The sequence below is a fragment of the Lethenteron reissneri genome, chromosome 69 (assembly GCF_015708825.2).
Source record: "Lethenteron reissneri isolate LAM-NWPU_2019-01 chromosome 69, ASM1570882v1, whole genome shotgun sequence".
NCBI classification, from domain to species: domain Eukaryota; kingdom Metazoa; phylum Chordata; class Hyperoartia; order Petromyzontiformes; family Petromyzontidae; genus Lethenteron; species Lethenteron reissneri.
In genome coordinates, this window is record NC_083847.1 from 5,784,658 (window position 1) to 5,856,746 (window position 72,089).

General features: G+C 45.6%; 2 protein-coding genes and 1 long non-coding RNA gene across 6 annotated transcripts in view; all 3 read left to right on the forward strand.

Annotated features, from left to right (window-relative positions):
• Positions 1-4,341: 4,341 nt before the first annotated feature.
• Positions 4,342-10,393, forward strand: LOC133360592 (uncharacterized). Its single transcript, XR_009757272.1, has 3 exons — positions 4,342-4,547; positions 6,473-6,649; positions 7,664-10,393. It is a non-coding gene; the product is annotated as an uncharacterized LOC133360592 (long non-coding RNA).
• A 4,279-nt stretch (positions 10,394-14,672) lies between these two features.
• Positions 14,673-37,516, forward strand: LOC133360486 (tripartite motif-containing protein 75-like). 2 transcript variants are annotated; one of them, XM_061579245.1, is made up of 7 exons: positions 14,673-14,801; positions 15,625-16,122; positions 17,829-17,924; positions 20,078-20,353; positions 21,181-21,227; positions 26,322-26,419; positions 27,873-37,516. In XM_061579245.1, the coding sequence occupies exons 2-7, from the start codon at positions 15,736-15,738 to the stop codon at positions 28,403-28,405; spliced, it is 1,437 nt and encodes a 478-aa protein (XP_061435229.1). In that variant the 5' UTR covers positions 14,673-14,801; positions 15,625-15,735; the 3' UTR covers positions 28,406-37,516. The 2 variants fall into 2 exon arrangements, with proteins under 2 accessions (XP_061435229.1, XP_061435230.1); XM_061579246.1 differs by having other exon boundaries at positions 14,800-14,920; positions 26,377-26,419; positions 27,873-28,062.
• Positions 37,517-66,575: 29,059 nt separating this feature from the next.
• The window catches only part of LOC133360519 (moesin/ezrin/radixin homolog 1-like), an 18,411-nt gene continuing 12,897 nt past the window's right edge, over positions 66,576-72,089 (forward strand). For all 3 annotated transcript variants that reach the window (XR_009757262.1, XR_009757261.1, XM_061579300.1), the window contains exons 1-3: positions 66,576-66,804; positions 70,654-70,690; positions 71,728-71,811. Coding sequence is in view for 1 of the 3 variants with exons in the window: in XM_061579300.1 (XP_061435284.1) it covers positions 70,679-70,690; positions 71,728-71,811 (96 nt within the window). In the remaining 2 variants the exon portion in view is untranslated. The remainder of the gene's footprint in view (positions 66,805-70,653; positions 70,691-71,727; positions 71,812-72,089) is intronic.

Sequence of the window (72,089 nt, forward strand, 5' to 3'; positions counted from 1 at the left end):
CCCATGACCTCCTGCTTACAGGCGAGGTAGTTAACATCTCCTAGCCCCCGTGATGATGATGATGATGAGATAGAGACGCAAACTCCAAATCTACAGCGGGAGGCATCGTCATGGTCGAGATCGAACCCACGACCTCCTGCACACCAGGCGAGGTCGTCAACATCTCCTAGCCACCGTGGCGCTTCACTTGCCCCAATGGTCTGTCGAGGCTATACGTGGGGGATCTTTTTTCTTTGGTGTTAAGCTGCCAGCGGGCGAGAGATTTGGCCAATTCTTGGTAACGGAGAGGAGGCGGGTTGGAGGGGATTCCCGTGGGGGTGGGACAGCGTGGGGACAGCGTGGGTGTGGAGAGCGCGTGGGTGTGGAGAGAGAGAGTCTTTAGATGTGATGGGGAAGTGACGGATTTAGAAACTGAATCTCTGCAAATAAATGATTAGCCAGTTGTGTGCGTGTCTGGGTGTGTGTATGTGTGACTATGTGTGTGTCTATGTGTGTGTGTAGTGGTTAGCGCGCTGCGCTACAGACCTGGCGACCCGGGTTCGATTCCCGCTCACGGCCAACACCAGTGACGATTATCTGAACAGGTCCTGGGCCTCCCCTAGGTCGACTCAGCCTGAAATGAGTACCTGGTGTAGCGGTGTGTAGTAAACATCGCCACTTGGGAGACAAAGGCGGCCGGGCGTGGTGCTGGCCACCCACCCCCTCGTGTGCCGTGCCGGCCTTCATAGGTGCTCGCTAACAGCACTTGCCCCTACAGTCTGTTAAGGCTATACGGGGATCTTTGTCTTTGTGTAGTGGTTAGCGCGCTGCGCTACGAACCTAGCGACCCGTGTTCGATTCCCGCTCACGGCCAACACCGGTGACGATTATCTGAACAGGTCCTGGGCCTCCCCTAGGTCTACTCAGTCTGAAATGAGTACCTGGTGCGGTGTGTAGTAAACATCGCCACTTGGGAGGCAAAAGCGTTCGGACGTGGTGCTGGCCACCCATCCCCTCGTGTGCCGTGCCGGCCTTCATAGGTGCTCGCTAACAGCACTTGCCCCAACGGTCTGTTAAGGCTATACGGGGGATCTTTGTTGTGTCTGTCTGTCTGTGTGTCTGTCTGTCTGTGTGTCTGTCTGTGTGTATGTATGTGTAAAGCACAGCGAGTTGGCACAGTAGGGGGGGGGCACAGGTGGTGGTGCATCGGCCACTCATCTCAGTGAGTCGACCCGTGGCACCTGCTGGGTCTGTTCCGTGACCAGCGAGCCTTCGACACTTCGCGTCACCTCAAGGTGCACCTAGCCTGGCACAAGCGCCGTGGTGACGTCACCGCCACTTAGTGGTGAATGGCGGTTGTTGTTGTGTGTTTGTCTGTGTGTGTGTCTGTGTTGTGGGGAGCGGTAGTGTAGCGGTTAGCGCTACGAACTTGGCGACCCGAGTGCGATTCCCGCTCACGGCCAACACCGCTTACGATTATCTGAACCGGTCCTGAGCCTCCCCTAGGTCAAATCAGCCTCAAATGAGTACCTGGTGTGATGTGTGTCTGTGTGTGTGTCTTCGTGTTTGTGCATCTTCCTGTTTACCCAGGGAAACCCATAGTGGCTCCGGCCTCTTATCCTGCCGATGTTGCTGCTGCTGCAGTTGAGTGATTCGCAGGGGGGTTTTTGATCAACAATGGGATGCTGTTTTTGGCCGACACCGGCTACACTGTGTGTTGGGTTTGTTTTAGCTGGGGGAGGACACCGGGGAACCCAGAGGAAACACCATGCAGAATAGGGGGAGATCATACAAACTCCACTCACTCTCACTCTGTAGAACAGAGGGAGATCATACAAACTCCACTCACTCTCACTCTGTAGAACAGAGGGAGATCATACAAACTCCACTCACTCTCACTCTGTAGGGCAGGAGGAGATCATACAAACTCCACTCACTCTCACTCTGTAGAACGGAGGGAGATCATACAAACTCCACTCACTCTCTCTGTAGAACAGGGGGCGATCATCCAAACTCCACTCACTCAGACAGTCTCATTGCAAATAAAGGGGGCATCCTGTACGACGATACACCGCACCAGGCACTCGCTCACACGCACACAGCGCGCGGACCGTCGCTATTCCCCGGCACGCGGTGTAAGCTGCTTGTACCGAGAAACACCAAAAATGTGGCAGACAAACAGACATCTGCGTGGCCGAGCGTGCCAAACGCCGGCGCTTCTGGCTACGCCCCGAGCGGGAAGCGAGCCGCGCTCACTCTGAAACCGCGTTCGTATCAACAAGTGAACCTTCAACGACGTTTAGCAGAAACGCTCGCGTTTCGCGGCACTTCCTCTGGCAACTCTCCCCCCCCAATCCATCATCACAAAGACAAAGCCCCCCCCCCTCCCCCCTGGGGGAAGCCTTCAATGGGGATGTTGGGGCAAGTGCCGGTAAGTGAGCCGGCGCTGTTGGGGAAAGTGCCGATAAGCGAGCCGGAGCTCATCATCATCATCGTGTGTAAATCTACAGCAGCAGGCATCGTCAGGGTCGGGATCGAACCCACGACCTCCTGTCGACCAGGCGAGGTAGTTAACATCTCCTAGCCACCGTGATGATGATGAGAGAGACGCAGACTCCAAATAAACAGCAGCAGCAGGCATCGTCAGGGTCGGGATCGAACCCATGACCTGCTGTAGACCAGGCGAGTTAGTCAACATCTCCTAGCCACCGTGATGACGATGATGAGAGAGAGACGCAAACTCCAAATCTACAGCAGCAGGCATCGTCAGGGTCGGGATCGAACCCACGACCTCCTGTCGATCAGGCGAGGTAGTTAACATCTCCTAGCCACTGTGATGATGATGATGAGAGAGACACGCAGACTCCAAATATACAGCAGCAGGCATCGTCAGGGTCGGGATCGAACCCACGACCTCCTGTAGACCAGTCGAGGTAGTTAACATCTCCTAGCCACCGTGGTGACGATGATGAGAGAGAGACGCAGACTCCAAATATACAGCAGCAGGCATCGTCAGGGTGGGGATCGAACCCACGACCTCCTGCACACCAGGCGAGGTAGTCAACATCTCCTAGCCACCGCGGCGCCCTTGAGCTACGCAGCCAAACAGAAGCTGGGCACGAGGGCTCTGTGACCTCGAGCAACGCAGCCTCCGCCGTCGTCTGCCTGAGGTGCTGCTGTTTTCCCCCAAAGACAAAGATCCCCTGTGTAGCCTGCGAGAGACTGTTGGGGCAAGTGCTGTTAGCGAGTAGCAGCGCCTGTGAACACACAAAGACAAAGATCCCCCGTGTAGCCTGTAACAGACTGTTGGGGCAAGTGCTGTTAGCGAGTAGCATCAGCAGCGCCTACTAACACACAAATACAAAGGTCCCCCGTGTAGCCTGTAACAGACTGTTGGGGCAAGTGCTGTTAGCGAGTAGCATCAGCAGCAACGCCTATGAACACACAAAGACAAAGATCCCCCGTGTAGCCTCTAGTAGACTGCAGGGGCAAGTGCTGTTAGCGAGTAGCAGCGCCTGTGAACACACAAAGACAAAGATCCCCCGTGTAGCCTGTAACAGACTGTTGGGGCAAGTGCTGTTAGCGAGTAGCACCACAGCAGCGCCTATGAACACACAAAGACAAAGGTCCCCCGTGTAGCCTCTAGTAGACTGCAGTGGCAAGTGCTGTTTGCGAGTAGCAGCAGTGCCTATGAACACACAAAGACAAAGATCCCCGATGTAGCCTCTAGTAGACTGTTGGGACAAGTGCTGTTAGCGAGTAGCAGCGCCTATGAAGGCTACCGGCGCTGTGGCACACGAGGGAGTGGGTGGCCAGCACCACGCCCCGTCCGCCTTTGTCTCCCCCAGTGGCGACGTTTACTACACACCGCACCAGGCACTTTTTTTTATCCAAGGCTGAGTCGACCTAGGGGAGAGGCCCAGGACCGGTTCCGATACAATCGTCATTCATTGGTGCCGGTGGCCGCGATCAGGAATCGAACTCGGGTCTCTGACGGGTTTGCGCAGCGCTGCGCTAACCGCTGCGCCACCACTCCCCCCCTCTTCTCCCCCTCCCCTCCCTCCTTGCCACCCCCACACCCAAAAGTCGCCGCTTTCACGAGAATTTCATTTTTCTTCCTTTTTCCTGGGAAGGAAGCCGCAGATACACACGGGAGGGGACTTTCTGTTGAGACCCCGGGTGTGCTGGGAAACCAAACGAGATGCCTCCTCCTCCCCCTCCTCCTCCTCCACCTCCTCTCGTGCCGCTGTTGAGACTCGACCGGGATGGGTGGAGGGGGAGGGGGGGCAGAGGATGTCACGGCGAGGGCTATAAAACGAGGGGAAATCTCCCACCAGAACCCCACTTGTAGCTCAAGTCACTCCCTCAAAAGTCTCTCTCGATCTCTGCACTCTCTCTCTCTCTCTCCATCTCTCTCGCTCCGTCTCTCTCGCTCCATCTCTCTCTAGCCCTGCGCTCTCTGCTCCTCTCTCTCCAGCCGAGACTTCTCCTTCCCAAGACGACGATGAACGTCAAGGCGACCCTCCTGCTCGCCGTGCTGTGCCTGGCTCTGTTCCACGAGACGTGTGGTAAGTGCACACACGGGGGGTGCTCCGTAAACTAAAACAAGACTATTATCTTTTTTAAAAATGTATTCATTGTTACCAGAGGAAGTTAACATATCCTAGCCACTGTGATGATGATGGCAGAGAGAGACAGGGACGCAAACTCCAAATCTACAGCAGCAAGCGCCAGGGTCGAGATCGAACCCACGACCCTCCTGTACACCAGGCGAGGTAGTCAACATCTCACAGCCACTGTGATGATGATGATGATAGAGAAAGAGAGACGCAAACTCCAAATCTACAGCAGCAGGCATCGTCAGTGTCGAGATCGAACCCACGACCTGCTGTACACCAGGCGAGGTAGTCAACATCTCCTAGCCACCGTGATGATGATGACAGAGAGAGAGACGCAAACTCCAAATCTACAGCAGCAGGCATCGTCAGTGTCGAGATCGAACCCACGACCTCCTGTACACCAGGCGAGGTAGTCAACATCTCCTAGCCACCGTGATGATGATGACAGAGAGAGAGAGACGCAAACTCCAAATCTACAGCAGCAGGCGTCAGGGTCGAGATCGAACCCACGACCTCCTGTACACCAGGCAAGGTAGTCAAAATCTCACAGCCACTGTGTCTGCACAATTGATAGCAGCTCAACGAAGAGACTCATTACCGTCGTAATCGTCATCACGTGAACATTGACAGCAGCGAAATAATCCTCGGAATCCCACATCAATCTAAATGCGCGTCTCTAAACGTGGAGGGGGGGGGGAAGGGAAACCGGACGAACCGCAGATGAGTGGGGAAGGGACAGTCCGAAGCAGCCTGGCGGAGCTGTGACGACGGGTCGGCGCTGCTCGCAGTTGCCCGAGATCTGCGGTCCTCCGCGTGTATAAATCCTCTGGAGCAGTGGTTCTTAGCCTTGACTGCAGTGTTCACGAAGCAATGCGAACAAACGCGTGGAGGGGGTTGATAAGACAACGGAGGGTTGTTAGCGACGTCGCCCCGTGCTTAATTTGTGCTGTCGACGATTTACAAAGCTGTCCGTGTCTCTCACCCCCAGGGCGTGCGTGATGCACCCCAGGTTTTGAAGAACCACTGTCTCTGTACATATATGAGGAAGCCACTTTTGAATCTAGATTGAAAACGCATTAATTTAGAGCTGCTTCTTGTTGTTGTTGTGTTTAGTTTTTTGCCCTTCACCTGCACCTCCGATTAGTGCGGTTGGTTACGTATGGGTCGAGAGAAGTTCAACATCCAGGCACATACTACACTACTATACACTACAATATACACTACACTACTATGTACTACAGTATACACTACACTATACACGACACTACTATACACTGCTATACACTACACCACTATACACGACACTGCTATACACTGCACTATACACTGCTATACACTACACCACTATACACTACACTACTATGCACTACACTATACACTACACTATACACGACACTACTATACACTACACAACTATGCACTACGCTATGCACTACACTATACACTACACTAGTATACACTACACTACTATACACTCCACTATACACGACACTACTATGCGCTACACTATACACTACACTACTATACACTATACCACGATGCTAAAGTCCAACATACACACGTGCCCCCATCCATCACATCACATAACAGGTGGCGGTGGGCACCGCGGATGAGTGTGGGAAGGGCCGGGCAGAGCCAGGCCAGGGCGAGGTAGCGAATATCTCCTGAACCACCGTTTCAGTTTCATTTCATGTATTAGCAGGTATAACCCTGTGAGCCATGCGGCTCTTGACTCGGGTGCAACCGCAACAAAACAAAAACATGAACAAGAATCATCTTAAAGTGACTACACGCAACAGAAAAAAATCATGTGGCGTCACCCCGCGAATATCTCTCCACCCCACCACCCCTCCCCCCCTCGTCCCTCTCCACAGCTGCCCCTAAGCCCAGGCCCATGCAAGGCCGCCTGGTCCGCCGGCCCCACGGACCCAGGCCAGACGGTGGCGACCCCCGAACAGGAGGCCTCATGCGGGGCCACTACCTCAGGAGGCGGCGCCCTGCAGTGGCGTACAAAGTCCCCATCGCTTGATGAGCCGTCAACCCCTCCACGGGTGAGCACGCGTGTCTGGTGTCTGTGCGGGAGCACTTGCCCCAACTTTCCGTCTGAGGCTATACGGGGCATCTTTGTTTTTGCACTTGCCCCAACTGCATGTTGCAGGCTATACGGGGCATCTTTGTCTTTGCACTTGCCCCAACTGCCTGTTGCTGGCTATACGGGGCATCTTTGTCTTTGCACTTGCCCCAATTGCCTGTTACAGGCTATACGGGGGATCTTTGTCTTTGCACTTGCCCCAACTGTCTGTTGCAGGCTATACGGGGCATCTTTGTCTTTGCACTTGCCCCAACTGCCTGTTGCAGGCTATACGGGGCATCTTTGTCTTTGCACTTGCCCCAACTCTCTGTTACAGGCTACACACAGAGACAACGATCCCCCGTATAGCCTGTAACAGACTGTCGGGGCAAGTGCTGTTAGCGAGCACCTATGAAGGCCGGCACGGCACACGAGGGGGTGGGTGGCCAGTACCACGCCCAGCCGCCTTTGCCTTCCTTGTGGCGATGAGTTTACACATCGCACCAGGTACTCATTTGAGGCTGAGTCGATCTAGGGGAGGCCCAGGACCGGTTCAGATAATCGTCACCGGTGTTGGCCGTGAGCGGGAATCGAACTTGGGTCGCCGGGTTTGTAGCGCTCAACGCTACACTACCGCTCCCGTACACACACGTACACACACACGTACACACACACACACGTACACACACACACGTATACACACAGTACACACACACACACGTACACACACAGTACACACACACACACGTACACACACACACGTACACACACACGTACACAGTACACACATACACACACACGTACACACACACGTACACACACACACACGTACACACACACACACGTACACACACACGTACACACACACACTTACACACACACACGTACACACACTTACACACACACACGTACACAAACACGTACACACACAGACGTACACACACACGTACACACACACGCGCGTTAGTAACGTGAACTCCCGTTCTCTTCGCAGCCTCTCCCTCTCTGTCTCTGGCCGTCTCATCGTCACCACGGCGAGGGCCGTGACCCACGTGACCCACGTGCGACACGAGACCCACGTGACCCACGTGCGATACGTGACCCACGTGCGACACGTGACCTGCCCACCAACTCAACTGCCCACCTGCCTACCTACCTACTCACCTGCCCACCTACCCGTCGTCGTCGTCATCACCTGACCGCGCATCAGTCGCGGTACCTACAGCCGTACCCCGCCTAGGTCGACTCAGCCTCAAATGAGTACCTGGTGGATTGGTGTGTAGTAAACAACGCCAGTGGGGAGACAAAAGGCAGCGGGGCGTGGTGCTGGTCACCCCCCCCCCCCTCGTATGCGCCTGCACAGTCACCCTAGCCTGATGATTGGTAAACTGCGCATTAACCTGGTCTTCTGCGTAAGAACATGGATTTCTGGTCACCTATCCTAGCCATTCACACGTTTGGCTGGTTCACTGATTACTGGATTATCTCGTTATGTGGTTACCTGGCTATTTTGTTGACCTGTTTACCCGGCTATCATATTAATTGGTCATCTTGTTACCTGGTTGTTTCGTTACACAGTTACCCAACTACCTTACTAACTAGTTACTCTGGTACGTAGCTATTGAGTTACCCGACTACTTGACTATCCAGTTACCTGTTGAACTCACTCCCTGACCATTCATCTATAAACTATTTTTTTTACCAGCTAAGGCCCCACTGAGCCGCTCTGTCGCTTCTGGCCATCACAAACGATAGCAGCTCAACTGAGTTGGCGGCTTATCATCATCATCACCATCACGTGGGAACTATAACAATAGATTCCATTGTTACTGGTGTGGCTGTAGCGGCCCCTAGTGGCTGCGGATGTCACTGCGAAACTCTTAACACCGCGTACGAGGTATGCATGAGACCGTTCGGACCCAGCGGGTTGAAGTCAACGTTGATCTTGATTTGAAGCTTTCGTGACTGCAGGAATCCATACTCTTTGGTTCTTTCGGTAAAGTCACGTAGTATATTTTATGTATAACTACGTGACTTTACCGAAAGAACCAAAGAGTATCAACGTTGATTTTTTATTCACACTCTCCGTGGCGGCCGTCTGGTACAAATCTCAGAATGTTGATTTTAAAATGCAGGAGTTAGGAGGAATCCGATGAGCTAGGAAGCTCTTGATTTGTCCACAGATGCCCCAGTATGGGGCACAGAGGCCATCGAGTTCCAAAAAACACAACAAACACAACACATGTGAGGGAGCACGCCGCGATAGGAGTGCAACATAGATAACACGGTAAGCGAGTCAGTAAATATCAATAACTCAATTATATATAAGTCCGATTTATCGAGATTGGGCAAGGCATAAAAAAACAACAACACAAATCTACCACACAAAGCGCCATCATCATCACATCGATACTCAAAACTAAAACCACACACAATTCTATAGTACAATGAGATAACATAATATTAATATATTACTTAATAATATATATATACACAACCTCTTAATCGCTGCGTATAAGAGAGGCGCATTGGCGACTCCTATCTATGAGTCTCTCGGCAGGGTTCGATTTTTCGCCCAGGCGGCTACCTAGCGGGCATTGTTACCACTTGTCGGCATTGATTGATGTGGCACGGCATCATCATCAACAATATCAACAACAATGCAATGCGGTGTGTGCAAGTCCTTCAAGGTCCCTCGGTTTGGTAGCTGTACGACTTTAACCGCTGACCAGCAGCAGCAGCAACAGCAGTAAACCCCACTGCCCTGAGATCAAGAAACAAAATCGAGATGGAGTGAACCGGAGGACTCGTCGTGACTATCGATGGTCGACTGACACTGCTAGTGAGACTAGGCCATAAAGATGTCTGCTGTCTCTGGTATAGGCCAATCGGTTTCAAGGACAATGCATCATACGATCAATGTGTTTTTTGTTTCCATTCTGACCACAAGTATTGTCGTTAATGCAGACACGATTCCTTGAGAAAGGTTTAAGTTTGGTGTTTTAACAACTCAACACAGCTGTTTTGTTGCCAGAACAAATGGGAAAACCTCTTCTCATTATCGGAGCATGTGTGTTTGCATGTTTTTCCCGCAAATGTGTGGTTATTGCAGACTTGATGATGCCTTGCAAAAGGCAGAATCTATTCGGTGTTTGAACATCTTAACACAACTCCTGTGTTATTATGGCCAGAAAGGTTAAATACAACCTTTTGTTATTTCTCCATCGTTGTCGACTCGTCATCACATCCGAAATGGGGGTATTACCTCCTGGACCAGACAAATGAAAAATAACACACTCAACATTCACAACAAACTAAAGCGTAAAACGAGTCTAACGGCGTACACGCGTATCAAATCTACACCCGTATCTCATAACAACAATATAAATTATAAATAATCAACTTTATTTTTGCATATACTCATGTTCGGATTACCCCCCCCACCCCCACCGTATATATGGAACTATTTTAATGGTCCTATCGATGGACTTGTGCCCCAGTCACGACCGAAGACAATGCATAATCAGGATACACACTGTGATATTATTTAACATTAATTTGCACTTTTCTCCTTTTGAAATGGTTTATATACTGTATACTCTTTGGTTCTTTCGGTAAAGTCACGGGGATATAAATAAAATAAATCATATGTATGTTACGTACACTTTCGTTACGCCATCGCTCACCGTGTGCTCTTTAACAGAAATAAAGACTTCGATTGGAAGTTGTGTCGTCGTTGTTTTTGCCGTTCAACGCAAATGAAGCATTCGATGCTGCACATGGAGTGCTGTGTCCCACGTGCACGCCCCTGTCCATCGCTGCTGTGTAGGATAAACCATCGTCTCGCTAACTCCGCTCATCATCCTCGCAGCAGCAGCCGCGGCTTTTGGTTCAACCACGCGCTTTCAGATGCTGTATACATTACACTATACACTACACTATACAATACACTACACTATACACTACACTATACACTACACTTTACACAATACAATGCACCACACTATACACTACACTGTACACTACTATACACTTCACGATACACTACTATACCCTACACTATACACCGCTTTACACCGCACTATACACTACACCGTACACTACACTGTACACTATACACTACACGATACACTACTATACCCTACATTATACACTGCTTTACACCGCACTATACACTACACGATACACTACTATACCCTACACTATACACCGCTTTACACCGCACTATACACTACACTTTTGGCTGGCCGTCGAACAAAGACGGTGGTCACTGCATCATCGTGCGGCGCTTTCAGATGCGCTTCTGCAGCCGTCTGGAACGCTCTTCCTTCCGATATTAGGAAGCCACTGGGAGCTACGATGCACTTTGAAATCATAATCTAGATTGACGAATCCGTTTCTTTAGAGCTGCTTGTTGTTGTGTTTAGTTTGAATCCTTTCCCGTACCTCCAAATAGCCCGTACAACGCGAAAGAAGTATAACGTACATTATGGGGAGCGGAAGCGCAGCGGTTAGAGCCGCGCTGCGCTACGAACCCTAAAGAGACCCGAGTTTGAATCCCGCTCACGGCCGCCACCACCACCACCACCACTCACAGCGATTATCTGAACCACTCCTGGGGCCCCTCTCCTAGGTTGACAACAGTTTAAAATAAATCCCTGTTGCGGTAACAAAAAAAACATCAGCACTGGGGAGACAAAGGCGGCCGGGCACGCTGTTGGCGACACCCCCCCCCCCCATAGGTGCAGTGCCGTAGCGGCCTTCGTAGGTGCTCATTTGAGACTCAGTCGACACGTGAAAGCTGCTGTTGGGTTAGATCAGACGTCGGCATCGTGCGGTTCCGGAGCCACATTCAGCGGCTTTTTGGCTGCCCCCTAGGGGCCCTTTGGCTGCCCACTTAGGGTTCTTTGTCTGCCCCCTTGCGGCTCTTTGGCCAGGTAGTTCAGAATCTTTATACAGGTTGGAACAACAGTTCCACACTGCCCACCAGGGATTATGTGTCTGTCGTGCATAGCCCCTCCCAAACATGCACGCTCCGAGATTGGTTGAAGTGCGTCACGTGACCGCGAGCTTTCTGTCGTGCGCGAATGCGCTGTCCAACCAAGTTCCTACCTGCCCACTCCGAAGGGACGTGTTTTTGACTGCAAGAATCCGATGAGATTTGAAGCAATTTTTCACAGATGCCCGGTATGGGCGGGTCGGCGAGTTACAACAGCAAAACACAAGGCATAAGAACAACATGAGTGCAAGAATAGAGGAAACGGTAAGCAAGTCACGAAAGAAAAAAAAACCCGTCGTCAATTGAACCTTATGGCGGGACCCCGGGGTCCCATAAGCCCCCGGCTCTCGCATAAACTGCGTTGCGACATAATTTTATGTTCGTTGAAGGCGAACAACACGGAAATCTATTCCTCTCGACGAGCTCTACACGATACGCTAATCAAAGATTTGTTTGTGACTACGGCAATTTTTTGCAACGACGGGTGCTTGGTGAAGAACGAGAGGATTGATTTCTGGTGGGTCGCGGCGTTCATGTGCGCTGTGGGATGGAGTCGCCAAAATTAATTAACTAATAACGATCTTCTTGGTTCTTTCGGTAAAGTCATGTAGAAGGGAAATAATACAAATAAAACATAATAAAATAATTCTCACGACGTTTCGGCCACAACGCAAGCAGCCGTCCTCAGGTGTTTTTCCGACAGACCTGTTCTTCACCTGAGGACGGCTGCTTGCGTTGTGGCCGAAACGTCGTGAGAATTATTTTATTATGTTTTATTTTTATTATTTGATTATTTCCCTTCTACGTGACTTTACTGAAAGAACCAAGAAGATGAATCCCTGCAATCACGAAAGCTTTAAATCGAAACTAATAACGATTTTAGACTTCCGTTTATTTGGAACCCCGGGGTCCCGCCATAAGGTTAAATTAATTAATGATTTAAGTCCGATTTTTCGAGCTTGGACAAAGCAGCAAAAACAAGATAACACCACCCAGTGGTCCCTCATTACAATGGCACATTAACATCGAACGGTTAACGCCGTGGCTGAAGGCGGACGTGAAATAAAGGCGGAGGCTTGGTAGTGGCCGTGTCTTTGCCCATCTACGGTACTATGACGTCACGGGGAGGGCGTGGTTGAAGCGTGATGGATCGCGAATTGCGATCCACAGGAACATCGATTCTAACCCAAATGATCGATTCCGCCTCGTCTCCTCGGGGCCGCCATCTTGGAAATGTCCGCTTTTATTTCAACTTAAAAACCGGCGGTTTATAGAGAAAAAGTAATGGCGTTTTAATGAGATGTTAATGTAAGTCTGTCCTAACACTAGACAATACTGCTATGTTCATTCGCTATGGCCTTTACTAAAGTGTTTTAAGATGTCCGATTTCATCATTGCCCGCGTGCAAGTATATTGTGATGTCCGCTTTTATTTCAACTTAAAACCCTTACTGATCTTGCGTAAAATTCCGCGGCCAAATCATTGAGCAGATTCACTAACATATAATCAATGGCAACTATATTCATTCGCGGATCGAGATGGGCACGTCACGTAATGTTTTCTAATGTTTTGAAGGAGAGAGAAACACGGGACACAGGAGCAGGTTTAAAACATCGTTATTGTATAATGCAGGTGTGCACACCTGAGCCGTGCATCAGCCAATGAGCCTTACGTTATTTTTCAAAGGTTATCAGATATTTGAGGGCAGTTATTTTTTGCTAATGATAGGTCAGGCTCCAGGTAGTGGTTAACTGGTTGCAGTCTTCCAAATGTCAGCAGGTGGAATTTAGAAATTTGATACCCGTGAATATTCATTTTAAAATTGCGTGATCATCTTTGATATTTTAGTTTTCAGGCAGAGAGAGTGTCAAAGGTTGTTACAAAGTCCTTCAGGCAGAGAGAGGAGGGACCTGGAGCTGAGTTTTCAGGTAGATTGATTCAACGTTTTTCTTCTTGGTTCTTTCGGTAAAGTCACGTCGAAGGGAAGTAATAAAATAATAAAAATTAAACATGATAAAATAATTCTCACGACGTTTCGGCCACAACGCAAGCAGCCGTCCTCAGGTGAAGACCAGGTCTGTCGGGGAGACAGCGTCTGAAACTGCTTGCGTTGTGGCCGAAACGTCGTGATAATTATTTTATTGTTTTATTTTTATTATTTTATTACTTCCCTTCTACGTGACTTTACCGAAAGAACCAAGAAGATTGATTCAAGTTTCCGTGTTACAGGCAGACACAGGAAGTGTATGAACAGGTTTCAGTGTTACAGGCAGACTGACGCAGGAAGTGTATGAACAGGTTTCAGTGTTACAGGCAGACTGACAAAGGGAGTGTATGAACAGGTTTCAGTGTTACAGGCAGACTGACGCAGAGAGTGTATGAACAGGTTTCAGTGTTACAGGCAGACTGACACAGGGAGTGTATGAACAGGTTTCAGTGTTACAGGCAGACACACAGGGAGTGTATGAACAGGTTTCAGGGTTACAGGCAGACTGGTGCAGGAAGTGTATGAACAGGTTTCAGTGTTACAGGCAGACACACAGGGAGTGTATGAACAGGTTTCAGTGTTACAGACAGACTCACGCAGGGAGTGTATGAACAGGTTTCAGTGTTACAGGCATACTTACACAGGAAGTGTATGAACAGGTTTCAGTGTTACAGGCAGACACACAGGGAGTGTATGAACAGGTTTCAGTGTTACAGGCAGACTCACGCAGGGAGTGTATGAACAGGTTTCAGTGTTACAAGCAGACTCACGCAGGGAGTGTATGAACAGGTTTCAGTGTTACAGGCAGACTGGTGCAGGGAGTGTATGAACAGGTTTCGGTGTTACAGGCAGACTGGTGCAGGAAGTGTATGAACAGGTTTCAGTGTTACAAGTACAGTGGTATTCAGGCCACTCCTGACCATCGCGGTGTCTGGGTGTGGTGGCCGTGCCCTGCAGGCTCCGCCGTGGGCTTTCAAGGAGGAAGAATTCGCCATTGGTGAACTTTACCAGTGCCACCACATTTCTGCAACCTGTGAGCCGTGGGCGTTTGACGTCTACGGTACCGCCGAGTACGGAGTCTGTCAAGCACTCGCCTTGCTGCGATTCGTGCATCAGAGCCTGGGATTCTGAGGCTGCAAGCTGCTCGTGAGTGTGGCGTAAAAGAAAAAATTCAAATGGACAAAAAAATATATCTTATAAAAAAGATACCGTATTTACTGTACCGTACTTACTGCTCCAATCTCGAAGATTCCGCATGGGGTGATGTACGTAGCGCTAGGCTCTTGTTTGGAAACCCCTTGCATTTCACCGGATCGCACTCGATATTTTCTTCTAGATTTGTAGTTTTCGTGACTGCAAGGATCCATACTCTTTGTTTTTTCGGTAAAGTCACGTAGGTAAAAGATAAATGAAATAACCAAAGAGTATCGATATTTCTGTTTTATGACTGCGGTCATTAGTAATGAAAAGTTCAGCATTTTCATTGTCTCAGTTGTATGTAGTGTATAGTGTACCCTACGTAATATTTGACACTGGTATAAAGCGTTGTTACTTTGTCGTGCACATGGTGCCGATCACCGTACTAGTTACAGCCTTTGGAGCGGATTCACTGGTTTTCGCCGGATTGGCCTGGGACCGCCGGATATTGTTGGAAGCTGGATAATCACGCACCGGGTGATCTTTTTACCTATAAAAGGCACTTTTTGTTTGTCTGTCTGTCAGTGTTTGTGGCCGAAACTTGCGAAGGATTTGGCTTACAAACCGTGGGGTTGACGTCTAAAATAACAGGCAACGTTTTGATCAGTCGCCCTTCAAAAAGTGGCAGGTAGATCTATCCACCTCTCCACCTACTGTGCCTACCTTGCAGTGCTTTTGGCAAACGGAGTGCTGAGTCTTTAACCAGACCGTGGGGAACAAGCAGTATTGTCCATACTCAACCAGTTTGAAATGTCGAATTTTTGCTTCGCAGCTGACGTGTCAAGGCGTGCACCTAACCACTGCATCTAAATTTAGATTTCCTAATTCCACGCATCTATTAAAAGAGCCCCACCGCAGTGGCGTCGTGCATTCGCCAGAGACCATGGCTTCGTCAAGACAAGAGGACGATTTCTCCTGCCCCATCTGTCTCCAACTGTTTGACATCCCCGTGAGTCTTGCCTGCGGCCACAACTTTTGTAAGATATGTGTGGAGAGAGCCTGGGATGTAGAGGCGGTGCACGTCCGCTTCACCTGCCCTCAGTGTCGCAGGCGCTACGCCCTGAAGCCAGAGCTCGGCAAGAACGTGTTCATAGCCGACTTGGTGGAGAAGTTTAAGGCCGCGCTGAGAAGCAAATGTAGAGATCACACGGAGCCCATGAGGTATTACTGCCAGACACACGCGTGTCTGGTCTGCCCGACCTGCATGCTGGTGGGAGGTCACAAAGGCTGCGATGCCATCACCGTGGAGGAGAAGCAAAACAAGGTGAAGGTGAGTGATCGTCATTGCACAATTCCATCAAATACATCGATACGTAATTAAAAATATTCATATTAATTATTTTAAAAAGTGTATATGTTGTTTGTCTCCTAACTGTGATTCTTAAATATGTCATTGTTAGAGTCAATGTTAGGTTAGTGACACTCAGTCTATGCTGCTGTGCAGTTTTATGGATGAAATGTGAGCTCAGTTTGCCCAATCCTATCTAGCTGTTTTAACAAACTAATTCAACTAACTCAACACATTCGTCAATAACGCTGCCCTAAAAGGACAAACATAAAATGCGTTTTGAGCAATGACCTTGCTTCATAGCAGAGAGATGCTTTCGTTATTTGTGCTTTTGTCAACACTGTTGGTTAGTCCTCACCTAACGCGTGATCACACTATAAGGCATTTTCGCTATAACCCGGTTCTTACATTTTGCAAACACTTTTTGCACAATGAGGAATTTTTACCTCGTTATAACGCGGAATGTCCGACTGAGCGGTACAGTGATACAGTATGCAGAATGATACATCAACGTGGCAGCGTACCCTCACTATGTGTGTGTGTACATTGTATCTCACCAAACTTTATCGTTATATTATTTATTGGGAAATTGTTTTCACTTCACGCATCTTTTGCTTAAAATTTCAGGAACGCATCTACCACATTAAACGAGGACTTGTTGTACTGTATCGGTATCAATCATTTCGAGAAGTTATTCCATTGAAATGTGAGTCTACATAGAGTATAGTAAATCAATACATCTGATCTAATTCATATTTATAAAGTGCCTTCACTCAAGCCACTTGACAGTTTACAAAACGGTGACAGAATATATCGTGCTAACGATCGCAATAAAGGCGCCTTCAGAGCACTCTACATGGAAATAAAATATATGTGAATGCTCAACACTTTGAATATGTAAAGTACAATATAAAAAAGCTATTTACCCGAGGCAATATTATCTACAGAGAATGAAAGCCTCTATCGTGGCCTGCTGACGCGAGTACTGCCGTACACCGCAGTTCCCCTTTTTCGCCAGCAGCCAGCGCTATGCCACTACATGTGTACTTACATCAGCCACAATCTGGCTCAAGCAGTGACGTCATAGCGGCCATGCTGTATGGAGGAACGTGTGGCCATTTTGTCTTTCGGACGATTGGTTAGAGTAAGTGCCGAATTAAGCTAGTGCGGGGCCTGTCGCATATGTTACAAGGGGGCCCTAAATAAAAAAACGTAGATATTAAAACACGAATTTTTTACTTGCATAGTAAAGTAATTGTATTTTTAAATTTGCTATACAGCCAGATAATACGACAAATCACTAACCTTAAACACCCAGTCTTTCATAAGTTGAAGGCAGTATAGGACTATAGTAAAAGAGCAAGTGCAGAATCACTCAAGCGGAATTGATCACTTGAAAGCATTTATCTTGGGGCCCTTGAAAGTGCGGGGCCCATAGTATATGCTACTTTTGCTACTAGGTTAATCCGGCACTGGTTAGAGTCATTATGTTATTCATTGATCCTTCACTCCAACATCCTTATCTCCGTTGATGTTGGATTTGTTTTCTATTATGACACTGGATCTCAGTACAATTACAGATTTCTAGACTTTCGACACATTTGTGAAGCAATTTCTCTGCTCATGTCCCAATAATTGATCTCATTACCTTGACATGTTCTATCTATTCTGCTGGCGTCTCACCAAAGGAGGCAATTGCAGGAGAGAATAGAAGAATGGAAAAGGAGAAGACTACGGAAGAAAAGTCTGTCACTTCTCTGAAGAATTCATTCAAATCTTTTCAGGTAGATGATAATTGTCTGTCTTCAGATGACTGCAGTCCCAATATACACGTACTGTATTTACAAACGACTTGCACCATTATTCTCGAATCGTAAACGTTGTAGTGGGTTTACTCTCCAAAACACAACTAGTTAGGGCTGAACTAGTGACGAATTAGCACGTTTTGTTTACGTGACAAACCCTTACTAATTGGCTGTGTCGAGTGGTCGCAGGTTTTAACGACATTTATATTTACGCGATATAACACAAAAACCTTTATTATGGACTTGCACCGATTTCCAGAAGCTGTCCTACCCCTTGGTGAATCTTGGTCTGTTCATACCAATTTTAACGTCTCTTTTATGACAAATGTATTCACCAATTATCGAAATAATAAGAGGTTCATCTTTAAAATTTGTCCGGTTGTATGTTGAACTTCTTTCACAGCGTATGTAGCCAACCATGCTAATCGGTTGGCTATGAATGCTGCACCAATTCAAACAAATGCGAGTCGTTTGAAATAAATACGCAGCGTATGTGAACATTGTAGAAATGTTAACATTTTACGTGATCATTTTACATCTGCCTTTGCGCTGCTTCGCCGACCAACAATCTACAATTACTCTGGGCACCGTAAGCACTGCTTTACAATCAAACAACAGATAGGCTTATATAGGATCCTTTCACCAGTATCAAGATATTGAATGCAGAAAAATACGAATAAATATATATATTCTTTGGGTCTTTCTGTGAAGTCACATAGATAGGTTCAAAGAAAATAACAAAACACTACTACATTTCGATCGCAACACACACATCCTGATGACGACCGCTTGTGTTGCGATCGAAACGTCGTAGTCTTTTGTTATTTTCTTTGAACCTATCTACGTGACTTTACCAAAAGACCCAGAGAATATGAATTCCTGCAGTCACGAAAGCTTTAAGTATAAATACATATACTTTGATCATGTATGCATTGTCATTGAAACTGATTGGCCTACACCAGTGACAACCTCCTTCATGGCCTTGTCTCTGCACCAGTGTCATAGATGTGTGGTTGCGCAGATATGATGCCTGAAAGAAATGCACTGGTGCAGTATATCTTACATAATTAATATCCGTAATGTAATAGACACACAAACGCCCACAGAGCTTAAAGCTAAGAAGTCAGCAGTGGCCACTCTTATATTATCTAGATTTCTATAGCGCCTTAACCTAAGGTACTTTACAGCAATTATACAAATGGTACATACGATTATAGTGCTTGAGATAAAGGGTGTGGTTATTACAAGTGGTGGTGTAGTTACGTGAACGTTTGGAAAGCAGGCGGGAGAGATTATGGAGGGGTAATAATAGGGGTTGCGGTAGTGGTAGGGGTAGTGATAGGGTTTGCGGTAGTGATAGGGGTAGTAAAGGGGTAGTATAGGAATAGTGATAGGTGTAGTGATAGGGGTAACGATAGGGGTTAGGGGAGTGATAGGGGTTGGGGTAGTGATAGGGGGTTGCGGTAGTGATAGGGGGAGTGATAGGTGTAGTGAGAGGGGTTAGGGGAGTGATAGGGGTTGGGGAAGGCCTGGTCGTAGCTACAGGGTGGGGACAGCGAGTAGCAGTAGCAGCAGGATGGGCGAGGGAGAAGAGATGACGGTTGTTTTAAGGGAGGTAGAGACTGTGAGCAGAGAGGAAGGGATGTAGGGGCAGTGCAGTGAGAGACAACAGAAGCGAGATAGGGTGGAGCAAGAACACGGAGGGATTTGTAGACTCGAGTGAGACGTTTAAACAGACTGCGATAGTAGACAGGGAGCCAGTTGGAGTTGAGAAAGGAGAGCAGACGTGTGGGCTTTGTGTGGGAGGTTAAACATGATCCTGGCTGAAGCATTTTGTATCCGCACCTCTGATCAGCGTGGTTGGCTACGTAGTTATACATCTGCTCGAGAGGAGCGAAGGCGTTGGCAGAAAGGCCACGAATAAGAGAGTTGCAGCAGTGGAGGTGAGTGAAAACGAGGGGAGTGAATCCGGAGCGTAGCAGCAGAGAGTGAGGTGAGCGAACTCGTGGTTATTTTGAGCTCGCTGGCCACATTGGGGTCACTTTGCTGGACACTCACACCGGTCCAGCCTCTTGCCAGTGTCCACTGCCAGTGCGTGTGGTGATGTAAATATATCTTGTGTGGGTCTCCAGGACTTGACTGAAAATGTCAGGGATCGGATCAAGGAGAGCTTCGCCCTTGAGAGGCGACTGCTGGATGAGGAGGAGCAGGAGGCCCTGTGGGGAGTGCAGGAGAAGAGCCGCCAGGAGCTGTCGCGGATCCAGAAAAAAATTGAGGCGCACGTGAAGAATATAGAGACCCTCACCGAAGACATTGGCAACCTGAAGAAAGTGATGGCACTGCAGGATTCCATCGCCTTCTTAGAGGATGATCAGGTGACATCGAGGCTCATTAAGATTCACATTGAGGTGAGACCCAGTCAGGTGGTGGCTAGGAGATGTTAACTACATTGTCTGGTATGCTGGAGGTCGTGGGTTCGATCCTGACTCTGACGTCTTCTGTATATTTGGAGTTTGCGTCTCTCCCTCTCTCTCTCTCTCCCCTCTCTCTCTCCCCCTGTGGTCGAGATATTTTTTCTCCGGATTATCCGGTTTTCCCCTCCATATTTAGAAACACATGTTTAGATTATTTGGCGGCTTAACATTTCCACATGATAAGCCACTTCATTGGGCTATCATTTGTGATAGCCAGGTTGCTTCTGAAAAAGAGCGATATACCTCAGTGGGCCTTACCTGGTAAAATAAAAATAGTTTAGATTAGTTGAGGTGAGACCAGGTCTGTTCTAAGATTGCCCTATAGTCTGTTTCATTCAAGGCATCTTAAATAGTTGATGTTTTTGCATTTGAAGCATTAAAAATAATACGTAATTTTATATATCTCTTTGTCATGTGTATAGCAACACTCAACTTGCAATCAGAAGCTGATATCTTACTGTCTCGTATGAGGATCCATTTAGTTCATTATCATCATCATCATCTCCCTATGGTCTACAGGGACCTTGCGTTGAGTGGCCATTCAACTACCAGCCATGGATCTCTTGTTCACGTCTGAGGACTGGAGATGTCATATCGGTGACTGGGTTGAGTCATGTCTTGGAGCTGGGCCATAGGGATATCACGCACTTAATGAGAAGGTATCCAATCAGGTTGTGACACCATTGGCGAGACCCAATGGCTTGTGAATCGATCACTTTATGGAGATTAACGAGAGCCGTCTGTGTCTTTGTCCGCCCAAGGAACGTAATGCGAGCTCGAGGCCCCCGGAGAGGAGACCTATGTTGACGTAAGTCCTCTATTTACGTTGGGGATGCCTTCCTAGAAAACGCGACGTTAAGCGAAACATAAATCAAAGCTTAATTTACCATTGGCTTCATGATAGCACCGCCGATGAGCACGGTTGGCTATGCATGGTGTGAAAGAAGTACAACATACATATGTATATTTAGGATACAATGTTTGTGCTAACTCTTTCGGTCAACATTTCCCGAAAAAATAAAGTAAATAAGTACCCGAAAAGATAAGGGAAGATAACCACAACCTTATTATATAACAAGTTTAAACATATGCGTACTTCAAGCGACATCTAACAAGTATCTATGCGAGGTGGAGCAGTGGCGCAGGCTTCGACGCACTGTGCTATGAACCCAGCAACCTCACTTCAACTAAGAGGTGGCAAATGGCCCTTGCCTCCTCGGCACCTTACTAAGAAACCAGATTAAGATAATTACACTTAGGATGGTCTCATAACGATAAATAAATAACGGTCAATGAGCCGTTATAAAACAATGTAATTGTCTTTATTAAACAGCTTCGAGAGCAACAACAAACAGCACCTCCCAGTCACCGTTATTGTCTCTCGATCTTCTGTATATCAACTGTCTAGAAGTTCTGCTGACGATTAAATCAGCCTCCATTTAGATCGAATCAGGAACTGTCATTTACATCAATAGCATACGCAACCTTCATGCCATTTATCAGCAAACTAAACCACCCTGGAGCAATAACGATCACACTTTAATCGAGCCAGACAATGCTGATGCTGGAGGCTGGATTACCCATTGTAATGTCTATTGACAATGTTGTCTCATCCGCACTGCCGTTGTCGATCTCATGCTGATGCAATGGTAATCCGGGTGACATCTCCTCACTGGAGCTGCCGTTCCCTTCTTCTTATCGATGACGCCACGACTTCAGTCGAGACGTGTGGCACGTCGTGACGTTGCTATCGGTTGGCTTCATCCAATTTCTCAACACGATACGTATTGCCAGGTGACTACTATTGGTCACTTATACAACGTGTCCATGAAGTCCCTGTCTATTTGAATGAAATCAAATAAATGTAGGGGTAAATTATGCAATGTAATCGTAGGTATATTTACTAAAAACACTTAAGCATTGGATGCTACATGAGCACTGTCGATATCTCTGCACACCTCAGATATGTCAACTGCAATACGGAACATGTGTTGCAACAATTGGAGTTATTTGTGTAATTGCCATCCCGAAACACGACGTCGTCAGTCTTTTAGATCTGTAACTCATGTTCGGTTCACCTCTGACTTGATGAAGATACCGTGCGAATAAATGCAAAGGTGTTACATTTGGAGATGGAGCTGTCCAGGGCCTGTTGCTGGCACGTCCCATCCAGCGATTGGGAAAACTTTGTTAAGCTTCTCCCAATACGATGTTTGCGTAATGACAAGGAGTCCCCATTCTTATTGCAACTGTTACTACCATCACACGTCCTTGTATATTCAGATTCATAGGACCCTGCAAAACAACATATTTACATACCATTGGTTCAACAAAATAGTTAGGGACTTCACGGACACCCTGTACATGGACTGCATGTGCGTCGATGGGCCAATGTGCCCGGCTCCAGTCGGGTTTAAATGGCGTTTCCCATGGCGAGCTTTGCATTACCGTGGTGATGCTCGTGAGAGGCCCTCTTCATATACTGCTGCTTCTGTTCACTACGTTGACATGCAATGACTTGAAGCTGAGCTTGTGCTTGCCAAGCTCGATGTCATCCATGTCTCAGTCACACGGAGGACTCCATTGTTGAAACGTGGAACGTGGACCAGCTGCACCTCTTCCCTGTCACTAGGTTGACAGTACGATGTAGAATGCCATCGATGATCTCAATATTATCCGATCACGATCGTACTCCCCTTGGATCAGGATCGTGATGAGATGTGCGACCATTCTATTTGCACGCTTCGCTTGTCCATTGCTCTGTGGGTGTTTGGTCAAGTTGAGTGTACACTTGGATGTAAAGCGTCTCACAGATCTCGGAAAACTCCATTGAGGTGCAACAGGAACCGTGTTGCTAATGATGCGAGCAGGTAGTCCGTGTACATTGATGAAAGATGTCAGCAATTTGAGTACATCTATGTGATGAGGTGTCGCAGGTCGGATATGGTGAAGCAAGCAATCAGGGCAGTGAGTGATGTGTCGACGTACGGAACGACGCATTCTCGTGAACCAGTATAAATCCTAGGTCATGGTCACTGAGCCAGCTCTAAACAGCAACAGCTTTCATCGACCTCGCTTCAGCCTACGATACCGTATGGTGGAAATGACTTCTGCTGAAGCTTGCAAAAGCTGTGTATTGCCGCCCGACAATTAGACTAATCAACGAAATGCTGAGCAACTGATGGTTCACTGTCCACCTTGGTGAAGCTTCCTGAAGACCACGAAGATTGAACAATGGACACCCGCAGGGATCAGTTCTGGCACCAGCGCTGCTCAATCTCTATACTAGCAACATTCCAGTGACATCTTGCCGTATGTTCACATATGCGGATGATATCGCACTCACAACTCAAGCACGGAAAATGGAGGGCACTGAGGCAGATATAGACGCAAGCCCTTGTTCATTCCACTGCGGAGTACTGTGCCCCGGTTTGGGGTACAAGTCCTCACATGAACCTTGTCGACACAGAATTTAACAACGCGCTTCGTATAATCAGCGGGTTCCCTAAAATCTACTCCACTTCCATGGATTCCTGTGCTGGCGAATATCGCTCTGGCCAACATCCAACGCGATGATGCGATGACACTGGAGTACAATAAGATAATGAAGGACTTCACTCTGCCGCTCCATAAAGATCTAAAGGAACCTCCATGCCAAAGTCTAAAATCCAGGAAATCATTCTGAAAACGCGCCTCAGCTCTAGCAGCCAAAAATAAAGACCGCCAATTGGTGGACTGAATCATGGGCGACTATGGACGTGGCAAACAAAAAAATAATTCACGATCCGATGGTGGAAGTACCGGGATTCTCTATTCCACGACGACTATAGACCACGCTGAACCGCGCTCGAACACAACACGGCAGATGCATGTACACGTTCCATAAATGGAAGATCAAAGAATCGCCCAACTGCGACTGTGAAGAAGTCCAAATCATCAAGCACATCACCGATGAATGCTCTATCCATGCATATCCTGGCGGGATCGCTGAAATCCACACTGCGTCAACCACATCATTGAACTGGATGAAGAACCTTTGCATTCATTTTTGACGATCAATAAGAAAAATGTAAAACTGTTGCTTTTCACAATACATACGAAAGAAGAAGAATCACTGAGCGATCCATGGAGAAATGTCCACGGAGGCCATGATTTTTGGAGAATGTAATGTAGTATCGGCCCCCTAGTGTCAAGTCCTGAAATGCAGAATAGACATCCATCTCTTAGCATGGAGCCTTGTTGTGTACACGTTTTGTTAACACGAGCTCTCTTTCTCTGGCGTTTTCAGAATGTTGATTACATGGCAATATCATTGTGCCCTTGCGTTTGCATCTTTTGGCACAATAATTGAGTTTTACCATTTAAGACTACTACTATTGAAGGTTTTAGGTGGAATTGCCTTTAAACATCTCCGTACTAGAAGTGTTACCACATAGGCAACACTTTGTGACACAAAACGTGGACTTGGTTTAATTGACGACAACGGTGTGTGTGGAATCTATGATGCCCACATCTTTTCATACCTTTTTTATTTCATTGTAGCACTGCCATCCCACTCATCCATCACAACGATGCGACACTTTAAAAAACCTAATAGCGGAAGATTATATTAATGGAGGAAAAAAATGCAGTGTTTATGACGTGAACTCTTGCTCTGACTGAAATAAGAACTAGATTACCAATGAAGAATCCTCTTGCTCGGAGCACTTTTCACGTACGGCCTAATTAGTGCACGGAAAGTGTTCTAGTTGGAGGTTTTAATCTCTTTAAAATGTTCTTCAGTTATTTTTTGGTAGGCCTTTCCCACCTACTTGTGTATGGATTCGAGAGGTGTTACTGGACCATGTCTATTGATGGATTTAACGTGAATTCGTATGCTCATAAGGGGCCGTCCATAAATTACGTCACGCGATTTTGGACGATTTTTGACCCCCCCCCCCCCCTAGTCACACGGCGTCACAAAAAGTCAGACCCTCCCTCAAATATGACGTCACAAAGCTCTGCCCCTCCTCCAAATGAAACATGCTGCAAATCGCTTTAAACTATTGGCATTGTAGTGCGTATTTAATGTGGCGCTGCACTCTGATGTTGTAGGAGAAAACATTTATTAAAAAGTCTATTTAATTAAGTAGAACGTGTTGTCAATATTTATTTAAAGTTGCGCATTTTGATGTGACGTCACATTTCTCAAACCCCCCCTTCGTCACACATGTCTAATCCCCCCCCCCCCTCTAGGTGCGTAACGTCATTTATGGACGGCCCCTAAATATAATTTTCGATTCACGTAGCTTTGTGCTTCACGTGACTCTTACAGCTATGGGCGCTGCATTAATACACATGTAGTGTGACTCACGAGACACACACAGAGATCTGGAGGCACCACGATTTATTCAACAACAGGGCTACGGGTTAACTACATCCTTGGTTATCCTAGACCCCAACCGGGTCTCCACGTAACATAACTTCCCCGACGACCCCCGAACCAACCCCGATCACCAAGCAACCTCTCCCGGTCCGTTCCCGCCCCAGATCAACCATAATCGCTCTGCCCACATCTCTCTTATCCTCACGAGCGTCACATGTCCCTCAAGCCCCCATTCCGCTATCCCGTGTGTCAACGTACCCTCTTTCTCTCTGCAATGAAACCCTGCCCTCTCGGGCCCGCTTCTCCGCCGTATCTCTCCCGGTGTCAGAGAGAGGTACGTACCTACATGTTTACTAGTTGTGGGCGTAGTTGGCGTACACGCCATAGAGACGCTATTTACATCTCTACACATACTTAAAAAGCATGACAGCTTTTTAAATTGTGACTCTCCCAGTGCATACATCTAGATATGTGTATCGTATGTATGTGTGTAACTGATTATTGAATATAGGTTTCATCCTTTCCCTGTGAATGCAGTTGGTGGAAGAATTTGTTTAAAAAACGCGTCGATGACCCAATCCCCTCTCTTCAGGCGAACGCAGGCAAATATCTGCTTCTCCGGCTCTCAAAGTCTTGTGAGTATGGGTGGAGGTGTGGGTGTCTGGATGTGTGCATTGTGTATACGGGGAGTGGTGGTGTAGTGGTTTGCATGCTGCACTACGAACCCGGCGACCTGAGTTTGATTCCCGGTCATGGCCAACACCAGTCACGAATCTATCAACTGGTCTTGGACCTCCCCTAGGTCGACTCAGCCTCAAATGAGCACCTGGTGTGGTGTGTAGTGTAGTAAACATCGCCACTGGGGAGACAAAGGAGGTCGGGCATGATAACCACCCACCCCCTCGTGTGCTGTGTCGGCCTTCATAGCTGCTACTCGCTAACAGCACTTGCCCCAACAGTCTGTTAAGGCTACACGCGAGATATTTGTCTTTAGCATTTTGTATGGTGGAGCTGAAGCCGAGACCTCATGTCGTGTTTCAAGCTCTAGACACCGCAGGAGGGTCTCTATCTCCCTCTACGCATGCATGGAAAGCTCGCTGGGGAGCTGGACCAGTTCCTCTTGAACATTTGTGGAATACAGATGGACTCGTTCTGGCTCTTGGAATAATGAGTGGAAGGTCCTCCACTTTGGGAACGATAACATCACAAACAACAGGCAGTGGCCCTTCTGAATACATTTGTCAAGAGGAGCTAAATAACGATGTGTGGAACGTCATTTGTTCCAGGCTATTATGGAGAAAAAAAAATCACAGATAATGCAACTAATATTTAAATTAGGCTATAAATGCATTGTTTTAGTACCTAAGTATAGTAATAGGCTGACATCCCAACGTGTTTGCGGTCACATGGGTTCTGAGTCACTTACTCCCAACGAATGAAAAGCAGCTCACGATTAAAGCCGCGTGCACATACAGAAATTGAAATGTTTACTTATTGCAGTAATTGTTTTATCTGCAACCTAGATAATTCGTCCACCGACCATCTCTATATAAGCCAAGCGAGTGATACATGTAGACATTTGGAAGTACTTTTTGACATGTGTGTATATGCGTAAGTACATGTGGCCATGCGTAAGCACACACCCATTTTCCGAGACCCACACAAGTGCATGTGGATGAAGAGAGCGGCTATTTGCACTACCATGGCAGTGCCAATAGCACCCACACACGTTTATACACCACACAAGCCAATGTGGGACAGGTTTAATGGTTGCACCCTGCAATGTCTCTTCAGTGAATCCAGTGCATTATTTTTGATCCACGCTACCTATGGCTTTTGGATGTGGAGTGTGCACATGCTGGTCAATAAAAGGGCTTGGATGAGCTAGAATATGGGGAATTTAAGGGAAGACATAGAGCCAGAGTGTAACTACAAGAAGGGCATACGGGTTGGGTCTCAATTATGGAAGAATTAGTATCTCGCATAAGGTGTAAGTGACAGCGTGTCCTATTCGCAGCATTGCCCATTAAATGCTCACTCTCTTTCAGTATTATTTGGACAATGTAATTTTATAATTGTTGTTCACAGATGGTTGTTCTCCAACTCTGAACGCAGCCTCGTCTCATCCACACCTCCAAATTTCCGAAGATCGCAGAACAGTGAAACAAATCCGTTCTTCCCAAACTTCCCCAAACGAGTCACGGTCACAAGTCCTGGGCTATGAGAGCTTCTCATCGGGGCGACGCTACTGGGAGGTGGATGTGAGCAATTGTAGAAAGTGTTGTGTGGGGGTCGCATTTAAAACAATGCCACATAACGGAGTTGGTAAGGAATGTTGGTTGGGACAGAACTCCATGTCCTGGTGTTTAGAAAAAGATGGCAGCACAATCAAAGTTCTGCACGGGGGAGTGGAATTCTTTAAAAGAGAAAAGAGTTGGGGTTTTAACAAAGTCGCCATTTTTCTGGATTGGGAGGCGAGGCTCCTGTCATTTTACCGCCATGGCACCACGGAGCTCTTGCACTCATTTCACCACCACTTTACCCAACCTCTTGTGCCAGCTGTTGGGTTGTGGTGCTCGGAGTCTGATAATAATTATCTGTCAATCGTTGAGCTCAAGTGATAGCTCATCTCATACTCTGCTCCGTGCCATCGCGATCGTCACACACAACAGGAATCTCATTCCCGCATACATCATACGACGATGGCACGGGATCACGCGGAGTCATACGCGCACATCATCACACACACAGAACATCATTCACATCTCTTTAGATCAGGGGTCAGCAACCTGTGACTCCAGAGCCGAATGCTTCGTGACGTTATTCATTAAGGGCCACCATCTCGTAATCACCACGCAGATTGCGAGCTCTTGAAATACCGAATTAAAACAAAAATGGCACTTCTCGTTATTTTGGTTGCCAGCCTCCCTGCTCTCGATGAACATTCTTAAGAGAAAAAATGAAGATAATAGGGGGTTCCCCTTTCTGGCAATAAAACAGGTGTTAAGACGTTAAAACACCAAACTGAAACCTTTGCAAGGAATCATGTCGGCATTAACCACATATACTTGTGGTGAACATGCAAACAAAAAAACATGCTCTGATAGTATCATGCATTGTCTTTGAAACGGATTGGTCCACACCAGAGACAGCTTTCTTTAGAGCCTAGTCTCAAACTGTGTTTGACCAGAGGACGCCAAAGGTGTTTTCCCATTGACTCCGACAGTGAAAGCTGGGTTACGTTTCAGCCCCAAAAGTTTATACTTTTTAACAACTTTTTTTGAAAGTGAGAAATTAAATGGTTTATTTAAAAATAAGGTGATGAAACGTGAAACGTAACGCCTCACACAAAGAACCACAGTGCTTGCAGGTGCCTGCCCTCAGAGTCTGCAATTAGCGCCACCACCAACCCCTAAATAACGAGGGTGACCACACACACACAACGTTAAACAATATGCCCTGCAATTCAATGTATGTTTCACGAGTAACATTGCAAACAGAAATATGAATTGGACAATGTTACTGACATTACCACTGACATTTAAGGTGAACATAATAATGTAGGGCTCGGGACACCAACGTCGGATTTGAGGACCTTTATTAGAGCACACCGACTCACAAGCCTCCAGCCGCCATTCCTCCCAGCAAGTCTCTCTTCCCCTTCTCGACGCTCTCCTTTTATACCTCTCCCTCTCGTGCCCCCTCTACCTCCACCAATCCCATCTCTCTGCCACACAACCAACTCCGCACTGTCTCCTCCCCCTATTCCACTTTCCCGCTATTTTTTCTTTTGAACCAAGCTGACCAATCTCTCTGGGGCCTCCCCAGGTTGGGTTGGGCCCGCCCCACCCCTGCCCCCATCCTCTAATGTTGATAGACTCATCCCTCTCTCCCTGATCCTGATGTGTAATCATGTCCAAGGATAATATCCTTAGAATGAAAATTACAAAAAAACGTTGATAATATCAGTAAAAAATATTTATAGGAATTTAGGCAGACACCGCTTAGCGCTCAAGAAACGTTGTTCCTAGAGAAGTGAGCAACGCTAATCGAATTGGCGCTTCAAGGGGTCATGATATCATTGTAGATATGGGGATGCGTTCCCTACAGAGTAATGTTTTCGTTTTAGCAACATAAGAGGGCTTCGTTGGTATATTGGTAATCGCGCTAATAATACTATATGGTAAACATGATTTCTTAAAAAAAATAACGTATGATAACATGAGTAAATATTATGTATTGTGCTCACGAGTGCATTCTACTGTACCCGTAGAAGGCCGTGGAGGGAGACGAGTTTGGAGGAGCTCCAGGACCTCCGTGGTCTTAGGGATGCCCTCAGTCTAAATGTCTGTGGTGAGCTTCCTTTGAGATGGGGAGCCTGGGACTCTATCCTGGTCTCGTGAATTCTCTCCCGGCTAAAAGCACTGTAATGTTAAAGGGATAAGAAATGGGGAAAACTATATACTTTGTAAAAAATTGATCGTGACCCCGAATCGTGACAATTGAATCGCTGCGAGTGGGGTCTGGTTGGCTCCGAGCCATGCGTCGCTCTCATTGGCTCTCAGCTGACCAATGGGACGGCCAGTTGGTAACAATTTGAACCTCACGGTTGCCCAGGTTGTACTGTACGCATCGGCGTTATCAATGTAATGAATTACGAGTAGTTACTAATACATTAACGATGAATTAAAGTGTATTATTAATTAAAGTTAATTAATACTTATTAATTCCTAAGGTGGACCGTTAGGTGGAGCGGGGTACACGCCACACATAATCACACGACGATCTAACCCCAAAAGTCAATTATGAATCAAGATAAGAATGATATCTATAATCCATACATAGTCTAGAGGTGGGGTTCGTATGTATGATGTAGTTAATAAGTGCTTAGAAGCTCCGACGAGGTGTATTGAACAAGAGGAAGGTAAAACCGTTTTTGTTAACAGTTTCCGTTGGGTGTTCACAACTCTTGGCGAGGAACAGCTCCAGCGTAGCTGCACACACTTCGTCTTCGTCCCAGGCAAGCGCGCTTCCTGTCGGCGACGCTCCTCATTCATAGCTGCTACCCCGCCATTAATTAGCCACCACGTGCCTGTCTCTAGTTGCAGTGCCTTCCCATCAATCATCCTGTAACCACGTGTCTTATATCTCGTTAACCACGTGTCTTGTGTCTCGTTAACCACTTGTCTTGTCTCGTTAACCACGTGTCTTGTCTCGCTAACCACGTGTCTTGTCTCGTTAACCACGTGTCTTATGTCTCGTTAACCACGTGTCTTGTCTCTCGTTAACCACGTGCCCTTTTCTGCTACAGTGCCCTATCATTCATCATCTCTCCACCACCTGTTCTATTTCTAATTCCTCTCAGCATCTGTGTTTTTTCTATTTTATAAATCTTTGGTTGCTCCATATAACGTTTATTCTCTATTTAGTTCCCTACATAAGTAACGATGTAAAGTCGAGTGATCTTATTGATATAACCTGTTAATAAACGCGTGTAGGGTTAGGCCACTAGCGAACTGACCCTATTATAAATCAAGATAATAATGATAAATAAAATCCATACATAGTCCAAGGTTGGATGGGTAAATATGTCCTATAGTTTATAAGTGACGATTTATAGTCGAGTGATGTTATTGATATAATCTGATGTTACGAAAAACGTGTGCAAGAATCGGGCAGTCGCGGTCTGACTCCAAAATTGTATTATGAATCAAGATAATGATAACTACAGGGTGTTTAAAAAGATAGACCCCATTTCAAAGCAGTATATTTCACGATGGCAACATGTTACAATTACACTAAAAGTTACAAACGGTTTAATGAGTTATCAAGTTTTACTAACCATTTTAAAAATGCTCTATGTGCCCTCCACCTGCTGTACGGACAACATCGGGACGAGAGTTGAATTCATCCCAAATGCCTCTCAAAGCGTCTTCTTCCACTGAAGTCACCGCTGCCTTGATTCTGTTTTTGAGGTCATCCAGATTCGTCGCTAATGGTGGCACACACGGTATTCGACGTTTCCCCACAATTAAAAGTCGCAGGGTGTGATGTCTGGGGATCTTGGGGGCCAAGAGTGTAGCGCCAATTCTTGGGGTCCCAACGTTGAGGCAGTGAGTCTTGCGAATGACCGAGGCTCGGGGCTGTTTGTGCGCTGGGAGAGGCATCGAGCAGTAGTCATTTGAAACTCTTATGTCCCGCCCGTTCAAGTGGTAAGGGTTTCATTCATGGGCGGTTCGTGGTTGGAGAGATATAGCGATTTCAAATCGGGTCCATCTTTTTAAACACCCTGTATAATCCACACATAGCTTACGGTTGTGTGCATATATACTGTGGTTTATAAGTAATGATTTCAAGTCGAGTGATGTGATTGATATAATATGAACATGTGCAGGGATAGGGCACTCGTGGTCTGACTCCAAAATAAAATGATGCATCAAGATAATGATAACTATAATTCACACATAGACTAAGGTTGGGTGCGTATATACTGTAATTTATAAGTAACGATTTGAAGTCGTCATGTTATTGATATAATCTGATGCTACTAAACGCGTGTCGGGATAGGCCCGGCTGTGGTCAATGCGTGGATCTCAGGACAAATCAGAACGCCTTTCTGACATCGGCGATTCTCGTCACATCCGATGGAAGATGTTAACTACGTCGCCTGGTATACAGGAGCGCGTGGGTTCGATCCCAACCCTGACGCCTGCTGTGTATTTGGAGTTTGCGTGTCTCTCTCCCCGTCGTCGCGTGAATTTTTCTCCGAGTCCTCTGGGTTTTTCCTCCACATTTAGAATCGACATCACGTGTTTAGAGTATTTGGCTGGTTTAAATCTCCACGTGATAAGCCACTTCGTTGAGCTATCATTTGTGGCCAGGTCGCTTCTGAAAAAGAGCTACATAGCTCAGTGTGATTTACCTGGTAATAAAAATAGTGTAAAGTTTTAAAAGTAGTTTAAATAGTTGACATAAAAATCCCATACTTAAGATTTGTTCATTGAAACCATAGTAGCTTCTACCACTAGATGGCGATATTGATTGGTGTGTCTTGAGCAGCGTTCTTCATTGCAAGGCCCCCGTGGTCTACTCGCGGCCCCTGGTCGCCTCGAGTGTAGCCCTTAACAAGACACAGAGTGAGAACACCGCACCATCGTGCTGCTGTCAAACCCAACACAATGGTTTCAAATGGTGTGACGGCCCTCACACTACCGACGATGTCTTATCGGGGAAAGTGGCAATGCTGGTCTAGAGGATATTGCAGGGTTAGATCCACCCGAGTTAATTGTCGATGAGAGCGGATCGCTGATTCCTCCGTTGAGATCCACCGCAGAATTGATTCTCCCAGTTGCTGGGAATGTTGACCACTGCAGGCTTATGCCACGGATATGTATCAATGTGTCCATGGGTATGTATCAATGTGTCCATGGGTATGTATCAGTGTGACCATGGGTATGTATCAATGTGACCATGGGTATGTATCAATGTGACCATGGGTGTTTATCAATGTGTCCATGGGTATGTATCAATGTGTCCATGGGTATGTATCAATGTGTCCATGGGTCTGTATCAATGTGTCCATGGGTATGTATCAATGTGATCATGGGTACGTATCAATGCAACCATGGGTATGTATCAATGTGTCCGTGGGTTTGTATCCGTGTGGCCATGGGCGTTTATCAATGTGGCCATGGGTATGTATCAGTGTGACCATGGGTATGTATCAGTGTGACCATGGGTATGTATCAGTGTGACCATGGGTATGTATCAATGCACTGTAAAAAATGTGACACATTGTTACTTAAAAAAATTATGGCAACAAAGTGACACGTGATATAATTGAGTAGATTTTAAGCACTACAACTTTGAATAAAAAGTGTTGAATAAATTAACAAAAAAATAATAATAAAAAATAAGTAAATGGTAATAAAGCAACAGTTAAAATGTGTTGGATTTAGTGATAGGATTCCAAATGATGAGTTATATAGCCTAAAAAAAATTGTGTAAATCCAAATAGATTTTACAAGGAAAAGTGATTTATATTTACTTAATATCTGAGCAATGGTAATTTAGATTTACTAAATATCTGGTGGAATCTGATTAATATTTATTAATGATCTGGGTGAAACTGATTTACATTTACTAATTGTCTGGGTGAAATTGATATAAGCTTACTAAATATCTGGATCAAAATGATTTGGATTTACTAAATACAATACTTATATTGAATGTCTGTTGCCATAACTTTTCTATTTCTAATCCACCCAATATCATGCCTTCGTGGTGCCACAATTCACTTACGTTAAGTCAACCGAATCACCATGAAAAAGATAAGAACCATGAAAAGGAACAGCAGGTTAACATTTATTCGTGCAATTTAGTCTCAACATGTTTATCCAACATATTACAAGTACAAAACAAAGACAGAAATCATGTATGTGTACGATAGGGATACAATACTGGAGGTATTTATAATTTGTGGGCATTACAGGCACAGATTACTTTTTTGGATGTGATTCAAGGTTTAGTCTTGTTAGCACATTTAAATTACGACAATGTTTTAAAAAAAATCTGTAAAAATACTTTCATATTATTTCTTTTGTATATGCGCAAATAGAAATCCTAAGGGCCAATATGTTTTTCAAACAGCTAAAAGAGATTAAAACATCACGTGAATTGACATGCATTCCCTGTACTTATACTAGTAGCCATAATCCACAATCCAGGTAGACCTATCTTTTTTAACATGCATAATTACAAGCATGGATTCCTAACAAGTAAACTAGCACAGCCTACAGATGTTCTATGCATCTTACATCTATTCCTTTCGAACAAACACTTGCAATGGCCTAGGTCAGCGTCACATCAGAAGAAAGCACAATGTTAGAACACCCAAAAAACATTAAACAAAAATAAAGATAGCTTTCAGTAACAAATCAGTGCATTCTCTGATAGCCTATCAGATGTATAGGCCTATAACGCAGAACTTTGACAGTCAGACTCAGTTATTAACTCGTTAAGCTCAGTCAAACTGAAGTACTTCTTCTTGGTGAAAATCTGAAAACACAATGCTAGTTCCCTTGCCTTCCAAAAGGTCATGTAGTACATCTGGTGGGTACCCAGACTCAAAATGAAAGTGATTTAATTTATCAGTCAATGGACACGACCGCTTTACGCCAAAGCAATGAGTAACATTTTGATTTTCTCTCAGTTTGCACATGCAAACTATGTTCCTTCTTTGTCCGAGGTGGAAACACTCCGGTCCGCACTTTGTGTGTCTGGTACTCTGAAGAATGTCCAAGACAAAATCTACAGATCTACGGCCCCGTGAAACTTTCAACTAGTCCACTGATAGAATGTGCACCGAGATTGTCAGCTACAACACAATGTACTGTCCCTTTAATGTTTTTTCCAACACTGGAAATGAAAATCCCTTCCTGTTCTAGAATGACAAGATCATTCAAGAGTGGTTCCAAAACTGCTCTGTATTCAAACTGTTTGATATCAACAGCTTTGCAAAGTAAAGCTAGGTGTATTGACGTTAATGCAGATTGCAACTTTGTTGGAACATTTGCCAAAACCCAATAAACAGCTGTTATTTTGTGTTTTTTTCTCAAAGTTCCTAGTGGGTTACAAACCTCAAAGTCGTCAACGTAAAATGATTATAGACAGTCTTGTTTCTTCCCCATCATAAAATACATTTTGCTTGAAGGATTTTCCATCAAAAATTGACTTAATATATCCAGTACTATTTGATTTTCTGGATAAAATTATTTCTGCAATGTCTTTATTCTTCAAGACTTCCTGCAAAGTCTAGAGAATAGGCACATATTGAAAGGTCTTGTTCTTTTGAGTATCAATAATATATTCAATGCTATCAACACACTGGAAATGCACCTTAAAATACTTTCTTCTCTTAAAAGCCGAACCAAGTGGACCACCTGCTCCAAGTGCTGTACTAATGGGATGGAAGTTGCACAACTGCTCTGACAATTCAGTTACGATGGCCTGGTCAACAATGCATTTATTCACCTTCAATGTTGAATCTAGTATGTTTCTAACAACTGCAACTGATACTGAAGATGAAATGAACTGAAGGTCTTCAACCAAGGCATCAATGCACTTCACTGATGCATTATAGATGGTTTCTAGCTTCAGCAGAAGTAAGCCAATTCTTTGAAGAACTGAGTATGATGCACTTTCCTGATCACAATCTAAACTAGTGCCCTCACCATCACTGGCCTCTGGTAAATCTGAATGGTCAACAGTCTGATCATGACGACTCTCATACACGTCTTTCTTAAAATCACTCAAAGAATAGGATTTGTGTCTTCTGCTTTTGTGTTTTAGAAATGTATTGTATATATTTGTCTGAAAGTTGCATCCTTCAAATACACAAAAGACAGTTTCGTTGCTCTTCAGATGATTTCCAATATGCTGAAAGTAGTCCTTCTCTATAGAACAACAAGCATTGCAAACTAAACACTTAAAAGCAGAGATGTTTCCTGACCGTAGACTTTCTTCATCTGAATGGTATCTGGACAAATGTGTGCGAAGGGCACTCTGCATTTTAAATGTGCAAGGGCAACTGTCATATAGGCATGGCTGAGATTGCCCACGACCAAATGTTGCGTGTTGTAGTCTGTAATGCTTTAGTAGATTTCCCTTTGTGGCAGACAAAGACTTGCAGATCTTACACTTCCATTCCATAAGCAAAAACCTGAGGCAGAAAAAGGTCCATGTATCAGATGCAAGGCCACCAGGTCTCTAATCACATGAGGACAATAGGAGCACATTTACAAGATAATTTCTTATTATTTTTAATATTCAAATTTTCATGCTCACATTTAGCACATCAACTTCTTGTCACTCACATCATCTAGCTAGCAACTACATAACAAGCTAGCCACAACGTAAGGGTGACGCTAACTGACTGGTGGCAAGCTAGCTAACGTTAGCATACTGTACGTACATCAACACCAAGATATAATATACTGGAGGTGTAACGGCAGGTACAGGACTTTTGGTTCGGTACACGCTGTGATCCGAATGAATATAGTCTAGTTTTAATCACGCACGTTACTTTTTCGTGTGCGGAACAAAAATTATAGTCTCGTGCTTTTAGTCGAATCAGACTGACTTCCAAAGGCCTAACGTAGTGCTAGTTAATTCTGATATACGTTACAGCCAGTTAAATTGGCATGCTGGTAATATGCAGTAACATAAAACCATGTTCAACTGCTATCACACCTTTGTTAAAAAAATGTTCGCTAAAATAATAAAACATGTCTTACCTTTGGGAGAACGGCGGTCCCTGAAACGTGTCTGTTGAAGAAGATGGTTGACATGCACGTGGCGCGAAAAAATGCCTCGAGTTTGGGCGGGAGTGTAACATTATTAAATTCAAAAACCTCCCGGTTAGTAAAATTAATCAATTTTTGGCATTTTTGACTTTCCTGATAAAATACAATTAAATTCTACTCAGTTATTGATGGCTGATTTTATTTGAACAAAACTGAGTAAAATACAATTAATAACTAATAGAAAGGTGTTGAATTCAGCTCAATGTGATTCTAAACTACACATAGTCATTATTTTTATGTATAGGCTACTCCTATATATTTACTAAACATTAATTAACCCCAGTCTCGGTTTTTACAGTGTGTGACCATGGGTATGTATCAGCGTGGCCATGAGTATGTATCAATGTGGCCATGGGGGGGGGGGTGTTTTTTTTTCTTATCTTTAATATGATTTAGAAAAAGACATAATAATTTAAAAACTCTTCCGGCACACAGCCACACGTCGAGGGATGTCGCCGCAGAGTCGTTCGTGAGTCGATGCGCGCGCGCGGTTCACCTGGTGAGCAAACGGAGCCGGTGATCAATCACGCGCTAGTGTGTGCGTGTGTGTGTGCGTGCGTGTGTGTACTTGTGTACGTGTGTGCGTGTGTTTACGTGTGCGCGTGTGTGCGTGTGTGTCTGTACGTGTGTGCGTGTGTACGTGTGCGCGCGTGTGGAATTCGCTGCGCGCATGCTGCTCCTGATGAACACGACAAACGCGTGTGGCTGACCATGGATTGTTTGTATTCGCGTAATAAATGGTGAAAGTTTAAGTGGTGAAAAAAACTCGCTGTCCGGATCGTCATCATCATCATCACGGTCCATGGGCAGATAAATAGCTCCCTCATCGTAGTAGTTGGTGTGTCCACTGCTACATTTCGTCATTTGTTTTTTTCCACTTTCCTCTCTCTGTCTTGTAGTGGCAAAATGCTCAAACAGTGCCACATCATAGTAGTGTATTGTAGAGTGTAGTGTATAGTGTAGTGTATACGTGTAGTGTATAATAGTGGAGTGTATTGTGTAGTGTAGTATATAGTAGTGTATATTGTAGTGTATAGCGTAGTGTATAATAGTGTAGTGTATAGCGTAGTGTATAATAGTTTGGTGTATAGTAGTTAATAGCGTAGTGTATAGTAGTCTACAGTGTAGTGTACAGTGCATAGTGCAGTGCATCAGCATCACGATCCATGGGTAGCCCCTAGTAGTAGTTGGTGTGTTGTATATATATCGGCCTTTTTCCAAAAAATTATATTAAGAATAATTCTGCCAATATTAATTTTTCATAATAATCGATCGGGGTGAGTATGGGGCATGAAAGGGTGAGGCACACCCCACCCCTCACACCCAGCTGCCTTGCCACATTAAAGCAACTGGAGGGAGGTCATAAAGAGCCATTAAATAATAAATTCCGGGGCAGAGGGGGGGTTAATGACAATCTGGGAAATCTCCACGGGGCAAGAGCCGTAAAATACAGACACAGAGATGGCAAACAGACGTTACAACTGGCGTTTTTTTTACTTCGGTAAAGTTCGAAACTTAGAAACAAGAACAAATCGACATTATAGACTGCAGTCTACATTAGTGGCTTTTATTTCACCCTTATTCACCTCATATATTGTTTCTTATTGTATCTGTCTATCTACGTGACTTTACCAATAGAACCAAGGAATATTAATTCCAGCAGTCAAGAAAGCTTAAGTGTAAACTTAGTTACATCTCCAACCTCCGGATATCAAAATATAACTCGAGAATAACAAAAAAACGGATCCCTGGATACAGATGGGGAACAAATGTTAATAAAACCCTAGGCATACACGTGGTAATAACTATGATACATCACAAATCTTGGAAAAACATATACCAAATAATAATTATTAAGTATTAGACCGAAGGTCATCCAGAAGAAATATAATGCGAAATAGGTCAATCACACACGACCTAGATAAAATGTATTCCATAGAATCAGAGTCTTCAAACCGCCTTTGTCTCCCAGCAGCACATGGTAGCCATAAATTACATATGCATGAGGGCACCTCCCCTTGAGATATCAAACACCATGAAGGAACTCCAAACCACGATGGAAGTACTGTAAACACGGCTCAAAACATACCGTGAGTCACTTACAGAGTCAAAACCGCAAAAAGGGATACAGACTAAGATAAGGGGTGGAAAATAATGTTTTTTTCTCTCTCTCAACATAAAACCCATAAGAGTGAACGGGAAACATGGTACAGGAGGTCGCACTTCAAGAGACGTCGCCCCTCTTTGTGAGAGACAAGAGAATGTAACACCCCAGCTGCGAGGGAAGAGGGGGGGAGAACGCAACCGGGCAAAAGGAACCCCTCCCTCCTTCCAGATTGATTATTGCAGAAAGTTGACAAACTAGAAAACACACTTAGGGGCAATTTGGAGCATATGCTTCCATTGATGGCGGGGTGGCTTGAGGAGGGGGACAGGAACCAGGCCTTGGTGAGACTTAACAGATTGCTTAATAAATCAGAACATACACACACACGTGCATCTGATAAACAACTGCCCCCACAAGCAAAGAGCAAAATCAAATAAATTCCGGTCCTTTGTGAGAAGGCGGGCAGAGGGGAGAGAATTTCACATATACGCAAGGACACAGATCATGCAACTTAGTTCTGCAAACGGCAGGCTCGGGGAATCTGCCCCTGTGATAGGCACATCGATAGGGAGCTGCATCAGCAGAAGTCAAGAGTCGCGGAGTTCGTCTTTTGTTTTTCGTTTTAAATGGTTTCATTCACCATTGAGAGCATAACCAGCGCAACCGAGCAAGAGTGTCGGCACCGTCGACCAGCAGATGCACTGCGAGCGCAATCGTGCCTCACCATTGACAGTCGAGCACAAAAAATCGTAGTGTGCGCCGATTCTAGTTATGGGCAACACAACTTCACGTCACATAGTTCCACATGGAAAGAGAGTGACATAAAATACAAAAACGAACGTGTTAACCGTGGGAAATTGATCAAAGCCATAAAAACGATTAACCAAGAAGATGATGTTATGATGTTGTGTGAAAAGGTAATAGGTTACTCTAAAGTGCCTGGCCATGAGAAAATTTATAATCATTATGAAAATACCATAAAATAACCAAATCTGAAAGAAATTGTGTGGAAATTAGCATGTTAAATTAAATCCACAGAGGAGGGAAAGAAGGATCCTAAGCAGGCAACACTCATAACCAAAAGTGGCAAAGCAGCCGACACTCATAACTTGGTAAACATACTGCAGGGAGGTTATATAAGGAAAGCAATACACAACCGTGTTCGAAACCGCTGCCTGGTGTTTCACAGGAACTAAAAAAAAACCCATCACAGTAACGATAATTGATAAGATCCTATGTAACATTTTGCCTTGATAATTTTGTTGCTTATTTCAAATGTGACCATGCTAAGTTCGTGATGAGTATGTGCGCGTTGTAAGGAAATAGCAGCTGAGACTTAAGGAGGACAATTGTTGGTTCATAATGGAAAAGGCATTTATTTTGTTTAAAAATAACCCATGGCCAATCGACCACTGTTCAGTTTTAAAAGGGGGGACTGTTGTATATGTGCCTTTTTCCAAAAATTTGATATTAAGAATGATTCTGCCCAATATTTTTTTTTAAGTTTGATCTGGATGTGGCGCAGGGGCGTGGAGGGGGGTCACACCTCACCCCGCTGCCGCTTGCTTCGCTACACAAGAATGCAGCTGTAGATAGAAGCCATAAAATAATAAAACCCTGGTGCAAAGGGAGGCTAATGAGACTCTGGAAATCCCAACCGGGGCAAAGGCCGCCATAAAACACGGACAAACAGCAGGGGCAAAAGTTTGAAACTTAGCGATAAGAATAAGTCGATATTATAGACTGCCAGTATACTGACTCGGATTAAAACCAGGCTGCAGTCTACATTAGTGGCTTTTATTATTACTTTTATTTTACTTTTTTTCACGTTATATTTTTATTATTATTTTTCTTCTATTTTTGTGACTTTACCGAAAGAACCAAAGAATATGAATTCCGGCAGCCACAAAAGTTTACGTAAAAACTTAGTTATATCTTCAACCTCAGGATATAAATGTGGCACATTAGGAATGGACCACTCATTTAATTATTTCCTCGTGCAGCAATGGAGTGAAGTGTGGTTTTGTGAAAGTCCTTTTATGCTGTGCAGTACATCAATGTACGTGTACACCAGAATGTGATACTGAGTCGGGCCTGTGGGTGGCTGGCAGGGTTATTGAATAACCTGACCTGTACACCAGTCACGTGGTTAATGGCTACTCGGTTGCGGATTGCTGTGTGTGACACGTGCTGTTCCATTTTACAGGTAAAGGACCCAAAGGTTGTTTTGATCGTTATAGAAATGCTCTAGATTTGTTCTAGACTTCAAGCTTGGCTTTGAAGTGTTAGTTTGTGATATATTTAATAGGAGGGGTTTTAGCACTGGGCACTGTAAAGGATGACGTACTGTCGTTAATACTTGTAATACTCTAACCCTAATACCGTTTATTCTATAACCTTGCCCATGCACCCAGAGTATGACTATTTGCTATTAAGAATAGAACGCATGTACAGTAGTAAGTTGTACAATGGTGACAAGTACAGTACAGATAATGGGGATAAGATACCGATATAAGTGGCTGGTATAGATAGACATACAGCTTAGGATTAAATTAATATTCGAATAGTGAAGTGCAAAGGTTATTGTCAAAGTCAAAGATGGTTTATCAGTAGTAGAATTGGGTTTAAGAGAAACTGTTATTGATTAAACCCACTTGTACACCAGTCACGTGGTTAATGGCAACTCGGTTGCGGATTGCTGTGTGGCACACGTGCTGTTGCATTTTATAGATTGACCACAATAAATGTGTCTGCCCACGATTTGGAGCACCTGCCCACGTCCTTAATTTCGAGTGTGCAACATATAGGTGATGTCATAGCTGAATGTTAAGGTCCTTCAACCAATCCAAAGCTGCAGCAGATACTGGATAGATTGCAATAATACCAGGAGGGTGTGTGCCTGGATGGCACATTCGCCGGTGATGTGTTTGATAACACGAATACCCAACTGTTTTTAATTTGATCAGGTAAGGCTCACTGAGCTGCTTTTTTTACAGAAGTGAGTAGGCCACAAATTATAGCCCAATGACGTGGCTTACGTGGACATTTATATCAGCAGCCAAATACTCTTAAATGCGTGACGTTGATTCTAAATGTGGAGAAGAAAAAGTGGGGGGCCCGGAGAAAAATCTACGCAACCACATGCAGAGAGAGAGAGATGCAGACTCCAAATATACAGCAGCAGGCATCGTCAGGGTCGGGATCGAACCCACGACCTCCTGTATACCAGGCAAGTAGTTAACATCTCCTAGCCACCGATATGATGGTCTTGGCTTTACCACATTCGCAGTTTTGGCGATTCTTTGATTTTTCAATTTGTGGAACGTGCACGCACATCTTAGAATAACGTAATAGCTGTAATGTAAAATATCAAATACCACACGCCACGTTGTGGTTTCAATATGAACTCAGAAGCTCCCCTTGAGCTTGAAGGTACCTGGTCTGACTAATGGGTCTGAGAGACCCCCACTATTACAACTATTTTGGTGATTCTGCATTAGCAGTGGTGCACAATCAACACTAACACGAACGCACGCAATAACATATAAATATATAGATAACAGGCAACGTTTCGATCAGTCGCCCCTTCTTCAAAAACTAGTAAGTAGGTCTGTCCACCTCTCCACCTACTGTGCCTACCTTGCAGTGTTTTTGGCAAACGGAGTGTTTGAGTCTTTAACCAGACCGTGGGGAACAAGCAGTATTGTCCACACTCACTCAACGGCTTTGATATGTCATTTATATTTTAAATTCGCAGCTGACGTGTCAAGCCACACACCTAACCACTGCATCTTAATCCAGACTTCCTCATTCCACGCACCGTACTAAAACAGCCCCACAGCAGTGGCGTCGTGCACTCGCCAGAGACCATGGCTTCATCTTCATCGAGCCAAGAGGATGATTTCTCCTGCTCCATCTGTATGCAATTGTTTGACGTTCCCGTGAGTCTAGCCTGCGGCCACAACTTTTGCAAGAAATGTGTGGAGGGAGCCTGGGATGCAGAGGCGGCGCACGTCCGCTTCACCTGCCCTCAGTGCCGCAGGCGCTACACCCAGAAACCAGAGCTCAGCAAGAACGTGTTCATAGCCGACTTGGTGGAGAAGTTTAAGAGCTCACGGAATAGCCAATGTAGTGATCACACGGAGCCCATGAGGTATTACTGCCATACACACACGCGTCTGGTCTGCGCGACATGCATGCTGGCGGGAGGTCACAAAGGCTGCAATGCGATCACCGTGGAGGAGCAGCAAAAGAAGACGAAGGTGAGCGATCGTCGTTGCACAATTCCATCAAATACATCGATACGTAATTTTAAATATTAATCTTAATTATTTTCAAAAGTGTATATGTTTGTCTCTTAACTGTGATTCTTAAATATGTCACTGTTCGAGTTAATGTTAGGCTAGTGACACAGTCTATGCTGCTGTGCAGTTTTCTGGATGAAATGTGAGCTAAGTTTGCCCAATCCTATCTAGCTGTCTCAACAAACTAATTTAACTAACTCAACACATCCGTCAATGACGCTGCCCGAAAAGGACAAACATAAAATGCGTTTTAAGTAATGACCTTGCTTCATAGCAGAGAGATGCTTTCGTTATTTGTGCTATTGTCAACACGGTATGGTCAGTCCTCACCTAACCCGTGATCACACTATAACGCATTTTCGCTATAACCCGGTTCTTACATTTTGCAAACACTTTTTGCACAATGAGGAATCCTTACCCCGTTATAACGCGGAATGTTCGACTGAGCGGTACAGTGATACAGCATGCAGAATGATACATCAACGTGGCAGCGTACCCTCACTGTGTGTGTGTACATTGCATCTCACCAAACTTTATCGTTATATTATTTATTGGGAAATTGTTTTCACTTCACGCATCTTTTGCTGAAATTTTCAGGAACGCATCTACCACATTAAACGAGGACGTGTTGTACTTTATCGGTATCAATCATTTCGAGAAGTTATTCCATTGAGATGTGAGTCTACATAGAGTATAGTAAATCAATACATCTGATCTTATTCATATTTATAAAGTGCCTTTACTCAAGCCACTTGACAGTTTACAAAATGGTGACAGAATATATCGTGCTAACGATCTCAATAAAGGCGTCTTCAGAGCACTCTACATGGAAATAAAATATATGTGAATGCTCAACACTTTGAATATGTAAAGTACAATATAAAAAAGCTATTTACCCGAGGCAATATTATCTACAGAGAATGAAAGCCTCTCGTATATATCGTGGCCTGCTGACGCGAGTACTGCCATACACCGCAGTTCCCCTTTTTCGCCAGCAGCCAGCGCTATGCCACTACATTGTACTGACAGCCACAATCTGGCTCAAGCAGTGACGTCATAGCGGCCATGTTGTATGGAGGGACGTGTGGCCATTTTGTTTTTCGGACGATTGGTTAGAGTAAGTGCAGAATTAAGCTAGTGCGGGGCCTGTAGCATGTTACAAGCGGACCCTAAAAAAAACACGTAGATATTAAAACACGAATTTTTTACTTGCATAGTAAAGTAATTGTATGTTTTCATTTGCTATACAGCCAGATAATACGACAAGTCACTAACCTTAAACACCCAGTCTTTCATAAAAGTTGAAGGCAGTATAGGACTATAGTAATAGAGCAAGTGCAGAATCACTCAAGTGGAATTGATAGCTTGAAAGAATTTAGCTTGGGGCCCTTGAAAGTGCGGGGCCCGTAGCATATGCTACTTTTGCTACTAGGATAATCTGGCACTGGTTAGAGTCATTATGTAATTCATTGATCTTTCACTCCAACATCCTTATCTCCGTTGATGTTGGATTTGTTTTCTATTATGACACTGGATCTCAGTACAATTGCAGATTTCAAGACCTTCGACACATTTTTTAAGCATTCTCTGCTCATGTCCCAATAATTGATCTCATTACCTTGACATGTTCTATCTATTATGCTGCCATCTCACTACAGGAGACAATTGCAGGAGAGAAAACAAGAATGGAAAAGGAGAAGACTACGGAAGAAAGTGCCGTCACTTCTCTGAGGAAGTCAGTCAAATCTTTTCAGGTAGATGATAAATGTCTGTCTTCAGATGACTGCAGTCCCAATACACACGTACTGTATTTACAACCCACTTGCACCGTTGTTTGCGAATTGTAAACGCAGTGGGTTTACTCTCCAAAACACAACCAGTTAGTGCTGAACTATCAATGAATTAGTACTTTTTGTTTACGTGACAAACCCTTACTAATTGGCTGTGTCGAGTAGTGGGGGGTTTTAACGACGCATTTATATTTACGCGATATAACCCAAAAACCTTTATTATGGACTATCACTTGGTGAATCTTGGTCTGTTCAGACCAATCTTAATTTTTCTTCAATCACAAATTTAATCACCAACATAATTAGAGGTTCATCTGTAACATTTATCCGGATGTATGTTGAACTTCTTTCGCAGTTGTAGTGAGTCCAACTGAGTCGCAGACGTTATCTTTGGAGCAACACTATTTATTCCGCATCAACACGCAACACAATACGGTCTCTCGAATGCCCATCTAACCATGCTACGGCAGAACTAGACACGGTTCGCTATCCCGGTCCGGACCACAAACGGGGTCCCGGACTAAATGGCTAGAGGCTTCTTTTTCCCAACGTGGATCTTCGTAACACCAGCACACTTAGAACCCCGAGCTCCTCACAGGGCCCTCGTTATATGCCCCCGGGCTGGGGCTGGCTCCGCCCTTCGCCCCGCCCACCTTCCAGGTCTCTCGAGCTCCTTCTCGAAGGTTTCCGAGAACTCCTTTGGACCACGTGACCACCCCACGGCCCCCGTCCACCAGTGGCCCCCCTCCAATATCGTCCGGTCACATGACAGCAGGTCAACCAGCGTATCAAGCCCCAACGTAACCCTGGCTGGCTGACCCTCTCGCTCCCTTACCGGGAGCCCGCACCGCACACTACTCGTGGTGCCTCCGCGCTAACCAGCGCTCACCCAAGCCCCGCTAGGGCTGGTACTACATCCCGTAACCTGGGCTGCCGTAATGACAACACATTACCGGCCGTGGCTTCGCAAGCCCCAGCACCATACAGTGACAAGCACAGTCACTCCACAGTGTACGTAGCCAACCGTGCTAATCGGTTGGCTATGGATGCTGCACCAATTAAAATGAATGCGAGTCATTTGAAATAAATACGTAGCTTATGTGAACATTGTAGAAATGTGAACATTTTATGTGATAATTTTACACCTGCTTTTGCGCTGCTTTGCCAACCAACAATCTAAAATAACTCAAGGCACTGCTTTACAATCAAACAACAGATAGGCGTATTACTAGAGGACCCTTTCACGAGTATCAAGATATTGAATGCAGAAACATGCAAATAAATATACTTTGATAATTATGTATGCATTTTCCTTGAATCTGATTGGCCTACACCAGTGACAGCCTCCTTCCTGGCCTTGTCTCTGCACCAGTACGATAGACCGAAGGTCACCAAGAGGCGAATGGTATTAATAGTTTGTGTGGGAGCGCAGACGTGATGCCTGAAAGAGACGCAACAATGTCTACTGTCTGAACACACGTGTAATGACCGACTTCCGAGTCACGTCGTGAAGAGGGCTTCTTATGTATTTATCCCACTGAGTACAAACACTGGGCGTTATATAGAACGTATCTACATGGCTCCACACAGCCGACCTTTCTACACAGCCCCATCGTCGGCATATAACCACACAGCTGGCTGATTAGTGCAGTGCCGACGACGATGAGAGCCATGCAGAGGATCGGCACCGCGGCCAGACGACGAAGAGACATGATGGCGAGCAGCGATGCACCCAGGACCCCGTGATAGCTCTGAACTTTTGGTTCCATCCCCCTTTTATACCTCCCGGCGTGGCCAAGCCCTGCCTCTGGCCATGCCCCCTTACAGAACCTTCGAGCAGGTCCCCAGAGCTTCCTGACTGACTGGCTTTCACCTTTACCCCAGATACGTCCCCCTCCTAGTTAGTCATTATATAACTAGCCCATACCCGCGATTACCCCTCCAGGCCGACAGGTGGCACCCTATCATTACACACGTATGCATTGGTGCAGTAGATCTTACATAATTAATATCCGTAATATAGTAGACACATAAACGCCCACAGGGCTTAAAGCCAAGGACTCGGCAGTGGCCACTCTTATATTATCTAGATTTCTATAGCGCCTTAACCCAAGGTACGTTACAGAAAGTATACAAATGGTATATAAGATGATAGTGCTTGAGATAAAGAGTGTGGTTATTACAAGTGGTGGTGCAGTTATGGTGAACTTTTGGAAAGCAGGCAGGGTTATGGTCGTGGTAGGGGTAGTGATAGGGGCTGAGGTAGTGATAAGGGTAGTGATAAGGGTTAGGATAGTGATAGGGGTAGTGATAGGGGTTGCGATAGTGATAGGGGTAGGGATAGGGGTAGTGATATGTGTAGTGAAAGGGGTTAGGGGAGTGATAGGGGTTGTGGTAGTGATCGGGGTAGTGATAGGGGTTGCGGTAGTGATAGTGATAGGGGTAGTGATAGGGGTTGTGGTAGTGATAGTGATAGGGGTAGTGATAGGGGTAATGATAGGGGTTAGGGGAGTGATAGGGTTTCGGGAGTGATGGGGGTAGTGATAGGGTTTGCGGTAGTGATAGGGGTTGGGGTAGTGATAGGGGGTTGTGGTAGTGATAGGGGGAGTGATAGGTGTAGTAAGAGGGGTTAGGGGAGTGATAGCGTTTGAGGAACACCTGGTCGTAGCTACGGGGTGGGGACAGGAAGTAGCAGTAGCAGCAGGATGGGCGACGGAGAATAGATGGCGGTTGTTTTAAGGGAGGAATGGAAGCTGTAGGTTGTTGTCGTGAGGATGACCGCTCTGTGTGCTGCAGGGGGAGTTGGTTCCAGTGGAAGGGAGCGAGAAGGGACGAGAGACCGGGTGGAGCATGGTGGCGAGGCAGCCACAGAGAGGGGCGGTAGAGACTGGGAGCAGAGAGGACGGGATGGAGAAACAGCGCAGTGAGAGACGACTGAAGCGAGATAGGGTGGAGCAAGACCATGGAGGGATTTGTAGACTCGAGTGAGACGTTTAAACAGACTGCGATAGTAGACAGGGAGCCAGTGGGAGTTGAGAAAGGAGAGCAGAAGTGTGGGATTTAGGCGGGAGATTAAACATGATTCGGTCTGAGGCATTTTATATCCCCACCTCTGATTAGCGTGGTTGGCTACGTAGTTATACATCTGCTCGAGAGGAGCGAAGGCGTTGGCAGAAAGGCCAAGTTGTAGAGAGTTGCAGCAGGCGATGTGAGTGGAAATGAGGAGAGTGAATCCGGAATGTAGCAGCAGAGAGTGAGGTGAGCAGATTCGTGGTTATTTTGAGCTCACTGGTTACCTCGGGGTCACTTTGCTGGACACTCGCAATGGTCCAGCCTCTTGCCAGTGTCCACTGCCACTGCGTGTGGTGATGTAAAGATATCTCGTGCGGGTCTCCAGGACTTGACTGAAAATGTCAAGCTTCGGATCAAGGAGAGCTTCACCCTTGAGAGGCGACTGCTGGATGAGGAGGAGCTGGAGGCCCTGTGGGAAGTGCAGAAGAAGAGCCGCCAGGAGCTGTCACGGATCCAGAATAAAATTGAGGCGCACGTGAAGAAGATAGAGACCCTCACCGAAGACATTGGCAACCTGAAGAAAGTGATGGCACTGCAGGATCCCATCGCCTTCTTAAATGATGATCAGGTGACATCGAGGCTCATTGAGATACACAGTAAGGTGAGACCCAGAGTCAGGTGGTGGCTAGGAGATGTTAACTACCTTGTCTGGTATGCTGGAGGTCGTGGGTTCAATCCTGACTCTGACGTCTTATGTATATTTGGAGTTTGCGTCTCTCTCTCTGTCTCCCCCCGTGGTCGCGATATTTTTTCTCCGGATTCTCCGGTTTTCCCCTCCATATTTAGAAACACGTGTTTAGATTATTTGGCTACTCAACATTTCCACATGATAAGCCACTTCATTGGGCTATCATTTGTGATTGCCAGGTTGTGTCTGAAAAAGAGCGATTTACCTCAGTGGGCCTCACATGGTAAAATAAACATAGTTTAGTTTCGTTGAGGTGAGACCCAGTCTGTTTTAAGGTTGCTCTATGGTCTGTTTCATTTAAGGCATCTTAAATAGTTGATGTTTTTGCATTTAAAGCATAAAAAAATAATACATAATTTTAGCAATCTCTTTGTCATGTTTATAACAACACTCAACTTCCAATCAGAAGGTCATATCTTACTGTCTCGTTTGAGGATCAACTTAGTTCATTATCATCATCATCTCCCCATGGTCTAGGAATTCAGGAGCATTGCATTGAGTGGTCACTCAACTACCAGCCATGGATCTCTTGTTCACGTCTGAGGACTGGAGATGTCATATAGGTGATTGTGTTGAGTCACGGCTTGGAGCTGGGCCAGGCCGTCAAGAATGGAACAGGCATAGGGATATCACGCACTTAATGAGAAGGAATCCAATCAGGTGGTGACACCATTGGTGAGACCCAATGGCTTGTGAATCGATCACTTTATGGAGATTAACGAGAGCCGTCTGTGTCTTTGTCTGCCCCAGGAACATAATGCGAGCTCGAGGCCCCCGGAGAGGAGAAATTGCTGGATGGAGTAAGTTCTCTATTTATGTTGGGGATGCCTCCTTAGAAAACGCGACATTAAGCGAAATATAAATCAAAGCTTAATTTACCATTAGCTTCATGATGTTCAACACACATGTGTATATTTGGGATACATTGTTGGGGCTAACTATTTCGGTCAACATTTCTCGAAAAGATTACGTAAATAAGTACCCAAAAAGATAAGGGAAGATACCAAAACCTTATATAACAAGTTCAAACATATGCGTACTTCAGTCAACATCTAACAAGTGTATGTATCTATGCGAGGTGGAGCAGTGGTGCTGTGTTCGACGCACTGTGCTATGAACCCAGCAACCTCATTTCAACTCAGAGGCGGCAAATGGACTTGGTCTATTTTGCTTTGCTTCCTCGGCACCTTACTAAGATACTAGCTTAAGGTAATTACAGTGAGGATGGTCTCGTAATGATAAATAAATAACGGTCAATGAGCCGTTATAAAACAATGTAATTGTCTTTATTAAACAGCTTCGAGAGCAACAACAAACAGCACCTCAAAGCCACCGTAATTGTCTATCGATCTGCTGTATATCAACTGTCTAGAAGTTCTGCTTAGCTCCAATTCTGACAATTAAATCAGCCTCCATTTAGAACGAATCAGGAACTGTTATTTACATCAATAGCATATGCAACCTTCATGCCATATATCAGCAAACTAAACCACTCTGGAGCTATAACCATCACACTTTAATCGAGCCAGGCAATGCTGATGCTGTGGCCGAATGTCCAATGACGCAGAGGTTGGATTACCCATTGTAACGTCTATTGACATTGTTGTCTCATCCGCACTGCCGTTGTCGATCTCATGCTGATGCAATGGTAATCCGGGTGACATCTCCTCGGTGCAGCTGTCATTCCCTATTTTTCGATGACGCCACTCTTCCGTTGAGGTGCTCGGCACGTCGTGACGTTGCTTTGGTTCGCTTCTTCATCAAATTTCGCAACACGATAAGTGTTGCAGGTGATTACTAGTGGTCCCTTATACAGAGTGTCCATGAAGTCCCTATCTATGTTATTGAAACAAAATACATTTAGGGGTAATTTATGCAATTATATAATCAGAGGTATACTTATTAAAAACAATTAAGCATTGGCTTCTACATGAACACCGTCAATATCTCTGCACACCTAAGATCTGTCAACTGCAATGCGGAACACGTGTTGCAGCATCTGTGGAGTTATTTTCGTAATTGCCACCCTCAAATACGATCTCATCAGTCTGGCAGATCTCTAACTCATGTTCGATACACTTCTGACTTGATGAAGACACCGTGCAAAGAAATCCAAAGGCGTTAAATGCGGAGATGGAGCTGTCCAGGGCCTGTTGCTGGCACGTCCCATCCAGCGATTGGGAAAACGTTTGTCAAGGTTCTCCCAATACGATGTTTGCGTAATGACAAGGAGTCCCCCATTTTATTGAAACTGTTACTACTATCACACGTTCTTGTCCATTCATATCCATAGGGTCCTGCAAAGAAACATTTACATACCATTGGTTCAATAAAATAGATAGGGGCTTCATGGACACCCTGTACATGGACCGCATGCGCGTCATTTGGCCAATGTGCACGGCTCCAGTCGGGTTTAAATGACGTACCCCACGGTGAGCTTTGCATTACCGTGGTGATGCTCATCGGAGGCCATTTTCATATACTGCTGCTTATGTTCACTACGGTGACATTCAATGACTTGAAGCTGAGCTTGTGGTTGCCAAGGTTCAATGCCATTTATGTCTCAGCGCTCGGATTTTGTGGGTTACCTGAACAGTTTAAACAAATGTCAGCAAATAAATATGTTGTCAATACATCGAGATCCGATGGTTTTCCCCACTTTTTTTTCCAACAGTTGGTTTGAAACGCCAAGGTATGGAACATCATCCCGAACATGCATTCCCCCACCAAAAACACTGAATACTTACTGCAGTTGTACCCCAATACGTTAGCCGTTCAACCCAGCTTGCGTTGTCCTTCCCCCCGCAGCTTTCTTAAGCCACCTCTGATTAGCGTGGTTGGCTACGTACGGTGCGCAACAAGTTCACAATATAGTACAAACGTAGTCCTCTGCATGTTCCTGGAAGGCGTCTCCAACATTAAATTGTGCATGCTTCTTGCTAGAGCAGAATCTGAGTGATGTAATAACAACAAACAAACCTGGAGGAGGTTGGGGTCTGATCGAAAATCCCTTTCCCCAGTCAATCGTATAGCACTCGCTGCAACTTCCAGAATTTTCCTGGAAGGCAATTAAGAAAGTGTCGTTATACGTTAATGCTGTTTGCTACACATTAACGTCACGGTTCAAGTTAAAAAGTAAAAAGCATTCAGCATGTGTTTTTCACTACTGGTATAATTATTTTACATGTATATATGTTCTCAATATAATGAGTGGATAACAAGAAAAATAGGGAATAAGGTCATTGAAAACAGTATAGCTGCCTCTCCAAAGATCATTGCTATCATAGTAGGAACCGCCTTTGACCATCTCCGTACTATATGTGGTACCACATAACCAACATTTCGCGACACAAAACGCAGACTTGGTTTAATTGACGATATTTTTTAATTCACTGCAGCACTGCCATCCCACTCATCCATGACAACGATGGGAAAACTTGAAAAAACTTAATTGCTGAAGATTTTATTAAAGGAGGAACAAATGCAGTGTTCATGACGTGAATATTCCTGCTCTGACTGCAATCAAAACATGAATACCAATGAAGGATCCTCTTGCTCAGAGCGCTTTTCACGTACGGCCTCATTAGTGCACGGATAGCGTTCCGGATGGAGGTTTTAATCTCTTTAAAATTTCCTACAGTTATTTTTGGGTAGCCTTTCCCACCTACTTGTGTATGGATCCGAGAGGTTTTACCGCACTCTTTGGTTCTTTCGGTAAAGTCACGTAGGTGAAAAATAAAATTAAAATTAAATTAATAAAAAAAGTTTCATTTATTTTTATTTTATTATTTTTATTTAATTTAATTTATCACTTACGTGACTTTACCGAAAGAACCAAAGAGTATGGATCCTTGCAGTCACGAAAACTTCAAATAAAGGTTTTACGGCACCATGACTATTTAACATGTAGGCTTTCGCGACCAAGAGGAGAGCCTCACCATTCTGGAAAATCGCCCGATGAAGCTGTATGTAATTACCAGCGAAACGTCGTACTCAAATTTTAAATGATGTTGATTCACTCTTCAACACACCGGTGGCCAAAGTAGTGAACTATTCGTCTTTTGTAAACCTGACATTTTTTACTGTTTGGCCGTGTCGGGTGGTGGAGGGTTACGACACATTTATAAATAACACGATCTAACCCAAAAACCTTTATTATGACCATGACTATTGATGGAATTAACGTGTATTCGTATGCTCATAAATATAATTTACGATTCACGTAGCTTTGTGCTTCATTCGCGTGACTCTTACAGCTATGGGTGCTGCATTTACCACATGCTTAAAAAGCATGACAGCTTACCAACTTGTGACTCTCCCAGTGCATACATCTAAATATGTACATCATATGTATGTGTGTTACTGACTATTTAATATAGGTTTCATCCTTTCCCTGTGAATGCAGTCAGTACAGCTTAACGTGTGGAAACAGCAACGATGACCCAATCCACTCTCTTCAGGCACCCGCAGGCAAATATCTGCTTCTCCGGCTCTCAAAGTCGTGTGAGTATGGCTGGAGGTGTGGGTGTCTGGAAATGTGCATTGTGTATACGGGGAGTGGTGGTCTAGTGGTGGTGTAGTGGTTAGCACGCTGCACTACGAACCCGGCGACCCGAGTTCGATTCCCGCTCATGGCCAACACCAGTCACGAATCTATCAACCGGTCTTGGACCTCCCCTAGGTCGACGCAGCCTCAAATGAGTACATGGTGTGGTGTAAACATCGTGACTGGAGAGACAAAGGCGGTCGGGCGTGATGATAGCCACCCACCCCCTCATGTACTGTGCCGGCCTTCATAGCTGCTACTCGCTAACAGCACTTGCCCCAACAGTCTGTTAAGACTACACGGGGGTCTTTTGCATTGTGTATGGTGGAGCTGAAGCCGAGGCCTCACGTCTGTGTGGCAAGCTCTAGACTCCGCAGGAGGGTCTCTATCTCTCTCTAGGCATGCATGGACAGCTCGCTAGAGAGCTGGACTGGTTCCACTTGAACATCTGTGGAATACAGGTGGACTCGTTCTGGCTCTTGGAACGCTGAGGGGTGAAAAATCCTCCACGTCGGGAACGATAACATCACAAACAACAGGCAGTGGCCCTTCTGAACAAATTTGTGAAGGGGACATAAATAAATAATAAACTGTGGAGGGCCATTTGTTCTATTATGAAGAAACAAATCACGGATAATGCAACTAATATGTAAACTAGGCTAATAAATAGGCCTACTTCAGCAGTTTTTTCTTACTGTAGTCCCACCTGATGAAGATTACTTGTGTTGCGATCGAAACGTCATGATCTATTATTTTTCTACCTACGTGACTTTACCGAAAGAACCAAAGAGTATGGATTCCTGCAGTCACGAAAGCTTCAAATCAAGATTACTTCACTTTATTAACGTATATTGTATCCGCTCATCTCTATATAAGCCAAGCCAATAATACATGTACACATGTGTAAGTACTTTGGACATGTGTAGGTACATGTGGATATTTGTAGGTACATGTGGGCATACGTAAGTACACATCGAGTGCATGTGGATGAGCAGAGCAGCTATTTGAAATGCAGTGGCAGTGCCAATAGCGGCGCAGCACATCTATACAGCACACAAGCCAATGTGGGACAGGTTTAATATATGCAGTGAATCCAGTGCATTGTAATTGATCGACGCTACCTATGGCTGTTGGATGTGGAGTGTGCACATGTTGGTCAATAAAAGGGCTTGGATGAGTGAGAATGTGGGGAATTTAAGACTTGGAGCAAGTGGAACCAGTGGAAGGGCAAACAGGTTGGGTGTCATTTATGTGTAATGTCGTAATTACTGCAGGAGACGAGTTGACGGAGGCAGCACGTATTTATTTGTAACACCTTAGAGAACAGTTATCTATTCAGCCTAGGAACACAGCCTACGGCTACACGTGCCTGACACCGGCCACGCTCTCAGGTCCTCTGGCTATGTACTTCCTAGAGGAGGCTATCTGACCCGACCTAGCCAGGGTACGGGTCCCAACCACTGGCCCATCAACCCGGCCCTGACAAGGACGTCGGGCCCGTGAGTACCCAGGGTCTCACCACTGAACCACACAGAGTCTCAGCCCTGATAAGGGCAGCAGGGCTAGGGGTCCCAGGGTCCTATCTGGCTTGCTCCGTCTTCATTCTTCACTGGCTTCAACGATCCCCCGAGCGCTCATGCGCACCGCCCTATATAGTCCTCAGCCCCCCCGAGGGGCGGGGCTAGTGCGGACGTCGGTGTAGCCACCCAAGTGCGGACCGTGATGTAGAAACCGGCTACGCGATGGCTCGCTACATCCCGGTACGTACCACCTCTACATCTGTAAGAAATAATTTCTCGCATAAGGTTTAAGTGACAGTTACGTGCAGTATCAGCAGCATGCCCCATTATGAGTTCTCTTTCAGTGTTATTTGGACCATGTAATTGTGTAATTGTTGTTCACAGATGGTTGTTCTCCAACTCTGAATGCAGCCTCGTCTCATCCTCGCCTCAAAATTTCCAAAGACCTTAGCACGGTGAAGCTCATGCGTTCATCCCAGACTGCCTCAAACGAGCCATGTTCACAAGTCCTGGGCTCTAAGAGCTTCGCAACGGAGACGGGGCGAGGCTACTGGGAGGTGGATGTGAGCAATTGTGGAAGGTGCTGTGTGGGAGTCGCATATGAAACGATGCCACATAATGGAGTTGATAAGCAATGTTGGCTGGGACAGAACTCCATGTCCTGGTGTGTAGAAAAAAATGGCAACACAATCAAAGTTCTGCACGGGGGAGTGGAACTCTTTAAAAGAGAAAAGAGTTTGGGTTTTAACAAAGTCGGAATTTTTCTGGATTGGGAGGCGATGCTCCTGTCATTTTACTGCCATGGCACCAGGGAGTTATTGCACTCATTCCACCACCACTTTACCACAAATCTTGTGCCAGCTTTTGGGTTGTGGTATACGAAGTCTAATAATAATCATCTGTCAATCGTTAAGCTCAAGTGATAGCTCATCTCATATTCTGCTCCGTGCCATCGCAATCGTCACACACAACAGGAATCTCATTAATCATACGACGACGGCACGGGATGACGCGGAGTCATACGCGCACACTACACACACAGGACATCATTCACATCTCTCTAGATCAGGGGCAGCAACCTGTGACTCCAGAGCCGAATGCATCGTGACGTTATTAATTAAAGACCACCATCTCGTATTCACCACGCGGATTGCGGGCTCTTGAAATACCGAATTCGAACTAAAATGGCACTTCTCGTTATTTTGGTTGCCAGCCCCCCTGCTCTCGATGAACATTCTTAAGAGAAAAAAAATCAAGTTTAGAAAAAACGACTTTACCACACAATCACCAAGTCCCCTCCCCCCCCCCCACCTTGCCGATGGTGGCAACGAGCCCATTAGGAAACCCACATGGCTCCTGTTAAACGTTGGGATTACCAAGCAATCAGGGGGAGAGTGCGTTGCTTCATCCACGTTGTTCACGTGGCACACGGCAGCAGCAGCAGCATCTGCCTGTCTCCAAGCTGCAGGTGTGCACTGATTGGACTTCCGCTGCCCGATGTGACCACGTAACAACCAGTTAACCCCACCACGTGCTGAAGCGTCGAGCACGTAGAGGAGGTTGACCTGCAGGTGATTCTTCAGGAAGAAAATAATACGCGTTACACGAGGCCACCACTTGAAACATTAAATTTTTTTATTATTTAATTCGTTTCTTTGTTAAACTGAAGCCAATATGTACTGAGTGCTCGACAGAGGTTAGAAATACATCACAGTCCATTCAGGCGTGCCTCACTTAAAGAGCGAGATATACACGTTCTGTGAAAATTGCTCGTAAAGCGAAAATCCCTTAAACGATCGTCGTTTTCGCATTGACTCCCACGTTGAATGCTGAGTTACGTTTCAGCCCTAAAAGTTTCTACTCTTGAACAACTTTTTTTTTACGTGAGAAATACAACTTATAACTTTAAAATAACGTTATAAATCATGAAATGTAAAGCCTCACACGAAGAACCACAGTGCTTGCAGGTGCCTGTCCTGAGAGTCTGCAATTAGCGCCACCACCAACACCTCCCCGACCAAGGTTTTGATGTAAATATTTCACAGGGACACTCAATAAGGGGCCATCCATTTAGTACATACGCATGGAGGGGGAGGGGGTTAACCCAAATGCATACACTTACGTATGGGGGGTCTACTGACAATGTGCGTATGCATAGAAAATGGTTGGGGGGGGGGGGGTGAAGGCTCGATAATAATTTGTCTACATTGGCCTTCAAATAAGTTAGATAGTCAGGCGGTGGACTATGTTTGCTTAAACACGTAAATATTATTCATCCTTGATTGTTTCTACGTGGATTAAATATCGGCCGTTCTATAGGATTCGGGGGGGGGGGTGCGTCAGGCGAAAATACGCAAGTGGGGGGGGGGGGGTAATGGTTGTTAAAAGTTTGCATGCTTACAGGGAGGGGGAAAGGGGTCAAGTTTTCACAGATTTTTGCGTGCCTACTAAATGGATTGCCCCGAACAAGGGTGACTACAAACACGCACACACGCGCGTTAAACCAAATGCCCTGCAATTCAATGTATGTTTCACGAGTAACATCGCAAACAGCAATATTAATTGCACAATGTCACTGACATTACCACTGACATTTAAGGTGAACATAATAATGTAGTGCTCAGGACACCGACGTCGGATATGAGGACCTTTATTGGAGCACACCGACTCACAAGCCTCCAGACGCCATTCCTCTCAGCAAGTCTCTTTCCCCTTCTCGATGCTCTCCTTTTATACCTCTCCCCAGAGGTCGCAAACGGGTTTTGATTTCTTACCCGTACCCGGCCGCACCAGGGTCGCAAACGGGTACCCGTACCCGGCCGTACCCGTACCCTACCCGGCCGGGTACGGATAGGGTACGGGTATTGGGTACCTGATTGCGACCTCTGGGATGAAGCCATGTTGCAGGCGCGGGTGGGTTGATTCTAGGAACTTGAATTGTGAGAAGAGACAAGACGTTGGGAAATGAGTGACAAACAATTACTCACCAGTGACTCACGGTCTACCCGTACCCGGCTGCACCAGGGTCGCAAACGGGTACCCGTACCCGGCCGGGTACGGGTAGCCGGGTATCGGGTACCCGGTTGCTGCCTCTCCCCCTCCCTCTCGTGCCCCCTCTACCTCCATCAATCCCATCTCTCTGCCACCCAACCGACTCAGCACTCTCTCCTCCCCCTATTCCACTTTCCCGCTCTTTTTACTTTTGGACCAATCCTAGCTCAGTATTTCCTCTGGCACCTCTCCGGGTTGGGTTGGGCCTGCCCCGCCCCCACCCTTGCCACCGCCCTATAATGTTGACAGACTCCTCCCGCACTCCCTGATCCCGAGATGTAATCATATCCAAGGATATCCTTAGAATAAAAATAACAGGAAAAACGTTGATAATCAGTCAAAAACACATATCTGTAGGAATTTAGGTAGACACCGCTTAGCGCTCAAGAGGTGTTGCTCCTGGAGAAGTGAGCAGCGCTAATCGAATCGGCGCTTAAAGGGGTCATGATATCATTGTAGATATGGGGATGCGTTCCCTACAGAGTAATTTTTTTCGTTTGAGCAATATAAGAGGGCTTCGTGGGTATAATGGTAATCGCGCTAATAATAGTATATGGTAAACATGATTTCTTAAACAAAAATAACGTATGACAACATGAGTGAATGTTATGCACTATACTCACGAGTGCATTCTACTGTACCCGTAGAAGGCCGTGGAGGGAGACGAGTTTGGAGCAGCTCCAGCACCTCCCTGGTCTTAGGGATGCCCTCAGTCTAAATGTCTGTGGTAGAGCTTTCTTTGAGATGGGGGACCTGAGACTATATCCTGGTCTCGTGAGTTCTCTCCCGGCTAAAAGCAATGTCATGTTAAAGGGATACGAAATGGGGAAGACTAAATATTTTGTTTGTAAAAGATTTATCGTGACCACGAATCGTGACAATTGAATCGTTGGAAGTGGGGTCTGGTTGCCTTAGAGCCATGCGTCGCTCTCATTGGCTCTCAGCTGACCAATGGGACAAGCGGCTAGCTGGTAACAATTTGAACCTCACGGCTGCCGAGGTTGTACTGTCCGTGTCGGCGGTATCAATGTAATGAATTACGAGTAGTTACTAATACATTAACGATGAATTAAAATGTATTATTAATTAAAGGTGATTAATACTTATTAATTCCTAAGGTGGACCGTTAGGTGGAGCGGGGTACACGCCACACATTTTAATCACACGGCGATCTGACCACAAAAGTAAATTATGAATCAAGATAAGAATGATATCTATAATCCATACGTAGTCTAAGGTTGGGTGCGTATGTATGATGTAGTTTATAAGTGCTAAGAAGCTCCGACGAGGTGTGTTGATCGAGAGGAAGGTAAAACCGTTGTCGTTAAGAGTTTACGTTGGGTGTTCACAACTCTTGACGAGGAACAGCTCAAGCGTAGCTGCACACACTTCGTCTTCGTCCCAGGCAAGCGCGCCTCCTGTCGGCGACGCTTCTCATTCATAGCTGCCACCCCGCCATTAATTAGCCACCACGTGCCTGTCTCTAGCTGCAGTGCCTTCCCATCAATCATCCTGTAACCACGTGTCTTATATCTCGTTAACCACGTGTCTTGTGTCTCGTTAACCACGTGTCTTGTCTCTCGTTAACCACATGCCCTTTGCTGCTATAGTATCCTAACATTCATCATCTCTCCACCACCTGTTCTACTTCTTATTCCTCTCAGCATACGTGTTTTTTCTATTTTATAAATCTTTGGTAGCTCCATATAATGTTTATTCTCTGTTTAGTTCCCTATATGAGTAACGATGTAAAGTCGAGTGATCCTATTGATATAATCTAATGGTAATAAACGCATTTAGGGTTAGACCACTGGTGATCTGACCCCATTATAAATCAAGATAATAATGATAACTAAAATCCATACATAGTCTCAGGTTGGATGCATATATAATGTAGTTTATAAGTAACTATTTGAAGTCGAGTGATGTTATTGATATAATCTGATGTGACTAAACGTGCTTTGGGTTAGGCAAGTGGCGATCTGACCCCAAACCTCATTTCGAATCACTGGAATCTATACATAATCTAAGGTTGTATGGGTATATATCCTATAGTTTATAAGTGATGATTTAAAGTCGAATGATGTTATTGATATAATCTGACGTTACGAAACGTGTGCAGGGGTAGGGCAGTCGCGGTTTGACTCCAAAATTGTATTATAAATCAAGTTAATGATAACTACAGGGTGTTTTAAAAAGATAGACCCAATTTCAATGCAGTATATTTCACGATGGCAACATGTTACAATTACACAAAAAGGTACAAACGGTTTAATGAGTTATTACGTTTTACTAACCATTTTATAAATGCTCTATGTGCCCTCCACCTGCTGTACGGACAACATCGGGACGATAGTTGAATTCGTCCCAAACGCCTCTCAAAGTGTCTTCTTCCACTGAAGTCACCGCTGCCGTGATTTTGTTTTTGAGGTCATTCAGATTAGTCGCTAATGGTGGCACAAAAACACGGTCTTTGACGTATCCCCACAAGAAAAAGTCGCCGGGTGTGGTGATGTCTGGGGATCTTGGGGGCCAAGAATGTAGCGCCATCATTTGAAACTCTATGCCCCGCTCTTTTGGTTGCAGAGATATAGCGATTTCAAATCGGGTCCATCTTTTTAAACACCCTCCACACAGAGCTTACGGTTGTGTGCATCTATACTGTGGTTTATAAGTAATGATTTCAAGTCGAGTGATGTGATTGACATAATCTAAACGTGTGTAGGGATATAACGATAATTCACACATACCCTAGGGTTGGGTGCGTATATACTGTAGTTTATAAGTAACGATTTGAAGTCGTCATGTTATTGATATAATCTGATGTTACTAAACGCATGTAGGGATAGGTCCGGCAGTGGTCAATGCGAGGATCGCGATCCCACGCGTGGATAATCGCAAAACGTTTCTCTTGTGGATCTCAGGACAAATCAGAACGCCTTTCTGACATCGGCGATTCTCGTCACATCCGATGGGAGATGTTAACTATGTCGCCTGGTATACAGGAGCGCGTGTGTTCGAGCCCAACCCTGACGCCTGCTGTATAATTGTTGTCTCTCTCCCCGTCGTCGCGTGAATTTTTCTCCGAGTTCTCTGGGTTTTCCCTCCACATTTAGAATCGACATCACGTGTTTAGAGTATTTGGCTGGTTTACATCTCTACGTGATAAGCCACTTAGTTGAGATATCATTTGTGGCCAGGTCGCTTCTGAAAAAGAGCTACATAGCTCAGTGGGCCGTACCTAGTAAAATAAAAATAGTGTATAGTTTTAAAAGTAGTTTAAAGTAGTTTTAATAGTTTAAATAAAAATCCCAATCTTTATATTAATTCAGTGAAGCCATAGTAGCTTCTACCACCAGATGGCGATATTGCTTGGTGTGTCTCGAGCAGCGTTCTTCATTGCAAGGCCCCGTGGTCTACTGGCGGCCCCTGGTGGCCTCTTGTGTAGCCGCTAACAAGACACAAAGAGTGAGAACACCGCATCATCATCATCGTGCTGCTGTCAAACCAAACCCAATGGTTTCAAATGGTGTTACGGCTCTCACACTACCGACAATGTATTATCGGGGAATGTGGCAATGCTGGCCTTGAGGGTATTGCAGGGTTAGATCCACCCGAGTTAATTGTCGATAAGAGCAGATCGCTGATTCCTCCGTTGAGATCCACCGCAGAATAGATCCAGTTGCTGGGAATGTTGACCACTGCAGGCTTATGCCATGGATATGCATCAGCATGGCCAAGGGTATGTATCAATGTGGCCATGGGGGGCTGTTGTTTTTACTTTTTATCTTTAATATGATTTGGAAAAAGACATAATTATTAAAAAAAACTCATTTCCGGCACACAGCCACACGTCGCGGGATGTCGTTCGTGAGTCGATGCCCGTGCACGGTTCATCTGGTGAGAAAACGGAGCCGGTGATCAATCAATTACGCGTGCGTGTGTGTGTGTGTGTGCGTGCGTGTGTGTATGTGTGTGTCTGCGTGTGTGGAATTCGCTGTGCGCATGCTGCTCCTGATGAACACGACACACGCGTGTGGCTGACCAGGAATCGTTTGGGGATGGAACCTTTGTGTTTGGATTCGCGTAATAAAGGGTGAAGGTTTAAGCGGTGCAACAAAAAACGCTGTCCGGATCTTCATCATCATCATCACGGTCCATGGGCAGATAGCCCCCTAGTAATAGTTGGTGTGTCCACACAACATCCTGGCCCCAGACAAACTCCACACAACATCCTGGCACCACACAAACTCCACACTACATCCTGGCACCAGACAAACTACACACAACATCCTGGCACCACACAAACTCCACACAACATCCTAGCACCACGCAAACTCCACACAACATCCTGGCACCGCACAAACTCCACACTACATCCTGGCACCAGACAAACTCCACACAACATCCTTGCAGCAGACAAACTCCACTCTACATCCTGGCACCAGACAAACTCCACTCTACATCCTGGCACCAGACAAACACCACTCTACATCCTGGCACCAGACAAACTCCACTCTACATCCTGGCACCAGACAAACTCCACTCTACATCCTTGCACCAGACAAACTCCACTCTACATCCTGGCACCAGACAAACTCCACTCTACATCCTGGCACCAGACAAACTCCACTCAACATCCTGGCACCAGACAAACTCCACTCAACATCCTGGCACCATACAAACTCAACACAACATGCTGGCACCATACAAACTACACACAACATCCTGGCACCAGACAAACTCCACACAACATCCTGGCACCATACAAACTCAACACAACATGCTGGCACCATACAAACTACACACAACATCCTGGCTCCAGACAAACTCCACACAACATCCTGGCACCAGACAAACTCCACACAACATCCTGGCACCAGAAAAACTCCACACAACATCCTGGCACCAGAAAAACTCCACACTACATCCTGGCACCAGAAAAACTCCACTCTACATCCTGGCACCACACAAACTCCACACAACATCCTGGCACCAGACAAACTCCACACAACATCCTGGCACCAGACAAACTCCACACAACATCCTGGCACCAGACAAACTCCACTCTACATCCTGGCACCAGACAAACTCCACTCTACATCCTGGCACCAGACAAACTCCACTCTACATCCTGGCACCAGACAAACTCCACTCTACATCCTGGCACCAGACAAACTCCACTCTACATCCTGGCACCAGACAAACTCCACTCTACATCCTGGCACCAGACAAACTCCACTGAACATCCTGGCACCAGACAAACTCCACTCTACATCCTGGCACCAGACAAACTCCACTCAACATCCTGGCACCAGACAAACTCCACTCTACATCCTGGCACCAGACAAACTCCACTTAACATCCTGGCACCAGACAAACTCCACACTACATCCTGGCACCAGACAAACTCCACAAAAACATCCTGGCACCAGACAAATTCCACTCTACATCCTGGCACCAGACAAATTCCACTGAACATCCTGGCACCAGACAAACTCCACTCTACATCCTGGCACCAGACAAACTCCACTCTACATCCTGGCACCAGACAAACTCCACTCTACATCCTGGCACCAGACAAACTCCACACAACATCCTGGCACCATACAAACTCCACACAACATCCTGGCCACAGACAAACTCTACACAACATCCTGGCGCCATACAAACTCCACACAACATCCTGGCACCAGACAAACTCCACTCTACATCCTGGCACCAGACAAACTCCACACAACATCCTTGCCCCAGACAAACTCCACACTACATCCTGGCCCTCGCCACCTCAGCCAATCAACTCGGCTTGCACTGCGTCCTCCAATGGGGAACCTCGCAAATTCCTCGTTGCCCTATTAAACTTAATGGGGGTTTTATTTTAACGGCAACGCCAGCCACCAAGTCAAACTGGTCACAGTGGCAGTGCCCTTGCTTCTAGAAGGGGTGGGTAGCGGGGTTTGTGGGATTCTCCCTCCTCACCCCCCTCACCTCAGCCACTGCGGATCGAACCCCCGTCCTCCTGCATACCAGGTGGGTTTGACAACATAAGAGCCCCGTGATTATAGGGATGGTCTCTCCCACCAGTGCCTTAGAGGAGAAGCAACCCCCAAAGAGTTGACGTTGAGGGTTGATCATTAACCCCGGAGATTCACGGTAAGCGAATGGGCCCAGTTAAAATGCCATCAACCTGATCACCATCAACCAGATCACTCGGCATGGCAGGAGTCAATCATTCACCCGCCACGTCACACACTCAATCACTCTCACTTAACCATACACTCACGCTCACTCACTCACACACACACTCACTCAACCATACACTCACACACTCACTCACTCACACACACTCACTCATACACTCTCTCACTCACTCAACCATACACTCACTCACTCATACACTCACTCACTCAGCCATACACTCACTCACACACACTCACACTCACTCACACTCACTCAACCATACACTCACACACTCACACACACTCACTCATACACTCACTCTCTCACTCACTCAACCATACACTCACTCACTCATACACTCACTCACTCAGCCATACACTCACTCACACACACTCACACTCACTCACACTCACTCAACCATACACTCACTCACACTCACTCACTCACACACACTCACACACTGTCACTCACACACTCACTCAACCATACACTCTGTCACACACTCTCACTCAACCATACACTTACTCACTGTCACTCAACCATACACTCACACACTCACTCACACACTCGACCATACACTCATTCACTCACTCACTTTCACTCTCACTCACTCTCACTCACTCAATCTCACTTACTCTCACTCAACCATACACTCACACACACTCACTCACTCTCACTCACTCACACTCTCACTCACGCACTCTCACTCACTCTCACTCACTCACTCTCACTCACTCACTCTACCATACACTCACTCACACTCTCACTCACACACTGTTACTCACTGACACACTGTCACTCACTCACACACTGTCACTCACTCACACACTCTCACTCAACCATACACTCAATCACACTCTCACTCATACACTCACTCTCACTCAACAATACTCACTCCCACACTCTCACTCATACACTCACTCTCATTCAACCATATTCACTCACACACTCTCACTCACACACTCTCACTCAACCATACACTTACTCACACTCTCACTCATACACTCACTCTCACTCAACCATACTCACTCACACACTGTCACTCTCACACTCACTCTCATTCAACCAAACACTCACTCACATTCTCATTTACTCACTCATCCATTCATTCACTCACCCACTCATAGACACAGACCCCCCTTATAGCCTTAACAGACTGTTGGGGCAAGTGCTGTAAGCGAGTAGCACCTATGAAGGTTGGCACGGCACACGAGGGGGTGGTGAGACCTGCACCACGCCCGGTCGCCTTTGTCTCCCCAGTGCTGATGTGTTCTCAGCCTTAACCGAGTAGCTGGTGTGCAGTGCGCTAACCACTCGGCTACCGCTCCCCCACATAACCAATCACCCATCCCACGCACGTACATTAACCCTCCAAATCACTCACTCAGAGTACTCATCTTTACACCCACTTACCAATAAAACCAGCCACTCAAAATCTAATTTACTCACCTACCCACCCACTCACACACTCAACCACTGACTCACTCTCCCAATCACCCACTCACCTACCCACTCACTCACACACTCAACCACTCACTCACTCTCCCAATCACCCACTCACCTACCCACCCACTCAATCACACACTGAACCACTCACTCACTCTCCCAATCACCCACTCACCTATCCACACTCGCTCACACACTCAACCACTCACTCTCCCAATCACCCACTCACCTACCCACCCACTCACTCACACACTCAACCACCCACTCACTCTCCCAATTACCCACTCACCTACCCACCCACCCACCCACTCACTCTCCCAATTGCCCACTCACCTACCCACCCACTCACACACTCAACCACTCACTCACTCTCCCAATCACCCACTCACCTACCCATCTACTCACTCACACACTGGACCACCCACTCACTCACTCGCCTACCCACCCACTCACTCACACACTCAACCACCCACTCACTCTCCCAATCACCCACTCGCTCACTCACTCTCCCAATCACCCACTCACCTACCCACCCACTCACTCACACACTCGACCACCCACTCACTCTCCCAATCACCCACTCACCTACCCACCCACTCACTCACACACTCAACCAATCACCCACTCACTCTCCCAATCACCCACTCACCCACCAATCACCCACTCGCCTACCCGCTCACCCACAACTCTCGCAGGGCAATGTCCAAAGGGCGTTGCGTGTGTCTCGGCAAGCAAGATGTTCCGTGCGACCCTTGGACCCGGCCCGAGAGGTCTCTGCTACGGAACACGAGAGGCGAAGTGGACCCCCATCGTTGGTGCCAAGCGCCCGAGTTAGCGAGCGCCTATTAACTCCGCAGTCAAGTCAGTGGCTGGCGTTGGCTGGTGGTGGTGCTGGTGTCGGTTGGCAGCAACTCGTACAGCGTTCCCGGGGCCCGTCTTTGTCTCACATCTCAGTAAGTGAAACGTTGCACGTTTACACAACAACAGTAACAACAACGACCCCCAGCACCATTCGCTAACTGAGCTGCGGTGACGGATAGCACGCCGCTTGTGCCAGGCTAGGTGCATGCGCTCTACGCGCTATTATACAATCTATATGCCCGCACACCAAGGTCATAGCCATGGAGTCAACATTATCTTATTTTTATTTATTTTTTACAATAATGTCTAATAGTGTATTGTATTACATTGCTCTGTTTTTTTTGTTACCTTTTCTTGTTTCATTGTATGATGGCAGAGATTAGGAATTAATAAAGTACAACCATAACCACAATCATATAAACAGAAATCTATTTTATGGCAATATATTGGGGGGGGGGGGGGACATTTTGAACATATTTGAATATTGGGGAGGGGATGTGTCTCCCCCCAATATTATAATTACGGCCTTGACACACACACATACGTGTACATGTTGGCACAATTACACACACACACGCGCCTACACAGTATACTTGCAGTTACAAGTCTCTATGGGACCTTTTTTGCCAGAATCAAAAACAGATGAAAGATCTGAATAGGTGTTGAATCCTTTCTGGCCATAATATAGAAGCGGGGAGTTGTGTTAAGATGTTCAAACACCAAATAGACACGCACACACACACCTTTTGCAAGGCATCATCAAGTCTGCCAATAACCATACATACTTGTTGTAGCAAAACGCGCAAACAAATATGCTCCGATAATTTCGAGGGCATTGTCTTTGAAATTGATTGGCCTACACCAAACAAAGCAGCAGCCATCTTCATGGCCTAGTCTCACTAGCAGAGTCAGTAGACCAGTGTAATCATACTATATTAGTACTTATGTATGCGTTGTTTTTAAATCCTTTATATTAAGTTCGCTTGCTTGCTTGCTTACGACCGTGCAAATCTTTCGGTCGTTTTTTTAACCCACTTCCCGTGATCCAATCGAGCTGACATTTTGCACACAGACTCGTTGTGCGAGACAATTAATGTTTGTGGAAAAATTTTTCCAAAATTTTACACTGTTTAGGGAAAACAAATTAAATATTTAATTACCAATTGCTTAATACTGGCAGACAATCATCTGACCCATAGGTGGCAGCCATCTCAAGCCAGAGGACGAGAGGACTCTAGCCGCCACGCATATAAAGGATTTATAGTGAAAAACTTTGTTATTACGGGTTATACTTATTAATAATAATGGAACTATAATGTCACGTGACATTGTCTTTGAAACCGATTGGCCTACACCAGACACAGCAGCAGCCATCTTCATGGCCTAGTCTCATCACCAGTGTCAGTAGACCAGTTTATTAATACTATATTAGTACTTGTGTATGCATTGTTTTGAATAATAATGTAACTATAATGTCACGTGGCATTGTCTTTGAAACTGATTGGCCCACACCAGACACAGCAGCAGCCTTCTTCATGGCCTAGTCTCACCGGCAGTGTCAGTAGACCAGAGAACGACGCCAAAAGGCGAACAGCACAAATAAATTAGCACAAGTGTCAAAACTTGAATAACTTGGGTTGAGCAGTTGTATCTACGGGACACCTTTTTGCCAGTATCAAAAAACAATACCCTATATGGCAATAACACAAAAGTTGTGTTAAGACGTACAAACACCAAATAGACACACACACACCTTTTGCAAGGTATCATCAAGTCTGCATCAGCCACACATACTTGTGGCAACAAATATTTAGCAAAACATGCAAAAGGTGTCTAAGTTGGTGTTTGAACATCTTAACAGCTATAATATAGTTTTTTTGGGGGGTTAGAGTGCGCGAATATAAATGTGTCGTTAAACCCACCACCACCCTACACAGCCAATTATTAGGTTTGTCATGTAAACGGAAAGTGCCAATTCGATACTAGTACAGCACTAGTGTACAGTGTAGTGTATAGTGTAGTATACTAGTACAGCACTAGTGTATAGTGTAGTGTATAGTGTAGTATACTAGTACAGCACTAGTGTGTAGTGTAGTGTATAGTGTAGTATACTAGTACAGCACTAGTGTATAGTGTAGTGTATAGTGTAGTTTACTAGTACAGCACTAACCGGTGTGTTGGAGAGCCAAGTCACAACAACATTTACAATCTGAGTACGACGTTTCACCAGTAATTATAACTAGCTTCATCAGACGACAGCCTGATTTGTGAAGAAGTCTAACTGTTTCGTTCCTTAAATAGAGGGGTAGATGTGATGGCGTCACTTGTGATCCCTTAGAGAATGCATCTAAATAACAATGGGTATCCATTGCCGGTTGGGTTATTCATATGGTAATCAAGGCATATTAAGCATGTACAGTAAACCCTTGGATTGCGAGCATAATTCGTTCCGGAAACGTGTTTGTAATCCAAAGCACTCGTATATCAAAGCACTTGTATATCAGTTGTGATCACGTGACGCTCGGCAGACAAAGCGTGTACGTACTACTCGCATTGCAAGACCTCGCTCGTTTATCAAATTAATATTCATTTAAATTTTTTGCTCGTCTTGCAAAACACTCGCAGACCAAGTTACTCGCAATCCAAGGGTTTACTGTAGATAGTTCTTGTACGTCCTGTCGTTTTCGTGAAATAAAATAGCAGTGCCTGCTATTATCTGCGTACAGGTAATCGCCATTCATGGATGATATTGGTCGCGAAAGCCTACCTGTTAAACTGATCTTAACACCTGTTTCATTGCCAGCAGGGGTAAAACCTAATTCTAGATTTGAAGTTTTCGTGACTGCAAGGATCCATACTCTGTTTTTTGTTGTTGTGTTTTTTACCAAAGAGTAGGGTAAAACCTGTTCTTATTTTGCCGTGAGATTATCTATATAAACAAAGACCCTAATCTGTATGTCTCAAAAAACATCTAGGGCACTTCCCGACAAGGTATGGTACATGGGTAGATTTTAGGACGCAAACAACAGTGACCCGTAAACACCTTTGTGTGTGTGGTGTCATTCAGAAACGATTCACAATATAAGATTGCGTTTTTCCCCACTTACCCTTGGGTTGGACCCACCAACAGCTTATATAAACTCTTGTTGTAGCAGCTCTTTCTGTCTACGACAGCAGTTCTCCTGCTGTGTTTGTTTCACCTGATGACGGATTGCTTGTGTTGCGATCGAAACTTCGTGATCTATTAATTTTACTAAAGTTGTACTTTAGCAAAAAAATTCTAGCTGTGATTTTCACACCTGATGATGATTGCTTGTGTTGCAATCGAAACGTCATGATTTCATTTACTTTTTTTTATTTCTATATATATATATTTACCTACGTGACTTTACCGAAATAACTACAGAGTATAGTATGAAAACCATTATTCGATCTTTAATTATTGTTTAGATATTTCGGATTCAAGCAGCGGTTTTGAACGAAAAAAGTTACGCATTTTACGACGTTCACATCTGAATAATTCGAAAACGGTCAAAGCTAGCAGAGCTTCCCCTCGTAGACTATTAAGTGCATGGACTTTTGTTCTTTCTAATAAAAAAGGGAATCATTAAAACGCGTTGAGAGTATTTTGGCTGCTGCTATAAAATTCCACACGACGATGATGATGACGAAAAGCCTCTTCGTTGAGTTGTCATTTGTGGTGGCCAGGTTCACTCTGAGAAAGAGCTACACAACTCAATTGGGCCTTACCTGAACTATGTACCTCAGGTAAGTGGGGGAGGGGGCGTGGGATTCGCCACGCCCAGCCGCCTTTGTCTCCCCCAGTGCTTCTGTCTACCAGGTACAGTACTCATTTGAGGCTGAGTCGACCTAGCGGAGGCCCGTACAAGGTTTTTTACGATGCAGCGTCTCGGGTCTGACTGTGTCTCCTTTCTTCGCAGACTCCCTGCATCAACAGCCCTCGCCATGCCTGACCCGGTGAGACTAATAGAGCCAGACTCTGGCTCACATAGGGGTGCAATTGAGCATGACTATGGCTCCCATAGGGTTCAATAAAGCCAGACTATGGCTTCTATAGGGCCAATAGAGCCAGACTATGTATGGCTTCCATAGTGGTCAAATAAAGCCAGACTGCGGCTCCCATAGGGTTCAATTGAGCCAGACTATGGCTCCCATAGGGTTCAATAGAGCCAGACTATGGCTTCCATAGGGGCCAATAGAGTATGACTATGTATGACTTCCATAGGGCTCAAATAAAGCCAGACTGCGGCTCCCATAGGGATCAATAGAATCAGACTATGGCTTCCATAGGGTCAAATAAAGCCAGACTATGTATGGCTCCCATAGGGTTCAATAGAGCCAGACTACGGCTCCCATAAGGTTCAATGAAGCCAGACTACGGCTCCTATAGGGTTCAATGGAGCCAGACTATGTATGGCTCCCATAGGGTTCAATTGAGCCAGACTACAGCTCCCATAGGGTCCAATAGAGCCAGACTATGTATGGCTCCCATAGGGTCCAATAGAGCCAGACTATGTATGGCTCCCATAGGGTTCAATTGAGCCAGACTACAGCTCCCATAGGGTTCAATGGAGCCAGACTACGGCTACCATAGGGTTCAATAGAGCCTGACTATGGCTCTGATAGGGTTAAAAAAACCCAAGGCTCCCATGTATATTTACACGTGTGTGTGTGTCTCTACACGTGTATGTGTGTGTATCTCTACACGTGTGTGTGTCTCCACACGTGTGTGTGTGTCTCTACACGTGTGTGTGTCTATCTCTACACGTGTGTGTGTCTATCTCTACACGTGTGTGTGTGTATCTCTACACGTGTGTGTATCTGCACGTGTGTGTGTGTATCTCTACACGTGTGTGTGTGTCTCTACACGTGTGTGTATCTCTACACGTGTGTGTGTGTATCTCTACACGTGTGTGTGTCTACACGTGTGTGTGTGTATCTCTACACGTGTGTGTATCTCTACACGTGTGTGTATCCGTGTTATTCTTGTTCAGGTCGCCGTCAGAGTCCTAACCATGGACGCCGACATGGATTTTGAAATCCAGCCAACCGCCACTGGAAAACAACTTCTAGACCAGGTGTGGACACACAGCTACAAAGATGCACCGTAGAGCCTCGAACGGGCCGCTGGGCAGTGCCGGATGATCATCGTAGCAAAAGTATCTACATGTGTAGTAGCTACATGTGTAGTAGCTGCACGTGCGGTAGCTGCACGTGCGGTGGCTGCACGTGCGGTGGCTGCACGTGCGGTGGCTGCACGTGCGGTGGCTGCACGTGCGGTGGCTGCACGTGCGGTGGCTGCACGTGCGGTGGCTGCACGTGCGGTGGCTGCACGTGCGGTGGCTGCACGTGCGGT

Coding starts and splice junctions, on each gene's coding strand:
- LOC133360486 (XM_061579245.1), top strand. CDS start 15,736: ATGGCTTCGTCAAGACAAGAGGACGATTTCTCCTGCCCCATCTGTCTC. Junction 20,354..21,180: donor TCATTAAGATTCACATTGAG/GTGAGACCCAGT, acceptor TGTCCGCCCAAG/GAACGTAATGCGAGCTCGAG. Junction 21,228..26,321: donor GAGAGGAGACCTATGTTGAC/GTAAGTCCTCTA, acceptor CTGTGAATGCAG/TTGGTGGAAGAATTTGTTTA.